This window comes from Paralichthys olivaceus, chromosome 3, assembly GCF_024713975.1.
Source record: "Paralichthys olivaceus isolate ysfri-2021 chromosome 3, ASM2471397v2, whole genome shotgun sequence".
In the NCBI taxonomy this organism is placed as follows: Eukaryota; Metazoa; Chordata; class Actinopteri; order Pleuronectiformes; family Paralichthyidae; genus Paralichthys; species Paralichthys olivaceus.
The window spans coordinates 4,911,285-4,972,957 of NC_091095.1; the positions used below are offsets into that span (position 1 = coordinate 4,911,285).

At 41.0% G+C, this 61,673-nt stretch overlaps 4 protein-coding genes and 1 long non-coding RNA gene across 8 annotated transcripts; 3 read left to right on the plus strand and 2 right to left on the minus strand.

Moving 5' to 3' along the window:
* The first annotated feature begins 4,979 nt into the window (after positions 1-4,979).
* LOC109636550 (fetuin-B) lies at positions 4,980-12,183 on the plus strand. The gene is made up of 7 exons (XM_020098320.2): positions 4,980-5,273; positions 6,875-6,985; positions 7,426-7,513; positions 7,967-8,133; positions 8,621-8,728; positions 9,493-9,579; positions 11,184-12,183. The coding sequence occupies exons 1-7, from the start codon at positions 5,049-5,051 to the stop codon at positions 11,673-11,675; spliced, it is 1,278 nt and encodes a 425-aa protein (XP_019953879.2). The 5' UTR covers positions 4,980-5,048; the 3' UTR covers positions 11,676-12,183.
* A 115-nt stretch (positions 12,184-12,298) lies between these two features.
* On the minus strand, positions 12,299-13,899 carry LOC138407162 (uncharacterized). Its single transcript, XR_011240575.1, has 3 exons — positions 13,758-13,899; positions 13,504-13,605; positions 12,299-13,003 (listed from the first exon to the last, which is right to left on the minus strand). It is a non-coding gene; the product is annotated as an uncharacterized lncRNA (long non-coding RNA).
* LOC109636635 (G-protein-signaling modulator 2-like) lies at positions 13,871-30,979 on the plus strand. 2 transcript variants are annotated; one of them, XM_020098461.2, is made up of 15 exons: positions 13,871-14,011; positions 22,078-22,299; positions 22,814-22,949; positions 23,286-23,425; positions 23,839-23,962; positions 24,106-24,221; positions 24,627-24,782; positions 25,908-26,016; positions 26,214-26,379; positions 26,569-26,666; positions 27,268-27,453; positions 28,344-28,506; positions 29,050-29,232; positions 29,314-29,429; positions 30,043-30,979. In XM_020098461.2, the coding sequence occupies exons 2-15, from the start codon at positions 22,079-22,081 to the stop codon at positions 30,220-30,222; spliced, it is 2,094 nt and encodes a 697-aa protein (XP_019954020.1). In that variant the 5' UTR covers positions 13,871-14,011; position 22,078; the 3' UTR covers positions 30,223-30,979. The 2 variants fall into 2 exon arrangements, with proteins under 2 accessions (XP_019954020.1, XP_069377690.1); XM_069521589.1 differs by lacking the exon at positions 13,871-14,011 and adding an exon at positions 19,494-19,957.
* mcoln3b (mucolipin TRP cation channel 3b) lies at positions 30,971-36,986 on the minus strand. Of its 3 annotated transcripts, none has more exons than XM_020098463.2 (14): positions 36,834-36,986; positions 35,350-35,573; positions 35,091-35,258; positions 34,701-34,854; positions 34,523-34,598; positions 34,312-34,408; positions 33,872-33,971; positions 33,655-33,767; positions 33,291-33,428; positions 33,051-33,152; positions 32,542-32,664; positions 32,194-32,400; positions 31,450-31,580; positions 30,971-31,319 (listed from the first exon to the last, which is right to left on the minus strand). In XM_020098463.2, exons 2-14 carry the CDS (start codon positions 35,569-35,571, stop codon positions 31,280-31,282), a joined length of 1,671 nt encoding a protein of 556 aa, XP_019954022.2. In that variant the 5' UTR covers positions 35,572-35,573; positions 36,834-36,986; the 3' UTR covers positions 30,971-31,279. The 3 variants fall into 3 exon arrangements, with proteins under 3 accessions (XP_019954022.2, XP_019954021.2, XP_069377691.1); XM_020098462.2 differs by having other exon boundaries at positions 36,663-36,958; XM_069521590.1 differs by lacking the exon at positions 36,834-36,986 and adding an exon at positions 35,783-35,807.
* A 29-nt stretch (positions 36,987-37,015) lies between these two features.
* On the plus strand, positions 37,016-58,434 carry dnai3 (dynein axonemal intermediate chain 3). Its single transcript, XM_020098459.2, has 24 exons — positions 37,016-37,155; positions 38,860-38,937; positions 39,039-39,077; positions 41,141-41,325; positions 41,763-41,867; positions 42,242-42,373; positions 42,464-42,663; positions 42,890-43,006; positions 43,638-43,834; positions 44,406-44,524; positions 45,222-45,311; positions 45,587-45,676; positions 47,011-47,130; positions 48,195-48,268; positions 48,962-49,115; positions 49,557-49,653; positions 52,042-52,157; positions 52,456-52,516; positions 52,714-52,844; positions 53,084-53,291; positions 54,037-54,128; positions 54,534-54,650; positions 55,601-55,712; positions 58,199-58,434. The coding sequence occupies exons 2-23, from the start codon at positions 38,880-38,882 to the stop codon at positions 55,682-55,684; spliced, it is 2,586 nt and encodes an 861-aa protein (XP_019954018.2). The 5' UTR covers positions 37,016-37,155; positions 38,860-38,879; the 3' UTR covers positions 55,685-55,712; positions 58,199-58,434.
* The last annotated feature ends 3,239 nt before the right edge of the window (positions 58,435-61,673 follow it).

Sequence of the window (61,673 nt, forward strand, 5' to 3'; positions counted from 1 at the left end):
GCGATGGACATAGTGATGATAACAGACAAAATGTAAATGCTGTGGACTGTGACACACAAATCCCAGGTAGGATGTGATCAGAAAGAGGAAGAGGAGAACTGTCCTATAACGGTGCATCTCGGTATCGAAGGAGATTCTTGTCGTCTCCTGCTGCCAGGAGATGTGACACAGGAGGAGATTTCCTGCCAGGATTTCCCAGAGAAAGGTGTTGTTGGCGAGGTGGAAGGTCTGTGGAAGAGAAAACGACGAGGATGAGATTCTGTACTGAAAACAACACTAATTAACATCACTGAAAGAGACGGAGTCAGAGGAAGACGAGTAACTGTGGTTGCAACAACAACGAGAATAGCAGCGCCCCCTGATCTGGAGCCGAACTAACATTTAAATGAAGTTGTAGTTTTTGGGTAATCCTGCAAACAAACAAACAAACGTAGATTATGCTCCTTGGCCGAGGTAATTATTGCAATATCGTTTATTATAGTAACAGTTCAATATTTCTGTGTGGAGTCGTCTCCCAGTGTTTGTGTGAATGGAGTTCATGTGAAAGATGATAGAGTTCGTACCTGGGATGTTTTTGCTTCATTTCTTAACAGTGGGAGGAAGTGGAGGAGCAATCATTCGTCTTTATTGACAGTCTATGGTTGAAAAGATGAATCATGAAGAGCGGCTCGGTGTTACACTGGTTAGCGTTTCACCTCTTCTCTTGTTCTGACCTCTTTTTTTTCTCCTCCTCTCATTTCCTCTACACTTTTCAGCACTCCCTCTCCTTGCGGGCCTCCTTTCCAATCTCTTAATAGTTCTTCAACTTATCCATCTCTCTCTCCTCTCCTCTCCTCTCCTCTCCTCTCCTCTCCTCTCCTCTCCTCTCCTCTCCCCTCCTCTCCCCTCCTCTCCTCTCCTCTCCTCTCCTCTCCTCTCCTCTCCTCTCCTCTCCTCTCCTCTCCTCTCCTCTCCTCTCCCCTCCTCTCTTACCTCAGGCCCATCATGGCTGTACACAGAGAACAGAAGGAGCCCCAGTGGCAGCAGCCTCGTCCTATCTGTGCCCGGGCATCATCACTACATTGTGGCGTCTCTCTCTCTCTCTGTGCAGCAGCACAAGAGGAGATTACTCTGCTCACATCAAACGAGGTTTGTCTAACTTGGGTCTGGCGATGTGCTGGTGGAGCGAGTCCTTGGAGCAGCCTTGCTGTTCTTATCTCACCCCAACAGACTCTTTTCTGTTTTCTGCTGCAACACAACTGGCTGCCGGTAACACTGACGCATGCACGGCTCTGCACGGTCAAATGTGCACACAACAAACACCAGTGCATATTCTCTTGTGTGAATACACACACATAACATTGAGGCAGCTCTTTTTTTACTTCTTCTGATATTAGTAGAATTTGTTCTGCTGAGTGAGTCTCCCTCTCTCTCTGTCTCTTCCTCCTCCAGCATCTGCTCGGAGCCGAACCTGCTTCACTGAATATTTGAAATGGATTAAACGACTTTCCCCGGACTCACACTTGCAAAAAAGAAACTGCTACTCTTCAATTTGATGTTAAATATTTTAACCACACCAAAGTAGGAGCAGAAAAGACCAAAGAGATGAGAACACAGACTGTAAATAAAGATGGACGGAATTTCAATCGAGGGAAATACGCTGCACAATGTGCGTTGAAACCATTGTGACTAAAACATTAGACGAGCAGAAGTTGACCACTAACTTCTTTTTTCACCGGAGGTGGAGTATGTGCACCTCGGCTCTGCAGCTGGCTTTCATACCCCGATCTCAGGTCAGGCATCTAAGAGGATAAGTGCATTCTGGGTGTTGACGTATTTCTACCTTTTGGGCCAAAGGGAAAACCACAGTCCTTGTTCTCTGATTTGTCCGATTCTGCAGCACTAGTCTTTATATGTTTTCACCTCTCTCCTGCATAAATACTCGAATTGTATTAAAAGCTCATCCTCCGAGCTGTGAATTATTCATTCCAGCGGCACAATATGCTCTTTGTTTTTATTTCGTTTGTTTACGGCAAGTGAATATGAGTTCAGTGTTCAGTTACACTATGCACTGCAAATATCTTTTTCCCTAAGAAATCGGAATGGAAACGATTCCACCAAGTTATCGATATCATGTGATGTACATATGAATCTATCAAGTTGGCACTCGTCAATTTTCAACACAAAATAACACAACAACAACAAATATTTTCTATCGTATTATATCGTATCACAGTATTGTGACATATCGTGATACGTATCGTGAGGTCCCATCCAACACACCGCCTGACCAGCCGCCCCTCAACCCCCGAATATTAGATAATTATATAATAATACAATATATTCATTATAATTATTATTTATCTTGTTTAATCCACACAAAATCCAAAGTATATATACGACAACTCCATGTTTTACAAGGGATTCTATGTTGCAGTTGCCAGTGGAGACGCTTTGCCCCCAGCCAACAAATAGTCTGACACATAATCCCCTGTGCAACAGAGAGCTGTTATTTCTGTGGATTTAACAAATAGAGTACAACATATTAGTAAGTGATCTAAAGAAGTGCTGGTGTTGGACAGAACCAGGCAAACGGCTGCTTTCCCCCCGTCCCCGGTCTTTAAGTCTCCCTCCGTCCAGATTTAACAGACAGATGGTGACGGTATTAGTCGTCTCATCAACTCGCCACCAGAAGGTTGAAAAGAAGATGTAAAAGAAAATCACGTTAGTTCCGTAGTGTCCACACAAATCTGATTATTTTAGATCATGGAATCATTCATGTTTCACATTTAAACAAATCTCTGCAAAATCTGAAATTTGCATCGAACTTTAGACACTGAGAGGTAAAACATTGAGTGTGTGTGTGTGTGTGTGTGTGTGCAGTCACAGACAGTAATCACTCTTGTCATGAACAGAACAACCAGTCTGACCCCCCCCCCCCCAAGTGTGAACCCCTCCTATAACACACAGTCAAACCCGGTTACACTGCTGCTGCTCTGAAGGAAGAAAACTAATCTCTCTGTGTTTGTTTTTGTTTTTTTATATCACGGAACAAGAGTTCACAATTTACAAAAGCTACAGCTCGTTTTATTTTTCCATCTTGTTAGTTTTTAAATCTCCAGTGGGACGTTATGATGTGATTCAGGTTTACATGGCGACTGAGGTTGGAACTCTTCACATATTTTGATTTAATTATGTTTATTCCAAGTATATGACCTCATTCTAGTTGAGGTAATCAGAAACTCCAGTTTACATGACGGTGTCTCATTCAGCTTGTTGGTTTATTTGGGTCAACACTGGAATGTTGGTGTCCATGTAAACGTTGACTCACACTCTGCCCCCCTGGTGATGGAAGTTGCTCCTGATTGATTTTTGATGCATTTCTCTTTAAACTGGCGAACAAAGCGTCTGAATCAATCCAGCTGCTGCCATCATGTGTGATATCATCACTGAAGATGAATGAGATCATTCCAGATGCAGCCGTGTCACCAGCCCCCCCCTCCCCTGCTTCACAGATCAGCTGGTGTGTTCTGGATCCTGCCTTTGGCCTCTTCCATCACTTCAGAGCTTCAGTCCAGAAAACGTTTGCGTCTCATCATCTCTGAACTTCTTCAAACTCCATCATGAGCTTCAGATTCTTCCTGCCGATGAGCAGTTTGATCCTTGGGGTGCATCGTCTGTATTTCTGCCCCCTGTGGACACTGGTGGTGATGTCACTGCACAGCTCTGTCCCCAGCTGTTGTTGTTGTTGTTGACCTTGGTCGACCTGCTCCATGGATGATGCTCAGTGCTTCAGGAGTTTCTTTCTCCGTCAGGGCGTTTCAGATTGTCGTCTCTGTCCGACTCGGATCGATGTTTTTCCTTCTTGGCTGACAGGAGAACAGCAGCATGGCTCGTTACTCATGTTGCTCTATCCTCTTTGAACAACTCATGCAGTCAGTTCACAGGTCGATGCCAAGGTTAAAACTAAGAGCACACATTCAGAGCTGTTGACTGTTTAAAAGCTAAAGCTGGTTAAGTCACGACTGAGAACTAAGGGTGATCGGACATTTTGCCTGAAGAGATACGGCTTTCAAGCACTTTACCTGTTTTTAAATCATTGCTTAAAACATATTTTGACAGAAAAGTATTTTAATGTCTAAATGTTTCCTGGGTTTAAAAGTGTTTAATTCCTGATTTTAAACTGATTTAAATGGAACCTGTTTATCTTTAAATGTTATCTTTCTTTCTTATTTATGTTTTGCTTGTTTCGTATCGTCAATTATTACAACAAGAAACACTCGTCACATGTTCTAGTGGTTCTGTTCATTCAAATTCAAGTTGGGATCATCAGCTGTTTGTCTCATCTTCATAGTCTCCACATGTTAAACCAATGACTTTAGTCCACAAACATGCTGCACAAATATCCTGTTCATCCCATTGCAACATGATGTGGCAAATGTTTAATTTCCAAGTAGATCCAGTGACATTAAGGCCTATTGTTTCTTTTCTTTCACTAAAATCAATGCAGAAAAATGGAAATGTCAGAGGTTTCATGTTTCTGAGAAAACAGCAGCTTTAATTCTGTGGGTAGTGAAATTGATCAGTGGATCATTAACCAGTTCTCTGCAGCACACCAGAGTCACAGTGACCCCTAGAGGTGAGGCCCTCACATCACCACTACAATATATGGCACCAGTACAGTATATATAGATGTAGGAGTATAAACATATAAACAGTCATTTGAACGTGTTATAAAATCATGAGGGAGTTATTTTAATGTATTTATCACAGAGGTGACTCCTGCACTGAGAATAAAAAAGTTTTAGATGTTATTAACAGAGTGTGAACACAGGAGTCTTATGAATTTTTTTTTTTTTACATTTGTTTTCTTTTTCTGTGAAAATGAACGACTGTCACATTCATTCACAAATATCAGGAAACCGCCATTTAAATAAACTTTGTCCTTGGCTTCGTTTCAACATCTCCGTCCTGTTTTGATTCCAAAAGTCACTGAAGGCAAACACAGGAGAACAAAGTTGACTTTAAACCAGCTCTGTCTTTTAGTTCCTGTCTGAACCTCTGCGATCATGGCCACCAAGTCCACCTCCGTGTTCTTCCTGCTGTCATCCCTCCTGTCGGCTGTGCACGGGGAGAGTTTCCCACTGGTGCCGGCTGAACTTGCTCCCGTCCCCTGCAATGACAAAGCGGTGGAGAAGCTGTCTCGTCTGGCTCTCACCTACATCAATGAAGACCGCAGTGACGGCTACAAGTTTGCCCTCAACCGCATTGCAAACGTGCACTTGCAGGCTCAGGTTAGTGCAAACAGAAACGCTCAGTGGGGGCAAAGGCAGCCTGCGGGTTGTTTTATTGTGGCGGTGGGTGATTTGTGCATGTTTCACAAAGGCTGTGGTGTGTAAAGGTTATTTTCCCTGAAATACCCAAACATCATTGAGAGCAGAGAGTCACACGCTGGTAGATGTAACCAGCCGTGGCCAATCTTCGTGTCAGTGGGACTCCATTTGATAAGATTTATGTTTTGTTAGATGTGACTGTGCACAGTCAAAATTTTCTAATCAGGAATCCTCCTCTGACATCGTCACAATGAGCGGACTCCGTCTCTCTGGAGGGAAATGATGATAAAATTAAACTCTGCTTGTCAAGGACTTATCAGTCGTCACCGACATGAAACAAAGCTGCAGGTACATTAGTGTCGAACCACGAAAGACTTTAAAACAGTGAATATTTGCTGTTTGCATTTTGCGGTGAGTGTCGCTTTCCAATAAATATGACGTAGAAATCGACGTACGTAATGTTCTGTCGTGAAATGAGAAGCCGTCCTCTTTCACGCCTCATGAAAAAGGCTTTTTACCGAGGCGGCAGTTCATAAAGTCCAGGTCATTCCAGTCCAGCACCGCCGGGACAAACCTTGCACAACAGGGCTTTATGAACTTCATGCTGTCAGCCGCTGAAGGCTGTTGTAGCCCGACTGTGGGATGGATCGAGTTTTAAGAGGCTCAGCTCAACTTCATGACCTGAAAAGTCCCCGTTACACCTGCTCAAAGTGTTGACATTTGTTTTCAGTGCTGCAGCCCGAATCAATATTGAACTTGAGTGGCACTCAGTCGAGCGCAAACTGTCTCCAAGGCTCAAGTCCCTTAAATTCTGCACCGAATCTGTCATGCTTATGTGGACACGGTTCTAAAACTATTGAAGATACATGTACACTGTTCATGCACGGGTGAAGTCACATCATCTCAGCCACACGTTGGTGTTAGTTACATGTCAATGGCCTCATTTGTCAACATACAGCTGCTGCAAAAATGCCCATACCCCTGATGAAACCACATTTAAATGATCTCGCTCTATTTACACACTCCCCTAGATATGCCTGATTGTTTTCATCAAGGTCTATGAATTATTCCCTGGAAATGTGAAACAAAAACAAACCCCAAAACGACTTATCTCCCGACATTAAAGAAAGTGATAAAACCTTTCCTGGATGTGCCTCTCTCTCCAGATACACGCAAAACTCTAATGGGCTTGTTCATGGGCCGTGTCTTCTCCTTATGCCAAGTTTCCTGGAAGTCTGTTCTGCAGTTTTTATGTCATCTTGCATTAATTTCATCAAGATCCACGAGTTATTCCCTGAGAGATCAGTTGAAAATGTCGAAAAACAAGTAGACAAACAAACAAACGGATGAAAACGTAACTTTCCACTTTACACAGAGAACCTCATCGACGGTTTCTCAAAGCTGCAACTGAACAAACGGAGGAACGTGACTGGGTTTACATGAGTTTTTGTGAAATGCTTTTATTTTGTGATGGGTGTTGTGTCTCGCTGCTAGAAATTCTAACTGCACAACATTGTTTGTTCCTCGTCGCTCTGTGTTTGTGTTTGCTCTGTGCTCGTCAGGGCCCAGCAGGCAACGTGTACTACCTGGACCTGGATGTCCTGGAGACCAAGTGTCACATCGGCAGCCCAAAACCATGGAAACGATGTGACGTCAGACCGTTCATGGAGACGGTAGGACACACACAGACAAACACACATTTGTACTTTGTACTACACTTGTAAGTACCCTAACTGCCTCATTGTAAGAATTCCCTCCGCTGCAGAGATACAGTTTAACATTTTCAAGTGCCTTGAATGTTGGAGGCATCATGGTTTACAATCTGAATATCCACATATCATACGAACAAATGACACAATAATCAGAATATATATTAGTTTAACTCTTGTTTTTGCAAAGTAGTTTCCTACCTTTTAACTTGAAACTTAACATCAGTGTCTTTCCTGTCGTCTTCACTTCCAAACCATAAATAGAAATACAAGAACAAAAACACATCACAGTAAAACTCATTTATTTAGTTCTTGGACTTTTATATCACATGTTGTATCAAAGATCTTTGTGTTAACGATAATTATAATCGTGATTGTGACAAACACTGTTTTCTTCTTTTCAGCAAATCTCTGGTAACTGTAACACGACCATCCTGCACACACCAGAGGGCTTCTCCTACCTGTACAGCTACGACTGCACTCTGGTGCCAGGTAACATCAGCACACCCAACACTTCTGCACAAACTGTGTGAGGAGTTTAAAAACACCAAGAAGTTATAAATGAAGTAACATGTGATATTTTCAAGGGATCAAACTATTCAGATTGTACTATATTGTATTTTCGATATAATCTTCGATGCATGAGTGAAACGCTTTTGTACGATGGAGTTTTGGAGCCATATGGAAGATATAGATTTCAAATATGATTTTGTAATATTACAAAAATAAAGTAATAGCTGAGAAGGCAGTGATGATATTATGACAATAAAGTTTAAATTTAACATGTTTGTGCACAATATTCCTGATACTTATGGTTCTGAAAACCCCGAAAGATGAACCATTTCCTTATTTGTGTATTCTACACTGGATATAATCTGCTCACAATGTGTTCTTGTATTTTCAGTGTAAATGTTCATTACTCATGTGACAGTGTGTTCCCTGCAGATCCCCCAGAGAAGCTGCAGCAGGTGTGTCCCACCTGTCCCCTGCTGCTGCCCACAGACAACCCACAGGCCGTGAGCACAGCTCAGGTCACCCTGGCGTCCTACAGGAGACGCTCCACGCTGGGTGCAGGACTCGGGGTGAAGAAGATCACCAGAGCCGCGGCGCAGGTTAAACCACAGGACACACAGCTGTGAACTTTGATGAGAGACGCAAAGCTCCAAGGGCTGATTCCGTTCTCTCACACAACAATGTGTTTATTGGAAAATAACACTGGAGATTAATCTCTGGGTGTAAATGAGCAGACGTTAGACTGCACCTCTGAGCCTCTGTGCTCCAGATGAGAAGCATTTACTGCTCCACAAAAACCATAATGATGCAAGAGTCTTGCAAAGGTTGCAGAGGATTACTGACGGCAACTCAGACGTGACTGTCTGGCCGGGCAGAGGAGAAACTCAATCGTTCACTTGGGGCCTGAAAAAAATCATTGTATCGCTCCTGTCGAGCTTAGGTAACATATCTAATGCTCTAAATCCAAACTGATAGCAATTAAGTTACAGCACGAAGCCTCACCACCTCTGTATCTGACTGCAAATGTGATTTCTGTGCTCGTTTGTGTAATTTACACTTTTCTTACCTTGTTATTTTTTATTTCAGGTTGTGCCGGAGAAAGCCAGTTTTGTGGAGTACACCGTCCAAGAGTGTCCAGAGGGAGTGACGGAAAGAGGCACCTGCCGGGGACGGTCACTCTTCTCTGACGCAGAGGTACAAGTCGACACGTATTTAAGACCAGACATTATCCTGACACATTAAACCTTGTTGCTGTTTTTATCTCTCAAATGAGATAAAAGCTTTTCATTCTTCATTAATTTTAAAATGTAAAATATGCAAAAAATAGTTAGGCCTAAAATTATAGATTGATATACAAATAATAAACATTTCAGTTTAACTTATATTTAATCATATCACTCTCAACTTATTTGATTTATTCACTCTAACACGCCATTAAATGTGACCCTTGAATTCATGTGATAAACTTACATAGAAATTTAATTGAAAAACATAAAGTCAACATTTCAGGCCTAATTATTTTCTGAGCGTATCGTTTCAGTTTTTAATTTCAATCCATAAAGACAAACAGGACAGAAGGACAAGAAGTCACAAAGGCTCCAATCAGTAATATCATGGACCATCACTGTAGGTGCACCATTCATTTAAAGTAATAGATTGCAGAGACAATAGTCTGACACTGTTATGACATTAATTCATGTTGTTCTAGAAACACGAATAAACATCGACCCTGCAGCATCTTGTTTACCGTCGCTGCAGCAGCTGCAGGAAGTGCTACTTGACGGCATGACAGATTAATTTCTACTTTTAAATCTGAGAGCCGCGGTAATTGATTCTTTTATCAACGAGGCATGACACGTCTGCTCCTCCTTTTAATTTTTATCTTTCTTTCACCCTCGCTGCTCCTTTTTTATTGCGTAAAAAAAGAAATTAAAGAACAAGATCTTGTCTTCTCTCAGACTGCAGGTTTCTGTGCAGGATCTGTACGAGGACACGTGAGCGTCCATCCCGAGGTTCAGGTGTCCTGTGAGATGTTCAAAGTGCAGGTACGAGACACACTTAAGGAATATTCACCTTCTTCTATCTGAGCCAGCTCAACCGAAATGGCAGCAGTCAGTGTTTCTGCTGTTTTCTGTAGTTTGTTTGCTTGTTGGTATAGAAAGACGGGTCAAGGGTCGAGAAAGAAGAAAGAAGAAAGAAGAATATTGGAGATTTTTAGTGACTTTTACGTCTTTTTAACTGCTCTTCACTTACTTCAGTTTTACTCTTCAACTTGCTGCAGCAGCTTGGTCCGTTCTGGACTTCTCACAGGAGATCGTACCCACTCACCAAAGTTCCACCAGGGTGAGGAGAGGGAATGAAAGAGGAAACATTCTCCCTCTTCCAAGTCAGAGAACCATCAAATCATTTTAAAGCTGCTGTTTTAAGGGTGATAAAGTCGCACGGTGTTGCTTTAATTGAACCAAAAGGTGACAACAATACACACAATCAATATGTGAATTAAAGATGGAAGGAGGAAAATATAAAGCATGACAGACACGAAGAATAAATAATATTTTTGCTGTCAAATAGCAGCAGAGATTTCACTCTCATAGCTAATTAAAATAAACTGTGAAGGAGAGAAGGAGAGAAATAATTGAACATTTATCTGAAATAAAAGACGTGAGTCACAGAGTGTAAAACCGTCAGTAAGATGTGGTGAGTGTGGACGCGCTGTGGGGCTGTAAGTTTATAATAAGCCACTGTGTGACCTACATTTGATGAATGTTGTGTGTCTGAATGGAAGCTTCCAGTCATATAATTATTCTGTCACATCTTCCATGTGCTTGTGTCTCCTGGTTTGTGTTGTGCTCGTGTGTGTTTCTAAAATTGTACGACTCTGTGCTATAATTATGTCGTCCTCTCACTTGTTTCTAGACTTGTGGCATCTGATATAATCCTGCATGAGTGAAACTCTTCTGTACGACGGAGTGTTAGGCCCATATAGAGGAACAATTCAAGAGATTTCACGAATAATTTTGGAATATTACAAAAATACTGTAATGATTGAGAAGGAAGACGTGATGTTATGAGAAAAAAGTTGAAATTTGATGAAAAAAAGTTGTATTTTATAACAACAAAGATCCAAAGGTCTAAAAAGTCCTAATTGATAAGAAAGTCAAGCTTAAAGTGAAATCTTCTTGAGGAAAAAATGTGTAATATTACATGAGAATTATTTTAATGTTTTAATAATTTTATTTAATAGATCTAGAATTTACAAGAGAAAAATCTTACTTGAGAAGAGCATTTCCACAGAAAAGACGATTCTCAGTTCTCTGGTTCTTTCTTTGGAATAGACATTTTTTGCACAATATTTTGAATTTCCTGTTACACATGGTTCTGATAACCCCAAAAGATAAACTAGCTCCTTATTTGTGAATTCTACACGCTCCACATTCCTCATTCAACTGCAGACAGCAGGCCGATCTTCTGATCATCTCCCTCTAACATAACCTTAAAAAATATGTTGTTCTCGTAAAATTACCACTTTATTCTAAAAATCTTGTTGTTGTTTGTTCTAAGTGGCTCTAATAGTCCGTCTTACTTTTTCTCAGCTTGGGAAGTGAGTGTTAAATATCAGTGTTGTGTGCTCTTGTGTGTTTGTGTGCAGAACGTAGACATCCGCAGACCGCTGCAGCCGCAGGGTCACGACCTCCCTCCATACCCTGTGAGCCCAACCTTCCCTCCTCCGATCGACGATCCAGGAAATGATCCACAGCCCCCTCCCTCTGACCCGACATCGCACCCTGCTGTTCAACCAGCGCCGTTTAACCCCACACCCGTTGAGCCCGTGCCCTTTGACCCCTCAGTGGTGGTTAACCCGCTCACCTCCTCCTCCAGCGAGTCGTCTGAAGGGTTGGTCAACCAGCAACGACAACCACCACCAGCTCCTGAGCTGTTCGATTCCTCCTCTGAAGAGGTCGGAGGCCCTCTGGCGCTGCGTCCGCCGTTTAGCTTCCACTACCAGAGGCGTGACCGCAAGAGACGCCAGGCCTTGATGGAAACTTCAACCACTCACAGCCCCGTCTTCCTGTCTGATTTCCCCAGTGGCCTCTCTCCCTTCCGCTCCTGTCCTGGTCCCGCTCGATACACCACAGTTTAACCAAAGCTGCTTAGGAAACCATTTGTTCATCTTTAATTTATCCACGGAGACGGTGCAGCGATAAACTGCTCCCCGTCACTGCAGGCCGGTAATAATTTTTGGTAATGAGACGAATGCTAGCTCTTTTTTATCCGTGGCCCTGAAATGACCTCTCTGCTACAAATGGTACAATGCAGAGAAAACAGCCACGACTTAAAACACACGTGTTAGAAAATGGCTTCAAATAGTTGAACGATTTGAGTAAATCATGGTTTTAAAGAACTTCCATGTTTAAACTGAAAGTCTGATACTTACAAGAGTCTTGAGTCCTTTATTTTTGAAAAAGGGGGATAAACTATATTACCATAAATCTTTCACAAATGAGATGGTTTCCTATACTTTTGTGTGTTTTATATATTTTTAAATGGAGTATATTTTGTAAACTTCTTCTGTACTGTGAGGGAGAACAGACATTTTAAAAGGAAAGAACAGAAGCATAAATAAAAACATAGTGTTGTACTAAACTCTCTTCATTTTTGTCTGTGAAATGTTTTTTCAAGGTAAGAAATGAAATCAATCAATCAAAGTCCAGAAATCTGAAAACAAATTTGACCAAAACTCCTCAGAAAGAGAAAATAAGGATGTTAATTTCTACAAACATTTTATTGATCTTGTTTCAGATTTAAAGGAAAATTCTGGTATATCACTGTACAAACTGCAGTTGTGGCCATTACACTGAGGTAAGTACATCTTCCCCTCTGCAATCATTACAGAGAAAGAGAACTTAAGCACTTGGCCGGAGAAGTTCAGTGAAAGTCTGGGTTTATTATCGGACTCTTCACCCGAGCTGAGACGATGCCAAACTGCATTGAAGTAAAAGACAAAGTGCAAACATTTGAAGCTTTAAAAGCTCACAGAGACTCAGAGTGAGCTTTGGTCAGCAAAGCAACTGGAGCAATTAGCAAGAGCGGAGCGAGAGGGAGGAGAATGAGAAAAGGAGCCATTTGTTATGTGGCTCTGGAGTGTCACACATCAGAGGATGAAACGTGGTGGAGATGAAGCAAACTGATCAAGATGCAGCAGTTTGTGTTGATTTAAAGGACGAGTCAAACAGCAGAGTTCACATTCCAGAACAGATGGTGACAGAGATGAGTGAAACAGGGCGGAAATATCCGTCCTCTGGCAAAATGGAAGATGCTTTACATTCATATTCTGCTCAGATCCACTGCTCCATCGTACGCTGGAAGGTTCCTGGGGTGCGTTGGTAAAAAAATTCAGGGGTCACTGGGGCCCAAGAAAATAGTAACAGTTAACTTTATTGATCCCACGCTGGAGAAATTCACTTGCTACTGTAGAAAAACAAAATAAGAATGAAAACAGGCAATAAAAAATAAAAGTCGGAGAGAATATGTAGATAATAATCTTTTACTACAGAATATTAAGGGTAGAGACATTTTTTCAAATGTATTTTTACATTAATTCCCTTTTGATAATAGTTATAATATTATAATAATAACACCGTAAATATGCCAGAGTTAACAAAGATACCTGAGTCTGTCGTCCCTGGCCCGGTGTGAAGAAGTCAAATAACAACTTACAAGTTTAAAACTGTTATCATGATGGATAACAACAATTAAATAAAGACTCAATTAATCTATTTATGTGTTGTTGTTGTTTTGTCTGTGTATAATGTTTATTCTGTGTACATAGTTTTGTGGTTCAAACTTCCATGGATTCTTTGTGCAGCATCTGATCATTCTCATTATTATTATTGTTGTTGATGTTGTTGTTGTTACCTCGAGTTTCCATCTAGATGTAGATGTTCTGTTGTAAAGAAAGTTTGGCTCACTTGTCAAAGCAGTAGCACAGAACCACTGCAGGCGGCAGGGGGCGTTAGAGGCCCTGAAAGGAAACTGACACGTCTTCTCCGTAGAAAATTCCCCACGTGTTCCTGAATGTGTCACAATCACGAATCATTATAAACCTTCCACTTCACCCCCCCCCCCCCCCCCCCCCTACCTCCCTCCCTCCCTCCCTCCCTCCCTCCCTCCCTCCCCACCCCGCCCATCAAAACGTCACATTTAACACCTCCCTTTTACTAACCATTGGTGTTGAAGTTCATTAGTGTCCAGATTTCCTACGGGCCGTGAAGGCAGCAGCAGCAGCAGTTTAATTGGAGTCAGAGCTCGAGGATTCTTCAGAGAGATTTTAAACCCGGAGACAATGGAGTCATCCTCCTCCTGCTCCTCCTGCTCCTCCTGAGCAGCAGCACGGGTCAGCCTCTGGAGTCTAGTTAGGAGCACTTCTCTTGTTTCCCGGAGCTGGAGTCATGTCTGTGCTGGATTCTTCTCTGTGAGGTAGGTGGGATCATAATCACCTGGAACGTTTTTCGAGTCTGTTCGCTTGTTTTTCGTCTCCTCTGCTTTTGTTTTACTCCCAAACTTTCTGAACACGTTTCGGTTTTATTGCCAAACACTTCTCTGTCAAATGCTCCAAACGTCTCCTCGTCTACTCCACCGTTGAATCCAGACAGTGAAACGTGTGATGACATGTTCACACCAAAGTTGAGTCACCTCCAGACTCCTGCAGAGAGATTTTCCAAACAGTCATCATGACCGAGGCTGTGTCACCGACAGGCTTCTCTGCAAATAAACCCAAACTCTGCAGCTTCTTGGTTTTCTGGATCGTTCTGCTCACAGGACTCGAACAAACACAGAAGAGTAAAAGGACACATTTAAATTAGGGTTTAAAACACTTACAGCAAGAGTAGTTCAAGAGAATAACACATATTTCTCTAGTCTTGGTAGAATGCAATGTTGGTTCTCCATGTCCTAACCACCAGGAGGTTGAAAGACACATTTTAATATGATTTTAGAACAAACCATGTGCAGCTCTGAGGTGATTAAAAGTGCTTTCAAAGGCAATTCAGAGAATAAACATTAAACTAATATAAAGACAGATTTAAATAGGGTTTAAAACTGTAGAGATACATAGAATAAAGCAGTTAAAACAAGAGTAGTGCAAGATACGAGTAAATATTTCCAAGTTAATTGTGATCAAATGCGGTGAGGAACTTAAAAAGCAATTACAAATAACTAAGACTTGCAGCAGGTCTCCTGTTTTCTGGGAGTTAGTTCCAGATGTGTGGTGCACGCTGCTTCTCCACGTCCTTATTTTCCATTAAAGAATCCAAACAACAGGATCTTTGTACTCACAGTACACAAACTTGTGAACCAGTAAAGTAACTCAGTGTGTGTGTCAAAGTGTTTTAAGAAAATAAACACTAAAAATGAAAACAAGAGTTGAGCAACACACAAATAAATATAAGTTTATTTCAATAAAGGCCTGATTTAAAATAACCGAGAGTTGGAGCAGGTCTCGTGTTTTCTGGAGTTCGTTCCAGATGTGTGGTGCTTCTCCGTCTTTAGCTCTGACTCTGTGGACAGTGAGCAGACCTGTCCCAGACGACCTCAGATTAGAAATGTGCTTTTTCCACTAAACCACTTGCTAAACCTGGTAGTTAGTTTAAATACGCTCTCAGTATAAATACGTTTGATTCTTATATAAGGTTCAGATTGGTCATAACGGTACTACTTCTTCTAGACAATAGTTAGAGCACAGTTTCAGTGCTGCAGCTCAGTTTTCCTGTTAAATCTGCTCCTCTGGCTCCTTTTTCCCCCCTGCAGGGTTCGAGTTGAGTCTCTAATGATGGTTTCTCTTAATCTCTCTTCAAAAGAAAATATAACTGTCACTTCAGACTGCGTCACTTAATTGAAGAGGGACTGTTTGGGCGTATTCATATTGAAATGCTTATGGTTGAAGAGGCCACATTAGGCCTTTTTATTATAACAGTATGTGAAGCAGAAACTCAAATAACCTCCACAGAGAAGTTTGTGGTACATTTATATATTTGCTGTAGTTTACATAGACGAGAGCTCAAAGTACTTCAAGAGGAGCAATGCTGCAAGGTGAAAACTATATGTTTGCTCAGAGCAGGACGACGCTGCGTCAGGTGTTTTGGGGAAAACAGAAATCCAATTAAAATATTAGTCTTACGTGAAAAGTGTGCACTCTCACACCTGTGGGTTCCTGATTTCTTTACACAATCTGCACACTCCCTCCCAACATCTCATTGGTCGACACCCGGAATGAATAGAATATTTAATTATAGGAAAATTTGTTAAAAAACATATTTTTCATTTTGCTTTTCCACCACCCACGTCTCAAACACCACTGGGGGGGGGGGGGGGGGGGGGATAATGAAAAACATGCTGACAGGTCAACAAGAGAAGTTATTTTATAAAGAGCGAGTCTCAGGATGTAGGTCATTATGAACATGGTGGGATTGTTCCCAGACGTTGTGGTTCCTGCATCAGAAGCAGCTGCACCCTTTCTCTGCTCTGCTCCGTCTGTGGAGTTAACGAAGGATGATGCAGTCAACACAGAAAAAGAAATCATGTAGTCAGCTGAAGGTTTGGAGCCAGAAAGCTGTTGGTCGGTGAGAGGGATCGCAGGAGGATGAAGACCTGTGGGTTGGAGACGATCCAGCCAGTGGAAAGAAATGAGAAGAAGAGATCAAATCAAACATCACAGTGGAAACGTGATCAACGAAGTGGATCGATGTTTCTCTCGCTTATTAAATCTCCAAGTGTGTAAGATTTAGGTGAAAGGAAACTATTGGCAGCAATTTAATGTAGAATAATCCTCATGATGTTTTCACTAGTTCATTTCATCTAAATTGTATGAACTGTAGTTTTCTTTACTCCAGAAAAGACCGTTTATATTTAAATACTTTATCTTTACATGGAGGGGACCCTCTCTACAGAGGCCGCCGTGTTTTTGTACATTAGTCCAGACTGAACAAACTAAACACCTTTTGAGTTTTTATGAAAACTGAAGCTACCACAGTTTCTTTTTCATGTTTGGAAGGAGAGGGTGAGGTGAGGGGTGTTCAGCTGCAACATGCAACTTCAACACTAGATATCACAAAATTCTACACACTGCACCTTTAAAACATCCCTGTGTTCTGGAGCTTTTCTGGAAGCTGGTGGGAGGAGAACTCAGGCAGCAGCTGAAGAGTTTAACGTAGACCTGATGCATGAAGGAGACCAGAGGGTGGAACAATATTCAAACGACAGTCTGAAGATGTCTCCCACTGCATCCCAGTATATCCTCCTCTACTTGTGTCACCCGTTCCAACGGCACATCCATGAATGGTTAGAATTACTGTCCCTCTCCATGTCACATGACGGTGTTCGCACCCTGTTGGGTAGTTAAGTTTAAATATGCATTCATAAGTCCTCGCGTCTTGGCAAAAATCCAACAGAGACAAGTTGGTGCCCCTGTGTCTGGGGCGTCTCAGTTAGATATGAAAGTCTCTCAGCGTAGACAATACAACTTACTGCTGGGTGGTACTTTATCTAAAAGCTGACCTTGGGTACTGAGAGAGAGAAGAGAGTATCTGTGGAACTAGACAGGCACTGTTCTCTTAACGGTGGACAGATATAATGTGGAATATACACCACGTACATGGAGGAGACTAAGGAAAATCAGCAAAGATTCACATTTTATAAAATGAAACAGGTGAATTTGATATATTCTTGTTGCTAAAATGTTTATTATTTGAATTGTTGCCAGTTCAATATTTCTCAATTTAATTAAATTGTTTTTAATAAGATATATTTCACCTTGTTGTATTACTGACAAGATGTACAGCAGCTTGATTTGCAGTTGAAAGTTCCAGACCTGTAGAATAGTGATGATTCACAACAGCTTTCTCTCAAAACCACTTAAAATTCACTGAACACATGACGGAGTAGTCGTTGAGTGTTTACTCCTGCTCCCAGCTCCAGTTTCAAGATAAGACGGGGGTCAGAGAAAGTGTGGCGGTTGAATCCTCTCATTGTTCAATGGAATTAATGCGTGGCAGCGTTCAGTCTCTCCAGAGGACGTCTCCTCTTCTTCATTCTTGTTTTCCCTGCAGCTCGGTAGCTGACAGGGATCCATCATGTTGTATCTCCCGGGCTGACTGTCATGTTTGTGTCTCTGCACCGTGCACGCGACAGGGAGCAGGTGCTTCATGTCCGCCAGAGGTAGGCTGTGTGTTCAGTGTGTGAGGTGTAGCATGAAGGATAACGTAGCGTCGCTCGAAACTTTGTCATCATGAAATTCCTATTCCGATACCGTCCGACCAAGTTTGTGTATCGGCCGATGCTCATTAAGTAAAATGTTGTCAAGATTTTAAAAAAGAATTCGTTAGAATGATTATTATTGTTTTCTCGCCCAGTGCGACCTTATAGTATTTGATATGTTTGAAATATTTCATCAGTGTAGTTATTATCACACAACCAAGGAAGGAGGAAGGAAAGTAAATTGGCAACTACATGTATTTTGATCAGTAATAGTGAACAGAGGACATTTTTAAGCCAGAATGTCCTAATTATTGTCTCGAGCCTCAGTTGTGAATGTTTGCTCGTCCTAAACGTTCTTTTTGGATCAATAAAGTTATTTGTTTGAGTTGTTAACTTAACTTCTGCTTCGCCTTTAACATCTGAATCTGCCAACTTGGGCTTTGGAACATTTAAAAAAAAACAAACATTTATTTTGTGAAAGGAAACTGTTCTGTTCTGTTTCACTATGTGTGTCAGTAACATGACACCTCATTGGCTCACACGTGAATGATGCTGAGGTGGCGGCAGGAGGTCCCCCTCTCACCGCAGTGTAAATATTTCATGACACGACTGAAACAACTGTGAGAATAAAAAGACCTGACACTCAGAATGATCCACTAAGTGATTGCTTCCTTTTTCCGATACAGCTCTTTGCACATTACCGTCACATTTTCAAACGTTCCTTCAAGTTTTTGTGTAAGTGTTGACATGACTCCACCAGGTATGTATATTTTTAGAAAGCCTGTGAGGTTGAGTGGGTAGAGTTGACAAATTGCAGCACCCTGTAGTAATTTGAGATATTGCAAACAAGCCTCGTCAAGTCGATGTTTACCACTGGCATACTTTCCTCTGAAGGAATTACTCGCTCTGCGTACACCTGCCTGCAGGTCACTGACACAATCTGATAACCAGATACCTGCTGGTCCAGTCTTGAGCACTAAAATCCTCTCTGAATAAAGGGAACTTGGCAGGAGCACGTGAGAAATACATTTTGGTGCCAAACCACAAACGAAACTTTTGACTGGCTCATGCAAATGTTTTCAGAAATCACATGTTTTGCATTTTAACTCGCCTTAAACTCCCCCGGTGTCATGGAGGGTGTACTTTAGAGTGTACGTTAGATTTGGGTCACTCCCAACATTTGGCCTATTTATACAACAGCTGACCTGGCTTTTGGTCAATCGAGGTGGCAGCTTTAATGTCACATGTACCCGTAGTGAGCCAACGCATTGTTTCTTCCCATAGAGGACACTTTGACCAGACTTAATTCACGCAAGTGGATTTCTCTGGATTGGCTGCAGCTGATTTACTATAAGCTGTGGAGAAGGAGAGGATGCTGGTTTGGTGTGAATTTATTTCTTATTTTAAAACCTCATCATATCACCGCTGTGTGATTTACCCTCAGGAACTATCCAGAATTTATTAAATCCACGAATTATTAACTCATCTTATCAAAACACATTAAATGATGCAGGTAGATTTTGATCTTTTTTTAAGGAGAGAAATATTTTCATTAAAACAAGTTTCCCTCCAGGCCGCCTGCCACCAACTGATTATTTGATGGAGTGTTAGGCAAATAGCCTTAGAGTCTATCGGAGCCACTTAAAGTGACAGTAATTACCATTGATGTCTGACTTAATTGGAAGTGACACCCACCATCAGGTGGCTCGGAAATCTGTTCCCAGCGGCTGAGAGGGGGAGAAATAACAACACTTGGCCGAACATGCTAACCTCGCTAACCTCGCCTACGTCTCTGACCACTCTCTCTGTTCATATCTGCTCGCTAACGACCTGGTGTTAATCTGCGCTCGTCCAAACAAAACGTCTCTCTCACCCCGGCACCCGACCGCGAAGGTCGACGTGAACGCTGAGCGGATTAGAGCCCTTTTATTTTGCTCTTGCCACAAGTCAGCAGGGGGCTCAGGAGAAGTCGGCAGATCAATGGGAGCCGCGTTGTCTTTATTCTCCTGAGATAGTGGACACAGCGGCCACGTGCGTTATGTGTGTCCACACGAAGGAGGAGAAGCTGAAGGACGTTGAGCTGAAAGAGCTGCGTTTGCTCCACATCGAGAGGCCTGAAATGTCCGTCGTGTCAAACTGTCTCGAGTGCATCAGAATGGGGAGAGGCAGCAGGTACGTGAGTGAGGCCTGGGTGTTAGTTAGTGAATCTTCTTCTTCGATGTCAGGAAGCATCTTAATCAAGACACTTTGTTTCAATCTTTTAAAAGGCTTAAGTCTTAAGTCCCGTGCTTTTTGACATGCTCTCATACTTCAATTAAAAAAGCTTTGGGCTGCGAGAGCACACACTTGAACATTTGTATCACCACGAAGGAGGCGATGTGTTCGACTCTGTTTGTTTGTTTGATTGTCAGCAGACATTTTTCACTTTCTTAAAGAATACATGATTGTTACTTGTTTGGTTGTTTTTACATTTCCGCACATTTCCCAGGGAATAATTCATGGTCTTCATAAAGAATCAGCTGCAGGAGTCTTAACTGTGTGTGTAATTTGGTGAAGACTTTAATTAAGGAGGCTTTTTTCTGCTGGATCGGCACGAAGGGGCGGATCCGAAACTCTCCATCACGTTCCTTAACTTTGCATGATGGGACTCGTGGCGGAGTTAGGCACGCTACTTCCAGTTGAATTACATAGAGTTAGTTTGAACCATGTTTCTGAACTCTCTCCAACAACTTGTACTTTTATAAGAGGAGCAGCTGAGATAAATACTTTGCTCTTTGCCACCAATCTGTGTAAATGAAAATGAGGAAGCTTGTTCATATTGAAAGCGGACGGAATAACAGATTCCTGCAAATACTACTTTGTTTTTGTCATTCTGTGGGAGGGGCAGACCTTAACGCAACCTTTAACCAGCAATTACTCAAAGCTTTGGTTTCGGTTTTTGGGGGAATTCAGGAGACAGACTGAGAGGAAGTGGTGACTGTCTGGGAAACACAGCCATTAATCTGTGATTATTGAAATGAAAATAAAATGTTGGCAAATATAGTTCAATATCTCTAAAACCAAAATTATTATTTTAAAAATAGAGTAGAGATTGAATTCTGTGAACTTACAGGTCTGAATCATAGACTGTTTATGGAAGATAGGTCTCTGCCTCCTCTCACTACCCAGAAATGAAGCAATAATATCTCGGTTACGAAAGCTGCCATCTTGAACATTTGGAGCTAGAGTCTGTGCAACAGCAATCGGGGGCTGAGCTGCAATAGGAAGGTTCCACTGATGCACTCGCTCGACAAATCACGAGTCAGTGGTCTGAGAACAGAGAAGGAGGGTGTTGTTATTCTAAATTTAAGATCCCACAGTTAAAGTTAAGTACCCTAAGTATTAAATAGATTTATCAGGAATCATTTCTCCGTCACAGATCCTGTAGACGATGAATCCATGTCTGGATTTGTTTAACTGTCTCGTGATGTAATGTTTCACGCAAATTTGTTTCAATACCGCTGGTTTGACGCTGACAAAGAGGGATGATCTTATTTCCCCCAGAAGGGTGTGGAGCTTCTTACCACAGACACATCTGAGTTTACTTAGTGTTCATGGTTAAAAGTAAAGCACACGCTTTCATTGCAGGGTATATGTGGAGTTTTTAGGTCCGAGCGCTCACAACGCGCAGGAAATGCTCCGTCTTATTTTGGATTTTTTATAGTTCTTGTCTGGACTTGACGTGTGTGTGTTACAGTTGTGTTTTCTGAGCATTATACACGAAAACCACTGTCGATTTTTTTTGTAATTTTAGGATGAAACGTCTCCAAAATGAGAATGAATGTCGTTAAAATAATTACACGATACATTGATTACTGACTTAAGAAGTAATTTAGCCAAACCTCTGGTGGAGTTTTTATTAGACAAATTAAAGACATTTAAAGACACGACAAGAAACGGGGAACGGCATTTAATGGACCAGATGATAAAATAATTGGTACGTTTAATTGTTAATGAAAACAGTCAGTTAGAGTAGAGGTCTGCTAAAGACTTGTTGCTTAGACAAATGGCCACATGAATAGAAGTTCTCCAACTGTTTCAGCTCACATGCTGTTTCCCTGTGCAGCTGCATTAACAGAGCGACAGGCCCTTCCTGTGTGTGAACTCATGGAGAAGTTTAATTTAGCTGCATTTGAAAGCCAAATCTGCACCGAGGCACATTTATAATTCTCCTGATTTAAAAAAAAAAAAAAGAGTTAGAGATTAGAGTTCACCATCACTTGACCTCTCACAGAGATCCCACTTTCCTGCAGGATGGAGTCGTCATGTCTGGACCTGGCTCTGGAGGGGGAGCGTCTCTGTAAGACTGGTGACTATCGTGCCGGCGTGTCTTTCTTCGAGTCGGCCATCCAGGTCGGAACCGAGGACCTTCAAATCCTCAGCGCCATCTACAGCCAGCTGGGAAATGCCTACTTTCACCTACAGGAGTATAACAAAGCCCTGGAGTACCATCAGCATGACCTCACGCTCACCAGGTAAATCATTTCACAGTTTCGATTGTAACTTGCTCAGAAACCAAATCCTCCTTTTCTACGCCTCCGTCCATTGTTTTAAACACAGTATGTCAAGAACGCCTTGAGGGAATCCGTTCAAATTTGGTTCAAACATTAACCGGGACTCACTGATTAACTGATTTGGGAGGTCAAAGGTCACAGTGGTCTCTGTGTGACATTAGATTGGCTACAGTACCTCTGTTTTTTTGTTTTGTGGGTTCATGCTCATAATCTAAATGTGCCTCCAACGCAATTAATTAAAGATTCATCTCAAACAATATTCCGAACAGATTTTAAAACTTTTTTTAATCACGACCCCCCCCCCCCCCCTCCGTGATTAAATTGCTCAACGCGACTCCACAATATTTCTGCCTGCAGATGCAAATTACTTTCTTGCCTCTTGTGTTTTCGCACTAACACACTCCAGTAATCCTCCAATATTCCTGTCTAATTATTTCCTAATGTTTTTCTTTTTTTTTTTTTCATGGAATCCCAGAACCATTGGAGATGAACTTGGCGAGGCCAAAGCCAGCGGTAACCTTGGGAACACATTAAAACTTTTAGGACGTTATGAGGAAGCTGTGGTTTGTTGCCAGCGACATTTGGAAATTACGAAGGCCATATATGATAAGGTGGGTTGTATTGCTATTATATTATATTGAATTACATTTAATCTTAGAAAACTGAGAATTAATGATTTTACACTTTTTACAAATTTCAGTCTGTGGCTCACTTGCTTTGAATCAATGTATATGAATCTGTTAAACCACATAACATTCCCCACGGCCACAAAACTCTACATATGTGTAAGATGACAGCCGAGCCTCGGCATACCAACATCTAGAATAGTTTTCCAGCCCCTCGATGCAAACGAGCAGGTCTGGTGTCTGTCGGTGTATTTTAAGTATGTAATTACAACTGTGGTCAGTGTGGTTTCCATCTATGAAAACCTGGTGTGCGTGCTGTAGGTTGGGCAGGCTCGGGCGCTGTATAATTTCGGGAACGTTTACCACGCCAAGGGGAAGAGCATCTGCTGGACTGGAGCTGAGCCAGGAGAGTTCCCAGAGGAGGCCAGGATCGCGCTGAGGAAAGCTGCACAGTACTACGAGTGAGTTCATACCAGTGTTTACTTCTAAACGTTGAGTATGTTGGTTTGTTTTTATTTGGGAAGCCCTTAGGTTTGCGAAGTGGTCCGTTATCATGCAGGATGTACCCGTCTCCCGCTTATCAGGGCTGACAGGAGTTGAACTGTGTGGAAACCCACCATGATGTGTCCCAGTGGTTTGTGAAATGCCGTGGTCAGCAATATCTTGGTTTTCTTTTTAAAACTGAAGAAACCATATTCGGAGGAGGATTCAGGCATTTCTGATGATGATATATTGATACCAATATGTCTGTGAAAGGCTCAGATCGGCAAAATTGTGAATCGTTCAGGCTCTAACAGTTTGGTGTCTTTGGAAAATCGTGCTGACAATGTTGACATGTTAACGTCAACACAACACCTCTTTTCTCCCCACAAAGAGCGAACCTGTGCCTGGTGAAGGGGTTGGGCGATCGAGCAGCCCAGGGTCGAACCTATGGGAACCTTGGAAATACTTATTATCTGCTGGGTGACTTTGAAAATGCAGTGGCTGCACATGAAAAGGTGGGCGGCTGACGTCTCATGATTAAAAAATAAGATTTAGTTTTATAATCTTGTTCCCTCTCGTGGCCGTGGCAGCTGAGTGTCCTGTCGTGTTTAACACCTGAACTAAATAACATGCAACTTCTGTTTTTCATGTTTGGCAGCGGCTGCTCGTCGCTAAAGAGTTTGGGGATAAGTCTGCTGAGAGGAGGGCCCATTGTAACCTCGGCAACGCCCACATATTCCTCAGTCAGTTTGAAGTGGCGGCTGCTCACTACAAGTGAGTCTCCCTTATCTCATGGTGGTTATTTGGAGATGAGTTTTCTTTGTACGGTAAAAAACTTTGTTGATGTGCAAGAACATTTACTTTGCATTTATCCATTAATCCTTTGAAGAGTTTTGTTCGAAACAATTTACTGCAAATCATTTTGTAACTATACTGCTTTAAAATACTTATTAGAAATAAACTTGAAATTACTGCTTTGGTTACACAAATGAGACAAATAAAGTTTTTGAATACAATGCAGTCATTTAAAAACCCCTAGTCGCTCACAACCACTAACTCATTAAGATTTTAATCCCTTCACTCAGGCCCCTGGAAAGAGACACAGAGCAGATAACTATCATTCCTCTGCACCCACCCTCGACATTCTTTGACCTTCCTCCTCCTCTGTTCTGCCCTCAGGAGAACGCTGCAGCTGGCCAGGCTTCTGAAGGACCGAGCCGTGGAGGCCCAGGCCTGTTACAGTCTGGGCAACACCTACACGCTGCTGCAGGACTTTGAGAGAGCCATTGATTACCACCTCAAACATCTGGTCATCGCTCAGGACCTCAACGACAGGTATCTGCTGTAAAGAGAGCTGCTTTCCTGCTAAATTTGCCTTTTCAGGAATAATGGGCGTGTGCAGTTTGAATGTGGCTGGACCCTGAACTAAGCATTTTCTGAAACGTGGGGTCGATACTGTTAAACACACAAGACACTGAAAAGCAGATAAAGTCACAAGGAAACCACTGACGGAATTTAATGTTGTTGGAAAAACAATTAAGAATTAGTCATTAAAACAAGACTTTCTTTTTACTAAATTTTGATTAACCCCAACATTGAAACGCTGCCCACAGCCAGCAGATATGGTCAGTTATGATCTAAGTACAAGATAAAGAGATGAAAGTCAACACAACAACAACAACACAGTTGAAGTCATTATACAAAGGCTCCTCCTTTACTACAGATCTGCTAACAAAGCATTCCTCAAATATCTAGTGTTGGTGCAGTTCTTTTTAGTATCAGGAAAAGGAAGCAGGATTATTTTTACTATAAACTTGCACAGCTTTTTTTATTGTCATGTAAAATGCATTTATTTATGGGCATTTACATTCAAGCCCATTCATTCTCTCACTAAATCAGTCTAATAGATTTGATCTAATCTATTGCCTAAACTTACTAAATGATTTACCCATTTATTATTATTATAACATATTTAGCATGTTCTTGAACCAAATAGTATTAAAATCTATTACTTTTAGAGAAATGAACTTTTGAAAACACAATTGTGTACATGTTATTAAATATTATATATATATATATATATATATATATATATATATATATATATATATATATTAAATATTTTCTTGCTTGGAGAACTTGTTTAAATATATGTGTATGTGTGTATATATATATATACATATACATATATTCTAAAAAATAAGGAAGAAAGCCAAATTCTTTGTGGTAGTAGGACTCTCCCTCTCTTCCTCCCTTTTCTCTTTATACATTGATATAATAGGTAGAACAGGGGGAGAGTTCTTTGAAAACATGAGTGTACTCTGACAAATATTGATGTGGCATTTTGATCATTGTGAAATTTGTGATTGTGCTACATAACAGTTTGAGGAACGTCCTCCCAGTTCTTGCGAAATCCCTGTTGACTCTGCTGAACCAGTTTTCCTGTGTGTGTCACTGCAGAGTTGGTGAAGGAAGAGCGTACTGGAGTCTAGGAAATGCCCACACCGCCCTGGGGAATCATGAGCAAGCCATGTACTTTGCTGAGAAACATCTGGAAATTGCCAAAGAGGTGAATGTTTACTGTTTCACCTCCTCCCTGTCAGACCACAGCCCCATCTACTGGTTGAATGCAGCAATAACGCTTGAGACTCTGAATTCAGCTGCTATGTGTATACATGCATTAATATTTATTACGGAGAGAGAAGTGACAAAACCAGTGCAGAAAGATTTACACTTATGATTTTTCTTTGTTGTGGACTCGTGTAGACCGGAGACAAAAGTGGCGAGGTCACAGCCAGGATGAACCTGTCGGACCTGCGGCTGGTTGTAGGCCTGAAGTCCACCTCTAACATCCATCCCAACATCTTCCGCAACACAAATATGAATAACTCACCTCTGCCAGTGAGCTACCAGGGTAACACAAACTTCACAGGTAGGTTACCAGTCCTCAGAATAAAGTAACAGACAAATCCTTTTAGGAACGTGTCAAAATAAAACATTACACTTGTGAATCTGTGCAATTTTATCAGCGAAATGCTCGTTTGTTTTTAAATCGCTGCAAAACTGTAGCTGTGAACGTGCTGTGTAAAATGTTCCTGATGAATTTTCCATCTTGTCTCAGGGATGATGTCTCCGTTAAGGGAGAGAGGAAGTGCAGAGAACCTGAAGCTGAGTCCGAGTCCTGACAAAAATCAACCTGCAGACTCACCAGCACAGCCAGTACGTTACTGTGTCGATTTACTGCACAAGGCAGAAACACACATGATGTCAAGTGTCTAATGTTTTCTTACTCAGTGGATGTTTCATCAAAATGATTTCAAAACCTCTTGACTTAATTAGATGCTTCACCAATTTACTTTGCACGTGCAAATCCAAAACTGCCCCACTGTAAACTGTCTGTGAGCTCTGCTCCACTTGGCTTTAAAGTTATTTCCTTATTTTTCTAATATTGTTCATTATAATGACAACAGTTGTTTAGTTTGATGCTTATTCATAGTTGTAAAAGTGATTGAAATGTTCAGCAGCTTCCATGATTTTGATGCATATGCAACTCTGCAATTTATTTTCATACATTTCACAAACATCCATGAATTATTCTCTTGGCAACTTGTGAGAATCTCAAAAAATGCCTGTGTACTGTTTAAGAAAGAACAAATTATCCTGCCCATGCATGTTCTGGATTTGTGTAAGCCTGCTGACAAACAAATGTCCAGGGGCAAATTCATTTCCCTGAGAACCTGTTAAATCTTCAAGGGTAACATGAGAGAACAAAAGACCTGTGACACTTAATTATCTCTCTGTGTGCACCTTGACTGTACAGGGCTTGGAGGAGGACACGTTACCCAGCTCTTCAAAAAACAACACAATCAAAGCTTCCACTAAACTCTTCCTCTTCCATCGGCTGAAAAGCAAGAAGCACAAGAGCAACAAATCACCTCCTAAAGAACAACGGGAAATTCGAAGCGAGCACACAACAGCAGAGCAGGAAACACCGGTGTCCATCAAGGTATTGCTAAATGCGTTGTCCTGCCCACTCAAAACTTCCCAGGAAAAAAAAACCCACAAGAGGATTAACGATGATTCACACTGGAGTAAAAGTAAATAAGTGAGACCAGTGTTACGACTGTGGGAAGAAATAATGCTGAGTGTGTGTGGTCATTGTTTCTGACTCATGTGTTGTTCAGAGCAAAGATGAGTCAGGTTCGAAATGAATAGTTATTTTTCAGAAGCTGAACTGAGCCGTGTTCTCTGTCTGTTTTTAAGAATATTTGCAGTCATGCGAAAAGTTATTTTATTATTATTGGTCCGGATCAAACTGAACCGCGTCTTCGGATCGTTGAGAAAACACAACAGTTCGATAGTTTGGACATTTGGACCAATTGTGGGAAATCAAACCATAGAAGCACAAGTTTTTTCCTCAGATGATAAAATGTTTGAATGTCCAGAACATTCATTCGGTGCATTTGAACCGCGCCCGAACCGTCTCCATTCTAACTGAAAGAAGACACACGCCCCTCTACAAACCAGTTCATGTCAAGTGCAGGTGGATCTAGTGATTCCTGAACGTCAAACCAAAACTAACAGAGATATGAACCGTGATTCAGACTTTCAGAAAACGAGAATTAATAATCTGAATTAATCAACATCAGTGAAAGGGCTGAGACAAACATTATTGACCTTCTTGATTAGTGGTTATTTTATCAGTTATTCTTTGGTTGAATCTATTTTTAATTTGGTTCATAAAAAGTCTGAAACTGGGAAAGTTGCCCATCACACTGTCTTCAGGCATCGGTGGATGTACTTGGATTATTCAGTAGTAAAATAACAGAATCCTTGTGTCTTTGAGGATTGTGTAACGTGTCCTTACTTTGTTTTTTATTTTAATTCACACTATAGGCAGGATCGCGGGACACCATCGGAGAGGACGGCTTTTTCGACCTCCTCTCTCGTTTCCAGGGCAGCCGAATGGACGACCAAAGGTGCTGTCTACTGGATGGCCAGAGCCATCTCCCCGCCCATTCCTCTCCCTCCTCCACCCCACCCGTAGCTGAAAGGAAATGTGAGTCAGCCCCTCCTGTCTTCATCTGCGTTCACACCATCGTTCACATTTTCTGAATTAAAAAGGATCCCGTGGAAAGACGTAAAGGAAACTCTGAGACACAAAGGTCTTTTTTCTCCGTTTACTTCATGGTGTGAATGCAGCTTGTGTGTCCTTTAACATTAAATGTTGAGTATCACTCACTCCCCAGAGCTCTGAGAGCTTAAAAGCTTTCAATTGATCTTTGGACACTTTCTGTCCGATATGAAAACAAGCTTTTCAGTGCTTGTGCTCGATGGACGACTCAACTACATTTTTACAGACAATTTTCAAGGTTGAGGGAAGTGTTTGATGCTCAAAATGTGGATTTTCTGCCCAGGGTTGCCTCAAGTTTCATAAAACAAATGCAAACTTGGAACAATTGATCCATGTTGTACTTAATTCACCTCCTGCAAATCAAAAACGAAATGCAGAGTAGAGAAGTAAAACTCGCCGTTCCCTTCACAAGCCACATTTCACTTTAGTTACAACTAACCCACAGATAATAACCATCTTTGTTTCCAGCTATTTCGGCACGCGAACCACCATTGCAGGATCCTGGTCATTTCCTGGAGCTGCTGGCCAGCTCCCAGGCCCGTCGTCTGGACGACCAGCGAGTCAACCTGAGCCATTTTCCTGGCTTACGTCTCAGCACCTTCAGCCCGCCGCGTACACCCTCCACCTCCAGCGCAGAAGTCCCCACACAAGGTGATGGAATGATGGAGTTACATCAAGATTCATGTCAAGTTACGTACGTAGAGATTAATGCTTCTTTTTCTCCCCTCCCAGCCCCCACCTCCAGCACAGATACCCCTCAGACACCCTCCCTGTTCAGTCGACTCGAGGCGAGTGCTGAGCAGCCCGAGGGCGACGACGTCTTCTTCGACATGCTCGTTAAGTGCCAGGTGAGAAAAAGAAATCCATTTGGAAAAAAGTGACTATTTTTGTCTGTTTTGAAAATGGAGGATGCTTGTTTTAACTTTATTCCAATAAAAAGAGGAGCAGATACAGTTTAAGTATAATATAATTTGTTAAAATATGACCTTTCCTTAGTTTTGGCATCATGCAGAGTTTGTAATTTCCCTGTGTTGTAGTTATTTGTCAATGATGCAGATATTACGACACCAACTGTCTCTGTAGTTTGTGAGATAACGTTGCATTTCTGCTTCTTCTGTTTCTTTTCTACTCAGTGAGTTTCCCTTTGCACTTGACATTATGGTCTCAAAGTGTCGTTAAATAACATGACCCTGCAGAAACCCTGATTAAATATTTAACTTGGTCATGATGTATTGTTAGAAACTATATTCTCCCTGAACTGTGCTTCACTGTAGAAATAGTTTTTACATGTTTCCATGCTGATATGATCTAATGTGCAGCTACTGAAATACTTCAATTTTACTGGAAGTGACTTCGACTTAAGTTTTCTCCACGTCCAATCTGATAACATGGAGGAGTTCATCTTTCTGCACTGTTTCAGACCCACAGTGACCCATACTCTTGTCTCTTGCGATGTTTCAGGGGTCCAGACTTAACGACCAGAGGTGCCCTGCTCCACCTTCTGCTCAATCCTCTACATCTAAGGGCCCGACGGTTCCAGACGAGGATTTTTTCAGTCTCATCCTGCGTTCCCAGTCCAACAGGATGGAGGAGCAGCGAGTCCAGCCGCCCCCTGGCGTTACCCAAACCAAACTAGACTGACCCCATGCAGCGATTTGTGATGTTACCTCAGGACCCTTATGAAGTAACCAAGCTTTTTTTTATTGTAACCACATGACCCTTGATTCCTGCCTTTTGGAGTTGTCCTGACAACATTCACATGAGAATGCCAAGAATACAAGTGACATTATGAGGAATTAAGGTGTCAAATAACACAGAACTGGTCATTGTGACTGTGAAATCATGGGAAATGTAGCTTTTCAGGCTTTTAGGAAATACCAGGGTCAACCGTCTCTGTGCCGACTGCTTTTATCAGACACTTTGGGACCAGTGATGTCCGTCTGCTCTGGAGGCTTGCATCAAGTCGCTCGTACAAACTGTGGGTTGTTCAGTTGCTTTAAGGATATAAGCCAATCTGAAGGAATTTCTGCTTTACGATGGTGGAGCAAAGTGGAACATCATTGACCTCTCCAGCAACTCGTCACAGATGATCAAATGAAAGAACTTCTTCAGGGAAATAAAGGTTCACGTCCATCCTTACTGCTCCAGCGATGACCAGTGGAGCCATTTATAGAAGCTACTTCTGGATATTGCTTTTGAAGACTGTAACACGGACAGTTTTAATGTTTAAGGTTGTGTAAGTGGAGCATCATTGCCATGAAGTGAAATGGGATTTTTTTCTTCTATGTAACAAGATTTTACAGATGATTAACTAGTGAGGAAAAGAAATGTTATTTTAACCTTTATACTGATACGTTCTCCTGACAATGGAGAAATAAAATCTCATGAATTTACGTTACAGCTTTTATTTAACTTTGATTCATTTGCTTCAACTTACATTTTTATTGTCAGTCTATTTTTCAATTTCATATCAATATAAATAAGTGTATATACAAAGTCTTCTTCACATCACTGCATCATACAGACCAGACTAAATTATCTCAGGTCTTTTATTTTAACCTTCATGTCCACTTGCTTCAGTCTTTTGAGCTGTGGAAAATAATCACCTGAACAAACCTGGAGCAGGAAGAAAATATTTAAGACTTCCTCATTGCACATTTATCATTATTATTTCAGTATCTTCACATTAAAGGTCCGTCTAAGCCTCTGAAGTCAGCCTCTCCTGACGCCTCCTGCACCTGAAAGAAGCAAGTGGCTTAATGTAAGATTCTTTTAAAGATTTTTTTGTTTGTGGTTCCGAAACAGAAACTGATAAGATCACTCATTCCAGAGAAACAGGATTATCGGTGAGTGGACGTCTGATCTTACCTGTTGATGCAGCAGTTCAAGAAGCAGTCGTTTGTCTTGTTGAGTCTGTACACGCCAGAGTTTGGCAAATCTTTACACACTGACAAGAACTTCTGCAGCTCAGATGTCGGGGTTCCACTCTGCTGCTGTTGCTAAATGAATCAGACAAATTGACAATGTAGGCATAAAAATACTTCTTAAAAAATTTGCATTACAAGTATTACCCTGTAGGAGGTTCTGTTTTTACTCCTGTTGTTTCTTTGTCAGCAGGATTATGCAGAAACTACAGAACAGATTTCCACAAAGCTTCATGGAAGGATGGAACGTGGGCCAAGAAAGACGAAATTCAATTTTGTGCTGGATTCAGGAATTTCTCTTTGTTCGTGGTACGTAAATCAGTGGACAGTGGATATCTGGGTTTTCCATTTATTGTACACCGTTAACAGTCCGACTAGTTTATTTTATCACACAAGTCAAATGCTCTAACACACAAAACAAACTTCCAGTAAATGTTTAAGGTCCAGACGACAGTTTGGCTCATGTCCATTAACAGCTACTGTATCTGCATATGCTCTCCACACAGACTGTTTACCTGAGCAGCACGTCTGCTCAAACACGATTCATCAAACTAGAAACAGAAACCAAAGGCTGTCAAGCCCCAAATCTTCTCCTTCACCTATTAGTTCTGCTTATTCCCATGAACTCATTACCAACCAAGTAGAGAAATTAAATAATGAGTCTTAATACAGAGTGATTAACATTTACCTTGATTGTGTCGTAGGTGTCGGTGATGATTGTAATGAACAGGCTGAGGACCATGTAGATGAAGAGCGAGACGAAGGTGTAGAGGTAGACTCTGCTGAAAATCCACACTAGGCTGCTCTTCTGCCTCATGTTCTTAAAGGTGGGAAACATGTCGTCTCCGTTGATCAGAGAGAACAGACACTCTGACACTGTGTTTAAGGTCCGGAACTAAAACAGAAAGAGGATGTCAGAGATGTGATGATTATGTTATTTGTCCTCATGATTGCAGAGATGGGACTAAAGTGTTCTCTGGTCTGGCTTCAGTTAAGTCGTGCAAAGTTTTCTTAGTGTTGTGTAAACACTCCTCACCTTCTCGTGATATGGGCCGAGCACGATCCAGCCGCACAAACAGTAACTGAGGTAGATGATTCCAGCACAGCAGATGAAACGGATAACGTTTGGGAAAGCTGCCCTGAGTGTCAGGATGAGGATCTGAAAATAACCAGTGAACACATGGTAACAGATCTGAAAAATGCACTGAGGACGAGTATCTAGAAACCACACTGAAGATTAAATTTTCTCTTTGAGCACAGTCAAGTTAAACATGTCGTTAAAGGCTATCATCAAGAACGAGCCTTTAATAATTTCTTATGTGATGCCAAGGTACAAGACTTCATGCAGAAAATGTTACATTCTAAATCATGTTACACTGCAAAAAAAGGGAACCTTCAAAATAAGACTTGTGTTGAAATAGAGGCAGATTTATTTTGAAATACAAAAATAAGAGCAAACAGTGTTATTGTTCCTATTTGCATCATATGGGATTTGTGTGATGAGCAGTGTTGAATTAGTGCAAGGATGAACTAATCTGGTTTTACATTATACTTCCTGAAGTAGCCCATGTAGCGGATGACCCCGATCCAGACGAACATGGTGCCGGTGCCGAGAAGGATGCTGCAAATATCATAGCTTGTGAGGACCTAGAAACAAAATTGATTATCAGTCTGACTAACTGAAAATATATGCGTGTACACTGTAGACAGCAGCTTACAGAGTTAGTAAAGCAATGAAAGGCTGTAATTGACATCATGAAACTGACCATGACTCAGTCTCCTTACCTTGGTCTGGATCTCTATCTTCAGAATGGAGCCAATGATGGTGAGTGTGTCGCTGACAATGATCAGGATGTACCAACCGTTCAAAAACTCCAACTTGTCTGACATTGGGACTTTTTGATTGCAGTACAGCGAGTACTCCTGTTTAACAAAAAATAAAAAATTACAGGTCATACAAAACAGCTTTTTTAAGGAAGTTATCACTTGTGTTTTTGTTTGCATGGATGAATGATCAATGGTTACGCTTAGAGGAAGTGAATACTAGATGACAGATGAACTGCATGTTTTTTCCAGATAGTTTGTATCTGACAATTACACCTATTCTTAGGTCTGTATGATTATTACATGAGCCAACAAAAATACTCACTAACTGCAGCTGAATCCCATTAATCACCGAGCGTGTGCAGAGTGAGAAGGAGGTGACGCACGTTATGATGATGAGGCAGTCAAACAGCACGGTCAGGTAAATGCTTCTAGCAGCTGAGGGAACAGACACGTTTTAGCCCCAGGTCTTTTAGCCAAAATGAATCCCGACAATACAGATGATTCCTTAGTTTGCTCTGAAATCAAGTCTATAAACTCACATGCTCCAGTTACTTTCCATTCTCTGCATTCGTTGATGTCGACATCATTTTCCAGGTCAATCTTTATCCTGCCACTGTGAGCTTCGTTGTTGAAAGTGATCTATTAAAACACACAGACACATTTCAGGGAGGAAGGAATTTTCTTTAAAGTCTTTATCCAAATTGCTATTACCCAAATAGTTAAACATTTACTTGCCAGGCCCTTCAGTTAATATTTAACTGTGTTTATAGCAGATGTCTTGTGCGAAAACCTTAACTTTTGTACTGCTCTGATTCACGTCTAAAAATAGCTTTATTAAACAAATGCAAGGTTCACATTCTCTTGTCATTTAAACTCTGAACAGGTGAAGTGCCTGAGTAAATAATTCATAATTAAAGCAGAAACAAATGATCATATCTGCCACAGCACAAGAAAAAAAGTCTTAAGTCAAGTAACGTACGATCACGGTGAAGTCGTAGCAGTCTGGCAGCTCTCGATGTCTCACAGTCTGTAAATTTATGGCCTTGAGAACAAACGTGATCTTGACAGAGAGCATCCTGAAAGACATGGTTTCCATGAACTGACAGAAGTTCTTATTAAAAACAAAACCAAGGTAGGAAAATGTTTTTGCATTAAGAAAAAAAAAGCATAGCTTAATGCTGTGTACTGACCTTTTGAAATAAATTTCAAAATGTGGAAGCGCTTCCTGTAATGATGGATGATACATTGGATATATTTTCAGGCAATCTGTTAGACACAGAAAGAAAATGATCATGTAAAAGAACAATATTTTCAATCAACAATAAACTTAAACATTTAGTTTTCCGCACATAACTCAAACATGCATACCAGTTTGAACATGCGCATCAATTTCAAACGTGTCATTTCCAGAGTAGATGGAACCATTTTGGTAGTACTCCTGACACAGCGACAGCGGAGTGTAGACGCCACCATCTTTGTCATATTCATGATTTCCTAATGTGATGTTGTGCAGATGTCCATACTGGAAGAGACAAATTAACAATCAAGTTATGGCTTAGGGTTGTTTCAGTGAAGTGTTTTATGACAACAACTACATGACTGCATCAAGTGACATGATCAAAGTCCAATCCCGTGACAAGATGTCGCTCATCACAAGTGCTTATACTCCAGCAAATGATTTACAGTAACACCAGAACAACAGGTCGAGAGCTGCAGCATAAATAAATTGCTATCAGGAAGATTTCAGCATTCATTTACCTGTTTAATGATGAAATCGATGTGATTATACGCATCCTCTTGTCTGTAGACGGCATACGAATCCATGCCTCCATCAACGTAATCTTTCAAGAAAAGGTGTTTGAAAGTCATCAGATTTTCCTCCTTGAACGTGACAACCATCTGGTTACTGAGTCCAAAAGACACCAACTGTGAGAAATGGGAAAAGACATTTGCTCATATCCGGGAGGTGAGACATTAAAAGGTAACATCTGTTCGGCTCACGTCTGAGACGACTTACCTGGATGGTAATAATAGCAATTTTAATGATCTGGAGTACGAGCTTCCATGGCTTTCTTCCACGAGCATGATACTTCTCACAGGGGTTCATGAAGTAGAATTTGATCTTCCTTCTGAGACACTCCACACTTTCCAGCTCCTCCAGACACTGATGCTGCTGCTCTTCCCATGCAGCGGCGGCATTAGTTTCATATGCATCATACAAGTCACTGGACTCCTCCATATCTGAAACAAATGTTATGTGTGTGAAGAGATTATTGAAACATGGGGAAGTGTTTTGACTTGGTGCCAACAAATAAATCAGTCGCTCAGCTTCACAAACATGTCCCTTGAACATGGATGGCTCTTTCTTTAAGGGGACATGTTTACAATGTAAGGCTACTAAATGTGATTTCCCTGCAACAAATCTGTCGGATGGAGTTTATGGAGTTTACAGTGTTTCCTTTTCAGGATTATGCCGATTAATAAGAACTTGTTGTATTTGTTGTGGTGTTGTTCTCTTCACACAAGAAGATTCAGTCACTCGCTCCTGTAGAAAAGCCTGGTAAGAGAAAATAACTACTTTTTGCTGACTACACGCTGTAGGAGAGTTTTTCTTTTCTTTTGTAATTGCATCATCTTGTGAAATAAAAACCTTTTGAGTATGTTTTTAATATATTGATGTTTAAACCTACTACATGTGTAATGGCATGCGTACACTGGATTTCATTATTTAGTGTCACTTAGCCCCACAGACATTTGAACCTGAATGGCCTCTTGTTTATGGAGACGTTAAAGTTTACAGTGTTTCCTGAATATTTCATGAAGTGATTGAAAGAACCTGATGCGTTTTTGTGGTATTAGACTTAAAGCTGTTTCTATTATTTTTACCACAATTCTACTCAGATAAAAGAACAAAATTAGTATGAATAGAAAAATGATATCATAAAGTCCGATACACTTACCCTCTAAACTATGACTATCTCATGTGGACATATTGTTTAACACAGTGTGGAGGTATAACACATCTATTGATCTATTGGTTGCTGTTTATCAAGAGTTTAGTTGAACACATTTTTACTCAGGAGCAAAAATAAGTTTTCAAACTAAACAGAAATAAAAACATTAACATTTATTGTGATATTGATTGACATATCGCCCAGCCCTGAGTTACATGTACATGTACTTGAAGAGGAACAGCAGGTTTACATCAAATTAAACTTATATTTACGTTTAAACACATATATTTACTCTTATTTACCAGTATGACACATGGCAAACTGAGCATGTGACCGAGGAGAGGACAGGGAATGAAGGACGTGGAGTGGCATGTACCTGAGCATTGTTGAATAACACAGGGCAGCTCGCGTCCTGAGGCCTGAACATCTTCCACCATGACAGTAAATCATGAAACAACCATTATCAGAGGAGCAGTGGAACCTCCGTGAGTTTGTATCCCGGTGGACGGAGAACAGGAAGTAAACGGAGGATAACGAGGCTGCTCACCTGCACAGGTTGATCAACCTCGGATTGGATTCACCTGTCGAGTCCGGAAGTTGGTCTCAGTTAAAACTTCATCTTTCTCTCAGATCCTCAGAACTGACGCTTCTGACCCGACGACCAGACGTGTCGGTGGGTAAACTTCTCAAACTGCGTCGTGAATGGCGCAGGTGGACGCTCCCTACGTAGCTGGGGGCGGTGTTCTAATCTTGGCGTCCGATTGGCTCCCGGAGCTGTCAGTTTACGCCTCCCCCACCGCCTGCTCCTGTAACCCCTGGCAACAAAACAAACGTACGGAGCGGAGTTCAAGCTAAAGTTTCAACGAGCGGTAAAAACGTATTAATTCATCCATTGACTGACCCTCACTGATAAAACAGCTTTTATCATTAACTAACAACAGCTCCAACTTCCATTCGTCCGAGTTGTCGTGCTAATAAAAGGCTAGCTATCTCAGAGCAATTTAGCTAAGTGTTATCAGTTAGCTAGCAAACCCAGAACAATTTAGCTAAGTGTCATTAGTTAGCTACCTGTTGTAGAGTAATAGATCAAGTTGTTGTCGTTACATATGATTATATGATGGAAAGTTAGGTGGTTCAATACGTTTTATTTAAATACTGTTCCTACTGGCTTGAGTGTTTACCTTTCATTACTTTACATTTCTATCAATATATTATATGAATATAGTTTCTATATATTGACTCAAACACTTCAGCCAAAACATGTGGTTAGTTAAAGAATTATTATATCATTGTAGGTTAAATTAAGAGTATATAAAGCAGTTAATATTAAATGCACAACATTTAATTGCAGTACACTTGAATGCCTTGTTATACATATCAGATTATATGATATACATATATATATAAGTGCTAGATATACTGTAACACAATACTGACTACTACTACTTTGACAAAAGTACGTCCACCATATTTTTAGGAATATGATTTCTCTAAAATACTACAGTAAAATCTTCCTAAACTCTATATAGAGACAGACAGGCTGGGTCACTCTGAACATGACTCCATTGAAATATCTGTGTCACCTCTCTAGAGTTTTTTAATAATAAAAAATTAGCAAGTTAAGAGTACTATAATAAAAAAATAGTCAAATTTGACAACTCTTCTGAAACTTGACATAACGACAGTGGGGGTCACCCTGAACATGCATGAGGTAAAATATCTGTGTCACCACTCAAGAGTTTTTTTACACTAATATATTAGTAAGTTATGAGGGCTATAAAGGTGGCATGGTCTTCCGAGGGTGCGTTGGTCCCCCAGGCACTCCTGCCTTCCTCCTGGTGCAACATGCGCAGCAGGTGGACCCATGGCTCCACAGGTGAGAGGTCCTCAGGTGAGAGTGCTGGTGGTTGCGTGACCCTCCATGTCAGCCATGAGCTCTTTAATGTAGGATGGGGCCTGATTGTTGAGGGCCTTGTAGGTCAGTAGGAGGATTTTTTTTTCTTTCTAAAAGTTTAGCAGTAAAGGGGAGGTTTGATATAGGTCTGGAATTTGCTGAGATACCTGCATCTAAACTAGGCTTCTTTAGCAGAGGCTTAATTACTGCTAGTTTAAAAGCCTGTGGTACATAGCCAGTTAATAAAGAGCTATTGATAAGATTCAATACAGCCTCTTTAAAGAGCTGAGTAGGGATGGGGTCCAGCAAGCAGGCTGAAGTTTTAGTGGATGAAACTATTGAAGATAACTGTGAAAGGGTTATTTGGGAGAACTGATCTAAACGTGAGTCTAGCTCTACACTTTTTTCATAGGTTACCGTTTTGACTGAGTGTTTGGGGAGTAAAGGTGCATTTTCTCTCTGATAGTTTCAATTTTATCAGTGAAGAAGTGAATAAAATCAATTTGGCAGGGCAATTCTCTTATCTTCCACAAGATGTCGCCAAGTGTATTTATAATGACAGGAAGCACTCAGTGTGGCCACTGTGTGTATGAAGCCTGTATGAGTCACCCAGTGAAACTCATGTGTGGATACAAATGTGAAGTTTGGTGTTTTGTGTAATGTTGTGTGTTGTTTTCAGTTGTTGTTAGCGAAGTAAAGATGCCACAGAAGAGACCAAAAAGTGCAACAAGCAGTGCAGGCAAGATGAAACATAAAGGTGAGTGTCTGAATACTACTACTAATGTTAATGTATTTCTTAGGAATGAACAGAGAAACACAGTATTTAGAAGGTTGAACTGACTGTTATTTTCCATTCAGACAGGAAGCCCGAGTCACCTGCTCCTATAGAAAAGCCTGGTAAGAGAAAATAAATGACTTTTTACTCTCATTCATTAGTATCACATAACCATTCAGAAATTAACAATTCCAGTAAAATTGGTGATTTTACAACTTGAAATTTTGCAGTCAAAGCTTTAAATTTTCAATTTTCAAATAAGCAATACTTGCAAAGCCCACTGAATTAAATTATTTAAGAAAGTTCAGGGCACTTCCTTCTTTAGAAGTGCCTTTACAAGTAGTGATGTAACAAGCATGGCAGAAACTGAAAATCAGAGAGCTATTTGAGGTGTCAGAAAGACTATGAGCATTATTCTGATGTGATCACGAGTGTACTGTTACTGCCTTTGGGCATGCTGCTCAGCTGTGGGTGCCCCATTGTCAAGGTTTGGTTTTACGTTCTACATACCAACCCAGAAAAACCCTTAGACCGAACACTTTTGGTCAAAGGCAGGTCACCAGTGTGTAGTGTATCCTTTTACTAAAGATTAGGTCATCGGCACTAGTTGATGTTTAAAAGTAATGGTTGTAACATTCCTTAGTTTTAGAGTGACTCTGTTTCATTTATTAATTTTATCCATTTTCACACTAGCACCAGTGTAAGTGCAAGTTTGTTTGACCTCCTAAAATGAACACATCCTGAATACATTTGTTTTTGTTTCCCAGGTATTTACTCTAACCCAACCCTGATCCTGTACTTAACATGGAACCAGGTTTTAACCCCAAAATGTAATGGTTTACCTTGTAGGAGTTTGGTCCCCATCATGTGACAACATGGTGGCCTAATAACACATACATAAATGCACCCCTCTTGTTTTTTCTTAATTTCCTCATCAGAAGAGACGAACCAGAGTTAAGATATGCTGTGATATAGGCTACTATAGAAATCTTATATGTAAATATGTAATCAAAAAGATTCTTGGCTCGCTTTGGGTAAATTATGTGAGGGTAAAGAGGCCTGACAAATTTAAACCTATCAACCGACCAATACAGTTAATTGCATTTCTTATGGGTTGTGGAACATAACACATCACAGTCTCTTTGATTTCCAAGCAAATACTTCCTATGAATACAAATGCCATGGTTGATACATGACTGTGTGAAATGAGGGGTGTGAGTTTTTTCCACTACAATGATTTGGTGCGAGGTCTAAGTGGTGTGAGTGGAAGAGGTTGACACACCCAGCTGGGGAAGTGGTTACTTAAGCTGTACTTGTGCATTCCCAGCGTCTCCTCAGCAACCTTGTGGAAGGACTTTGAAGAGTGAGACCACAAGCAGGAGGAAAACTATCATTATACAGAGCCCTGTTTACAGTAGTGTGCCCTGGACTGAGCCTGAACTTAGATATGGAGGAGGCTACATAGATTTCTTGTGCCGAGGCGATGGTGCAGTGCTGGAGTTTTATGTAGTTCTGGTTTATGTCTGTAATTGAGCAGTTTATGTCTTGGATTTATGCATCATCGATCTGTGTTTCACCTGCCTGAGTCGTAATAAAACAGCAGCACATCCCCCGCTCAAGCATTTGGAACTAGTGTGCAGGCTTTTCACAAGGATTTCATTTCATCCTGAGGTACATGTGGGGTTGTCCAGCCTGCAGAGACAGGCAGGTGTAGGATTAGAGATGTTTGATCAAAAAATAATCTGTGTTACAGTCCATAGAGTCCACAAGAGGAGTTGTATTTTACTTTGCCCTGTCTTGTCTGTTAGCAGGATTACACAAAAAGTACTGAATACATTTTCTTGAAACTTATCTCTGAGTGTACTACTACTTATCAAATCTTAAGATTGCCTTTGATGAGGGAGTCTTCTTCCATGTAGCCTTGTCGTTGCTTTATCTATACATCGTTAAGCTTCACTGGAATTTCCTTGCTTCTTTGCTTTGGCCTGATGCCTTCACACAATAGAAAAAACTTAAATTCATTTATTTTATATTGAGTTATTAAGCAGCGTACAATTTGTCCTTACTGATTAAACTGGTAGCGGCTGTGACACCTTAAAAAGTGTGCTCAGGAAATTTGAGGTTAGCTAATTTTAACATCTAATTTACTCTGTCCTCCATATTGATTGTTAACTATCTCATGCAGATCACCCTGAGGATATCTTCCCCATGGTCCTGACGTCGGTGACCCAGGAGCTCTTTGGTTGCCGTGCAGATGAGGACGTAACCAGCGAGAGTCCTTACAAGCTGCTGAAAAAGGACGACATCATACAGGACATTAAGACAAGAGCTGCAGTGTCTGATTTCAGCCCTGTGAAGCAGAGAGTGCTGGTGAGGCTGACTCTATTGTTATGGAGATCACTCAGTCAATACCCCCAAGACACTGTGATGATACGCAGACCCTCAGTTAAGGGCTGTGGGAACAGAGAGTTATCAGTTTAACCTAATTTTCCCTCATTGTCTGATCTAGATTAAATCCACCATTCTTACTTAAGCATTAATGCTCTTACTATTAAACTACATTCATTTATTAAGGCCATAGAGCATCTTGAGGGTGTGGGTAGTCTCTTGCAAGGTCTGCTTTCTTATTCGGGACACATCCTTCAGTTTTAGTGGCATCTCCATCATTTACTAATCTAATCATACGGTTAGTGTAGAAAGTTTCCTTGTGGTTGCCAGAATAAATCCAATAATGAAAACAGCTAAATGATGGGAAATAAAAGTTGTCTGATGTGAATCTGACCCTGCATTCTCTCTGCTGTGGACAGGACTACCCAGACGATGAGATCTTGCTGGTTTTTGACCGAGACTTCATTTATGGCCAGTGTTTCTACCTGGTGATGACACCGGAAGCTAAGGAACTCATTCTCAATGTAAGAAGTGGTAATTTTGGTTCTAGCAAGGTTCACGTTTGTTTTTCCCGTTTTTTAATGTCTTTCACATCCTCTTCAGGCCTTGGTTTAAAGTGATATCTATTATTCCCTTTACTTTTATATCAGAGCTATTTATACAGTTTCATCTTTTATTGCTTAAAGTAATGGCTGGTATCAGAGGTTGTAGATTTGGATTGACCATTTGATTTGCTAGCTGATATATTTTCCGTGTTTGATGAAGACCGGTAGCAAGTGTTACTGTGTGGATTTTAATTTTAATTATCAAAAACCTTTTTGTTTCATTTCCTGTACATGCGCTGAGTTGTCTCTATTTCATTTTAATTTTAATTTTTAATTCTCTCTGCTTTGTTAAGCCCCCAGAGCCTGAAGAGATACCAGCAGAGATTGAATGTGAAGTCAATAAAACCCCAGAGCCACAGAAATGGATATCACTTGGCAGTGAGCTGGAAATAGAGGAAGAGTCTGTCAAAGAGACCAGAGAAAAGGTACTGCAGTATATTAATAAAAAAAATTAAATATGTAGCATATGAAATCATATCGTTTCACTGTGTAATCTTTGTACTTTTTGTCATCAGCTGTACTTCGTGTTCTCTAAAGAGCGGAGAATGTTTGGGGGACCAGTCTGTTTTTCCGACAGCAACGCCGCAGATGATAAGTATGGCAACCTGGGGTGTCCTTCGTATCAAGACAGCAGATTCAGCATCAAGCAGATGCAGAGAGACTGCGGGACACAGGCTGCTCCCACACTGCAGAGCAGCAGTGCTCAGACACAGTGGTAGGCCAACAAATCACTTCACATTGTATGGAAAGAGAAAAAAAGCACTTACAACTTTCTGCTAGCATCTGGTGAAACTGAGAAAAAAAAATTTCACACTAAGTGAAAGTAAGGTCTGCAATTAATTTGTTCATGCCTTCTACTGAAATGGGGCACGTATCGATACATTCACGAATTCCTTCAAAACAAATGTATTTGTGTTGAGCACCTTATGTCCATTTTACAGGAAGAGAAAGAAGAATATGTGTACCCAGTACAAGCCCAGAGAGTTCAGTCAAGAAGAAAAAGACAATATCCTCCAAAGTGAGAGTTTGAAGAACTTTTGCAACTTAGTGACACCCAGGTAAGTCATCCCCTGAAAGTTACTGCAGACTCATACATTTCTATGTCAGCCATAGGGTTATCAAATCCATTCATTATGAGACTATCATTGAGATATTACAGGGATGTTGGAGTCTTTAAAATTATTTCTAAACGATACAGATATTAGTATGCTGTTATAAAACTATAAAAAGACCAGCATGGAACCAGGTATCAACCTGGTTTGACTGTGGGAAATACTATGGATACCTGCTGTGTCTGTCTGTAGTCAGAGATAACGTACAGCATCAAGGCTTATTCTGTACTAGCTACTTCTTATCTGCAATTATGGGTAAGAAAAATAATTCTGGCTCTGAAATATTCCTTCATATCTGTCATACTTGACATAGATCTTCATTTTCATTAATTATGGTCTTACATTTCTAAATTTCTTGTTGAAAACTGTATTTAAACAATAAAACTGTAGATTTGTAGTTCCTCCAGGTTCTTGATACTGTTCTCAGTCTCACTCAGACTCCATCATATTTATTTTGTGGTCTTTTGTGTCCAGGTCAGAGACAACAGTACATGATGATCATGAGTGAACGCCATTTGCACTGCAGTTACGTTTTTAAAAAGTTTTGAATCTAGAATATTTTTTGTTTCATTTGCAGGATGTTATATGCCCTTCAGCAGGAAGAGATTATGAATGTGTTCCTTGATGACTTGAAGGCTCTGGGGACATGCCCTGAAGAAGGTGAATGTTCTGGGAAGGATTCTGCAGAATTGATGCTTTATCAGGCCTTCACAGACCAGACGTACTCAAAGGACAGAACAATCAGCTGCATCAACTGGCACCCGACTATCTATGGTAAATCGACAAATCCCAAAGTGGCGAAGTGGACATTTTCTCACACAAAATATTTACTGTTGACTGTAAATGAAAATGAGCAACATGTCAGCGCCCCAAAAGTGAAGCCAAAGCATCTTGATTGCCCCCTGGTGCCTGGCTGCAGAACAATTGAGATTAATAGCAATACCATGCAGAGCCTTTATTTTTGCGCATGAGATGTTTTTCAGTGTCTGAAATAACATTAGGTTTGGAAATATCTACAAGGCAAAATTACAAACATCCATCAAAGACATTCATTCTCCTTGTAATCTCACTGCCCTTAACAAGTGGTACAATTTTAAATCCTCTTCCATGGGAAGATATTATTGGTCATAACTACTCCTTTGTAATGTTGGCCAGCTGTCATTACTGATCCAACATTCTTCAGAAAGATCCAGAATTATAATATCAGTGTTAAAACATGTGATCAGTGCAAATATATATTTTATTTAGAAAGGGATGATTTTTTTAAATCAGTAAAGTTACAAAGCCTTACATCTTTTCTTCTGTCTCTCTGATTCATTGTATGTTGTGTTGTTTGATGTGGTAGGTTTGATAGCTGTGGCGTTTACAGCGAAAAAGGAGCAGCAGTCTGATGAGCCGACTTCGTCTGATGTCAGACCGTCTCACATTGTCTTCTTTTGCTTCTCTAATCCCTATGATCCCCAGGTATAGTACATGCATGGGGACACCCATCTACATGAAAGTTATGAGTCGTAAAAGATTTCTCCCACAATCAAATTCTCTCCCTTCACGCCTCATACACTTTTCTCATAAGAAACGTCTGGAAGGATTTGCTTCATGCCGTCATTCAAAACCATTATTTTCTTTAGGAAAATTTGAGAGGCTCCATTGATTTGACCCAGTCACTAAATCAATAAAACTGATCTGCTAAATCACTCAAAAGTAACATGAGTTCTGCATGACGTATGCCTTCACTGGTGCATGTGTCATACTCTGGTTTCACCGTCTGCTGGAGCAGTGATCAGAGTTGCAGATGATCCTGTGTAGAGGAAACTAGATATGTTATATAAATGAAATAAATATATTTATCTTCTTACTGAGTAAAGTGCTGCTGTCTGGTTATGCAGCTAATTTTAACTCAAGCTGATTTAAACATCAGGCTAAAAAATTACTTCTTTGTAATACCATCCTCTCCTTCATGGGCCTCTTTCCCCTTATGTCTGATGAAATGGAATCTCCTGTATGCACTTGGTTTGGAGGATTAAAAGCTTAACTTTGAATGGAGAGTCTAGAATAAATAAATACTCAGGATGGCCAGCACCCAATATGGAAATGTGTGCTTTGAAATATTATATTACTGCCCTTTGTATGTGGTTTTTTTATGTGGTTTTTTTTTTTGCAGTTGCTGCTGGAGTGCCCAGATGACATTTACGCCTTTGAGTTCTGCCCCTCAGATCCAAATATTATTGTTGGCGGCTGCAGGAATGGCCAGGTGCAGACTTTCACTCTGCTCTGTATCTCTGCTACTTTTCAGCCCTGAAGTTGTTTTTTATAGATAATTGCTTTATCACTTTTCCTTTAAGATTTATCAAAAAGGTCAGTTACCAATTAATTATCTTGACCGTGGTAGCCCACCCTATTTTAATTTGTCCCACCACAGTTTCATAATAAACTGAAAACATGGAAATTTTTTTGTCAGACATATTATCAGACCAGACTCAGATTTTGATTCTCAGTAAATAATAATTTTTGATGTTTTTGTCTCAGGTTGTATTATGGGACATTTCTGGTCACATCACGCACTTACAGAGAGCACAGTCAAGTGGTAAAAAGGTCTCTGTCAACACTGACACCTTCGTAAGTACCCATATCCTTCCTCTAATGTGCTCAATGTTGATACCATAATACATGGTGTTCTTTATCTGTGTTGGTGTATTACATGTGGCATCAGTTACCATAATTCTTTAGCAAGCGATGATGTCAGATTGGTTTATCCAAGTGTGGGTCCTCAGTGAATCAAAGCTTGCATCTTATTCGCCGTAAAGACAGGCCGCGTTCCTCGGTGGAGCTGCATGACAGAGTGAGATGATGATACGTTGACTTCTAAGTTCTGTCCTCATCCTCACCCTTTCATTAGCTGGGAATGCTTTGGCCTGATGGTCCTTTTCAAGCCAGCCTCAGCTGTCAAAACCAGTTCCACAAACATACTAATGCCAAGAGTAAATCTCAAAGCAAAGTTTTTATCATTATATGACCACACTGCCAAATAAAAGCCGCCTATCAGGCTGCATACAAACACCCCAGTCAGAGTTAAGGGAGAGAACTGAATAAAAAGAGTAATTGTGATACAGATGAATAAAAGTTAGAGAAGAGAGAGGCAATGATATATGACAATAGATTTAGACCCACAACACTGCAATGACATTAAATCCACTGTAGCCTGTGGAGACACTGAAACACCAGATATTAAAATACTTTTGTCTCTTAAAGCCTGACCTCCACTGACATCTTCCACCTGACTGCCATATTTAAATAGACACATATGCCCCCATCATCCAGCCCCTATTTGCTTTGTGTGTTTTTATTGCCTCTACAGTGGAACAGCTGTCTCCATCCCTTCTCCCGTCTCCTCACTACCTACTTCTCTTTTTGCTTTCCGCTCCTCCACCCTCCATTCCTCGCCCCATTCTCTTTGTCCTTGTTTGCTCTTCATTCCCCAGAGTCAACAGCATCAGCGCAGGCTCACATACTCCAGCTGTTACACAAGCCCTCCATCCACTATAGTTTGTCCCCATAGAAGATAATACACAAGCAAATCAGATCACTGCCCTCCCTGGTGTTTGCAGTGTAAACAGTGGCAGTTGTATCAGCTAAAAGGCTTTGAGTGCTGTGAAAGCTGCAGTGCACCAGCACCTGTTGCTAGCTTATCAGATAAAAGAAGAATTAAAATCCTCCTGTACATATTTGTGTTCGGTTCACACCATAGTACATAATAAATCCAACCACAGGTGTAGTGTACCACTCGGCCACACTTGTACATTCAGGTTTATGCAGGAGTAGATGTTTTGAACCAGTTTTTTCAGTCTGCACACACAGATATCAGTTCCCTAAATGCCCCTGATGTCTTTGTGTTAAATTGAACTGTCACTGTATAATACATGCCATGCCTTTTGTGTCTGACCTCCCACCAGGACCTTGATGACAACAAAGAGAAAAAGACTCCTGTCGTGCGCTGCTGTGCAGTGTCTGCCATGGACAGCAGCCACAAAGCACGAATCACTGATGTGAAGTGGCTGCCACCAACGTTTGAGGTACGCAGAGCAAAAGCGGAGAACACGAGATTAATTAGCTTTTCATTTGACGTATCTCAATAGATACACACAGCTGCGATTTCTATCAAATCATTCTTTCATGTTTTCTTGATCTTGAACCTCTTTTATCACATTCAATGTAAACACAGCGACATAGTTTCCAACTTAAGAGAGGCAGATGGGGAGACTTGAATCAATACAAAAACTTTTAACACTTAGGCTCAGGTATCTTGTCATATTTACTTCTATATCTAGTAATGGAGTTTTTATCTGAATCAATTTAAAAGCCACTTGAATTTAAAAGAGTATAACAGCAGCTAAGGCGTTATAGTGCACAGTGAAGTCACTGTAGACTCGATGGAGAAAAGACTTTGATGGAGAATTCAAAATACTGAGGCTTCGGAAATAGGAATTATAATATTCAACAGGAGGTGACATTGGTAAGTTGGGTTACACTTCATAATGAAAATTATACAGAACAGAAAATCTATTCCACCACTCTGTTGCCGATATTTTATTATTTTACTGTTTCTAAAATCTGCAATTATAATCATAGCAAGCCAGGTTTTGTCTCAAAATAGTGGCCCAGAGCAAAAATAAAATCCTTGAATGTTCTGTATAGAATACCCATTAAAATGTACTGACCTGAAGTGACATTCGTCCACAGGGAGAATATGCAGCAGTGTACAATTGTGTACAGTAAAACTAGCAGCCATACAAATAATCCTAATAATCAACCATGGCCACATTCAGTCAGTAAATTATCTTAGTCCACAGAAGTCGCACATAGTGCTGAGTGTTTCTAAAATCTTCCTCGTGAAACTATGACTGCGTTTTGGTTTCCTATCGGGGCCTGTCCCTCGTCTCTTGGGACCGCTGCATAATAAATCAAGACAACCACTGGAACTCATCTGGATAAGTAAAATAAGGCAATCATCAGAGTGCCCCCAGGGGAACATTAACCTCCCATATATCTTCACAGCCTCGCTTTCCACTCTGAGCTCTTGACATTACTGAGCTTGACACAAGACATTTGTTGATTTTGTAACTCTCTGTGTGATCAGGTGACCAGGCTGGGGGTACCAGTGGAGAACCAGTATAACACTTCGGTTCAGGTGGTCACCTGCTCTCCTGACTGGTAGGTCTTATACAGAGAAACGCTCAATGTCAGATTGTCGCCAATATAGTTCAAGTCTGTCTGCGTCTTTGTTTGCTGTTTGTGTGTATGTATTGTAGCAGCTAATGGTTTGTTAAATTATGAGTGACTGATTTTTATTCCACGCAATCAATAAGTTAAATTTAGCACATTTCATATAGGTCAGTGCAGTTCAAAGTGCTTCACAAGAGAAAAATGATTTTAAAACACTATAATAACAAAACATTTCTTTTTATTAACTTTATAATAATTATACATTCATCAACTGTCACTGAGGTAGAGCTGCAGTTGTTTTTCCTTGGTGTTTTTGTTACTGTACTGTACATTTCTTCCACTTGGGGGTGGTGATGGTGGACTCGGGTACACAGGTCTAAGTGCACACATTAAAGCAGCAGTACCTCAGTGTAGAAATACTCAGTTTGAAGTAAAAGCCAGGTTTTCCTTGAGTAAAGTACGAAAATAAGTCTGGGCAATGTTTAAAGATGGTGTTAAAGAAAGTTTTAAAAGTACTACTAGTGTATTTGGCCATCACTGTATGAGAGAGATGACAAGGCCCACAAGTTTCCTTCAGTTTCAGAGTGACGTGAACAAATTGTTGAAGGTGATGCTGAATTTTAGGTTTCATGTTAATATTAATTCCAGTGTTAAACCCTGTGTCTCTCTGTTTCTGTGAAGCTCTATAATGTTCTGGGACGTGCGACTGCCAAAACCATTGAATCAGTCAGCATTGGACAGGAAGAAGACTGAGGATCAGAAGGTCCAGATGACTCCCTACAGTGTCCCTGACACTTTCAAACACCTGGACCGCACATGGAAACCACTACTCAGGGTACTGCAGGATTCAGGGGTCCAATATTAAGCTCAGTGTTTACTATAGGTGATATGTATGGTGCATTATAATGAAAGAGGGATATTACACATGAGTTTGAGCAGTGATATTGGACATTTTAAGTGAAGCATAGCAGTCTGCCTAATATTCAACCCTTGGGATTATTTTATATTATTTGATTTTATTTAGGGACATTCAGTGTATATTTTGAAAAGCTGATGAAATTTAGAGATGTTGTTTGTCATTCAAATTTGAACAAAAATCATGAATGTTGCGCTGCTGCACTGCTTTCAATGTGATGCTATATTTGTAGGTATATACTGTTTATACTTTACCCCCAGCCACGACTGACCTCCAGTGTCTCTATTACCATAACATAACACTTAGTGTCTTTCAGTTCTTCAGTTGTTAAAAGTTGTCTTCTCCTCTTTTATGTTTAAGGTTTCACTGCCAAACATCAATACCAGCGAAGAATACGTTCCTTTGAAATTCAGCTTCCAACACTACACCTGTAAAGGAAACACAGACAGAAACACAGGTGAGGGATTAAATTTACCCTTGAGGCTGTCTGGGTTTATTTGATTTTGTCTCTTGCACCATCTCTGCACAAGCATTTCTCATTTATAATCATTTGTACAGTAAGTTGTAGCCTATAATACATTCACACAGACTTTTAGTCCTCTTTTAGAAAGCAAGAGACAGTTTGATCATTCCCAGACAACTTTCACACGTTGCAACCTGGATAAAATGTAAAACTCAGAACTTCAAACACACAGACAGATAGAACATAAACGTAAAAACAGAGATTTCCTCTTAAATTGTGTGATATCTCAGAATCTTTGTGTTACAAGCTGATGCAACAAGATAATTAACATTAGAAACAGAACTATCTCCTGTCTGATAGAAGTGTGCATGATTACAAGTCTATTTGTTGGGGACTTGGATTCTTTAACTCTGCCTCGGATGGGTGAGCTCAGTGATCAGTGGAGCAGGCTCGACTTGGCCCCTGGGTATTCTCTTTCTCTGTCTATTTCCCTCCTCTTTACTCCAGTTTCAGAGCACTTTATTAAGTGATACTTTCAAAACAAGGCACTCACAGTTGCAGAGCATTAGCCCTGTCGACTGTCAGCTCTTTGCAATATGCTGCTCAGGCTCCTCAGGGGCCAGAAGATGATCGTGTGTGTCCTGGCTGGTCAAGAAGAGACCTGTCTTTGTCTGGCTGAAGGTCTGTCTCCATAAACACAGCTTTGGTGGCCGGTGGTTGCAGAATTAATATGCTCACTAACTGAGGCAATAAATCTGCTGGGGTTTTTTCAGCAGCCCTCAGGCAGTCTGTTATTAAGGTTTTAATGAATCCCTGTGTGATTAATACTACGGTGCTACTTAAGATATTTGACTTATGTTGATTGATAATGTGCTGTCTGCTTCTGAGCTCTATATTCAGCTTTTGGTTCTGGGCTTTTTGTCATTTCTTGATGCTGGAGTCACTTCAACTTACAGTAGTAGCAACTGTAAGAAAAGCTCCACCCTTCCCTGCAACATGGTTTCACAGAACCAAGCAGCTCCTCATGGGGATTTAACAACATTTGAGCTGCAGTGTGCTAAAAGTGAAATATAACAACAATAACTAACACTCATCATTGAGAGCTATATACCGAGCTTGGATGGCCCTCTCTCTCTCTCTGTTAGGCGAGAAACACACTGAATTTTATTAATCTATAAGGCTGGTCTTTGTAGCCCCTTACATCACCTTGTGTTTTAATGGTGTCTCAGCAAACACTGTGGGCGACAACAGTTTTTAGTGAGCTCGGTAAATCCACATGTTCTTATCATGCAGGTGCAACATGGAATCACATGAATAACAATCTGTAGCTTATCTCATTTCAGGGGCTCTTGGGGCAATTCAAGTTTTTGATCTCACCCTATTGTACCTCCAGCTGATCTTGTTTTAGTTCTTTCATTAGTTTTAATTGATTCCTTGGGTTTAAAGCAAATGTTATGTATTGTATGTGTTTCTAAGGCTTTTACTATTCTCTTGCTTTTTGGAAATGTATTTGTTATTTTCTGTACTCAGCTGTATTTAATTTAATCCTAAATCAAAATAATATGTGTGAAGCTGACTGTATTATTGCTGCCTCACAATGCTGCTGCTGGTTTTGCCTCCAATTTCAGTGTCAAGCCTAACTGTGCTTCCATTTGTAGCTGCAAATGGTTCAATCATGATGAGTGTTTCTGACTGAACTGAATCTGTGCTGTGTCGTCTGACTCATATCTTTAAAAACATCTTAACTGGAGGAAAGTGAATTTGGAGGATGTGTGACTGGGTAATGTGATCTGACCTTCCAGAGCTAATCTAGCAGAGTGAGGCTGAGACTCGACTGGGAGTGTCCCCTTGATAAGGGAGTGTGTGAACGGACAGTTCTGCACTGTCCCTGACAGACAGTTGGGCTTTTGTGATGGAAAGGCCTCCTCCATCACCACCAGCGCTGCCTATCTCACCCCTCCCCTTACTTTCTTCTAGACACAACTCCCACCTCCACCTTTTCCCTCTTTCTTTCCGATTACTCTTGCGTCCCCTCTTACCAACTCATTCACCTCACTTGTACGCCTCCCTACTCCCCTCCTTCTGTTGCCTTGTTCATGGTCAGATTACAGAACATGCTGCACCGATGCTTCTGTTCAGTTACTTCCTTACTTTAAATAGAAGCTTTTAATTGTTTGTACTTCTGTGATAAGTCACTTGTGTTTTTTTGTTGTTCTTCTCTCATTGTTGTATTTTCTTTTAAGCATATTTTGGATGTTTTTCCTTTGCTTGCAAGACCCATTGTTTTTCCTTAATGCTTTATAACCTCATACAATTACTTTATAACCTCACCTTATTTTTCATTGCATGTCCTGCACTCTCTCTTGTTGTTTCCCCTCACAGAAGAAGCTGATAAGAGCTCAGAGATCATCCGAGACTTCAGCCAGCTCAGGCTGCCCTCGGCCAAAACACTCACAACTCTGGAAGACGTCAACACCAAGTTCTATATTGGAACCGAGGTAAACATTCCTACCACTGACATCAACTATCACAACAAATACTGTACTCTGAAATATTGGATGATACAGAATGGATCTACACACTTTGTACAAAAAGCAATTTCATCTTTTAGTTAGGATTCATTTCAATATTTTATGGTATTCCACATATAGCTAAAATTGAATATCTCTCATTAAGGATCTATAACAGTTTTATGAACCACATTTCAACAGTGTCTCTGTATGAGAAATATACAGTGTGCAGTTTTATTCCATATCTTCTTGTAAGATGCTCCATAATTAACTTTCTAATCACCAGGATGGGGAGATTGTTTACACTGACTGGAAACTGGAGAAGGACGATTCTGGACGGCTGCAAAGTGATTGTTCTCTCTCTTTTTTTAATCAAACTGCGTTTATTGGAACCAAACTAGTGTTTTCTTGTCTGTGGATCATTTTATAAAGCAGAAAATATCAGAAGAACATGCACATCCATGATTATTAAATTATTTCCTTCCCCTTTATCATCAAATAAAACACAAATCTTCTCTTCCTGCATCTGTCTCCTCTCTCCAAGGTGCCAAGCCCCTCCACTGTTTCAGCATCCATAGCTGGATGGTAAACACGATACAGCGGTCGCCCTTCTTCAAAGACATCATTTTGACTACAGGAGGTTGGAAGTTTGCCATCTGGAAGGAGGGAGTCATGGTAACAAAAGACCTCACATTGATTCAGCTACAGCAGCAGAAAAACATAGCAACCAATTCAAATCTTACCCATGTAGAATGAACAGAAAATACACAAAAGATGAAGCTTTTCCTGGACTTTTAACATCAGCCCCTCAGTCCATCATGATGTCCACTGCAGGACAAAACATATTTTGGTTATAACAGATTATTTGCATGTTAGATACACTGACTCCATTTGCCTGTTTCCACAATGTCCAGGACGGCCCCATCATCGTGTCACCAATCTCCGAACATGTGATCACTGTGGGATGCTGGTCCCTGTCCCGGCCAGCAGTGTTTTTCATTGGGAAAGACGACGGCAGCATTGAGGTGTGGAACCTGCTGGAAAAGACCAGTGAGCCTACCCAGGTCCACGCACACATCACCAACGCCAAGATTACCTGCATCACACCCTGGACCGCCACGCGTGAGTTCTTAGTTCCTCTGCTGCACAACATGATAGAAAACTAATGTGTGGTTCGAATAAAAAGAAATTCCACGTCTTGGAAAAGCATTGCATTCAGTTACTACAAAAACTGCCATTAAGAGTATAAGGGTATTAATTCTGTTTCATTTATTAAGACATTATTACATCTTAATGTTTATTTACAAAGATCTTGAATATTTGTATCTTGCCTTCCACAGACAAGAACATTAATGATAAGTTTTGGCTGCTGGAAACTTTAAAACAACAAATATTAACAGTAACTTCATAAAGGCCCCCAGGTCTGTGCCCTGAAGGCAGTTATCTGTTTCCAGGTCACGTATTAACACTAGAAATTACTATTAAAAAAAACTGGGATTCACTGATAAAAATGTGATGTATAAAAAACAGCAGGAGTTTGTCTGGTACAATAACAAAAGAAAGTAAAGTACTGAATTATCTGAGATATGAAAAGGTTTTTTCTTGAATTTAATTTAGGGAACACTTCAGAAACCCAGAACCTATAAGTGAAAGTAAATAGAGGTGAGCGTCTGAGGCAGAAAATGCTGCTGCAACCACAAGATATAAAATAAAACCTTGACTGCTTCTTTCTCTTTCTGCTGCATGTGAAGATTTAGAGACGTTCTCTCTGTGTGTTTTATTTATATTTCCACAGTCTCAGTGATAAGGTCTTTGTTTGGACATTTCTTTTTGCTACTTTGCTGGATTTTTTTTTTTTTTTTTCCAGCCAAGCAGCACATCCTGGCTGTGACTGACGACCTTGGAGTGGTTCGTGTTTTTGAAATTCCAAAGACACTCTACATTCCCTCCAAGAGCGAGGTAAGACCATTATCTCGGTGCTGCTCTACTGCAGTGATATTAAGCTGCTCCACATTGAAGGAAGTTCTGATTTATGTGTTGCTCCCTGAAGAACTGTCGCCATAATGCCTTGTTCACGGTTTACTGCGTCGGGTGTGGCTTATTACAGAGGAGTTACTTACTAATACTCACTTTATAAGTCTCTCAACTAAACATCGTCACAGCCCCACAAAGAAAACCCCACTGTTTAAACTGTCACTGTTAAAACTTTTTGATCATGTTTCTTAACTTAAACGTGATGATATGGTCACGAAACCGCTGCGTAGTTGTGATTGATTTCATTATTATGTATAGTTTTTTAAATGGCTGCCTGAACAACACACATCATACATTTAAATTGTCCCTGTCTCCTGTGTCTGTGTGCAGAGTTTGAATGTGAAGAAGCTCTTTGAACTGGAGGAAAACAGGTTGAAGGATTATTTGCAGAGGGAGAAATTGTCTCAAAAAGAGCAGAAGGAGGCTGAAGAACTCGAGAAGAAAATGGTGAGATATGGATTTTACTTCTAGATAAAAGGTTGTTCCTGTGTGTTGTTCAGCAGGTTTATGGAGAAACTACTCAACAGATTTCCACATAAACCTTTTAACTATGACAATCTATAAATGTGGTCACTCACACCAACTCGTTTGAGGTTGTTAATGGAGGGTTGTTAGTTTGGATCCTCATTTTGACTGATGTAAACCAGACAAACTAAAAGCATGAAGATCAATATTTGCCTTTAAAATGACCTTGACATGATACTGAACAACATCAGTCACAGCCTCTGGATTTGTCGTCCTCCGAATGGGCTGAACATTAGGATTCACAAACGTTTCATATCGACTCAGTATGAACGCTGATTCAAAGTTGACTCTGGAAAAGCTGAATTAGGCAGCCTGTCTCTCTGTCTCTAATTCTCTCGCCCCTCATATTTAATTCATTTAGATCATCATTTGATCCTCTGCATTGGGGACAGTGACATCAGTCTGTCTGCTAACTGGAGACGATGAATCTTTTGGTGGCTGAATGTTCCAGATTCAGACGTTTAGTTAATTTGTAGACGTCGTCTCTTTTCTCCTCCAAACAAGCACGTGTTTCCCACATGTACTGTTTTGTTCACGGGGTTTGTTATTCCACATAAGTTCAAATACATGACAAGGACAACTCAGAAAGTTACAAACAATACTGTCTTGGTACTGTTATTACCATCGTGTATCTGTGAGCAAACGTCCCATCCTGCCACCAAGTTTCGAAGGAAATCAGTTGAGTAGTTTTTGTGTAATCCTGCTGAAAAATAAACCGTCCAACAATTAAAGGGGTGAAAACTTAACCTGTTTGATTAAGGTAACAAATGATGAATATGATCAATATAGTTATAGACCCAGAGTATTTAGCATTTCACATCTTTACTGCAGCCACAAAATAATTCAGTAATCTTTCTCTGCTTTGTCCCAAGGAGCCAAACGAGCCACTGAAATCTGAGCAGGAGGAAGAAGACACACACTTAAAGGAGTACAGGGAATACATGGTACTGGAGTAAAGTTGTTCCTGAAGGACAGGGGCCTGTGGTCAGTTACTGCAGACACACAGGATCACATCCAGTCTGAAACACACATGCAGTACATACATACTGTTGTCGTTATATTGTTAGGATACTTCACTGAAGACCTTGGGAGGTTCAGATAAAATGACGAACTGTTGGGAGCTTTGAAATTAAAAAAAGGAAAGGCAGGGGGACATTCCACAGCAGTGCCCTGGTCACCTGATCTGTTATGAGGTCAAGGGTCAACTAATGAAACCAAGCAGCCTCTGATGTTTTTTTTTACTGTGATGAAATGTAGCCTGACATTTTTGACAAATTCCTGTTTAGATTATATTTGACACCAGTTGTTAATGTGTAATTCTGACAATAAAACTTCCCAAGACACAAGTCTGACGATCACTGGCTCAGAGGAAACCACTGTTTTCTTCTAATGCTTGTTGTTGTTGTCTCTTTCCTGCACGACCTGTGACGTCACATGTTTGCGTCGGGTTGAATCCCCCTCGTCTGCAGCTGGGTCCAGGTCAGTTGACATGTGTGAAATATGCAGGACGCCCCCATGTTGGGAGATTTAGGCCTCAGACCCTCACTCTGCCCCACCCCACCTAACACCCTCCCCAGCAGGATCAGCTAAGGGGCCAGCCAGAACAATGCCAAGGCAATGGCTTAATTCTCCAGGCTAGATTTACAGCCCCTCCTGCTCAGCACCTGCTCACATTGTTTCCCAGGATTTGGCTTAAAAACTTTGAAGAATTGGTGATAAAAAAAAATTGGCTGCAGGCGATCCATCCTGGATACACACCCAACTCTTAAGTTATAAAGGGGTTTTTTTCTGCTTGTGAAGTCTCTTGGACGTGGATGAAGAAATCCAATGTGGAAAAATGGATGTCGTGAAAACCCTTCATGCCTGTGTGGCCCTTTGGTTTGTGGCCGTCACCCAAAAACATTAAAGAAGTGTGAGTGTTGAGCAGCGGAGCTTAACCTGCAAACGTCTGCATATGTCTGCACGACTGCCACAAGTTTTTAATTGCACATGAGCTTATGTGATTGTGCAACATTCTTTGCATTCGTCATTACGACAATAACTAACCAACGAGGGTGAAGACAGTGTGTGTGTGTGTGTGTGTGTGTGTGTGTGTGTGTGTTGGTTTGCACAAGGCACATTCCTGAGCTGGCCTGGGAGAAAGTGAGAGGCTCCGCAGAGGAAAAGACGAGCAGCAAAACAGAATCCCCAGAGCGTCTTGAGAAGGGCTGGAAAGCAAAGGCCCCCTTTGTCACCGGGGCCTTCTCGGTGCCTCGGGGGCCACATGGACGCCTGCCTGCGTGCACCCTCACATCGGCCCTTTCTTCACCCTCCACCACCCCCTCCGCTCCGTGACAGGTCGTCCACGTGAATGAGTCATGGCCGGAGTGAAGTCGACCCCATTTTACTCCTACTCTGTTTTCCACCTCTGGCCATCTTCCTTTTCCTCCCCTCATTCTTGCTCTCCCCCCCTCTCAGCCATCGTTCTACCATTTGTATTGCTGTTGTTCATCTCTTCTCTCTGTCCTCTCTCTCCCCTCGTTTCTTTTGAGGCATCTCAGACTCAGTGTGAAAACCTGGCAATAGACAGCTGCCCCTATATTATGCAGCCCCCCCCCCCCCCCCTCCCTCTGTCCCTCCAGCCTTTTTTCTGGCAGGATACCGGCTGTCACTTGTGACTATAGGTTTGCTGGACTGCTCTTGACCTGAGGTGGGCCCAGCACTCAGAGGCGTCCTTGTTTTATCCCCATGAAGGAGCGAAACTAATGGAGTCCAGAGAGCTGGAGAGCTGCACGTTGCAACACACGGTCGAGGGAAACGAAATTCTCAAAACTGTTGGAAACTGTGTGGTGGAATGAAAAGTTTGATTTTAGAGAACGGAACAGAAATGAAGGTTTTCAGGTTTGTAGCCTCAGAGCTTCTCGTGGGTATGAACGGTCATTGTTTACATCACTGCTCTCGTGCTCCAGCTGGAAATGACTGTTTCAAATCCTCTTTGACAAAGTTTCCAGGTCATCCAATCGATTAGACAGCGACATTGTATAATGTGTGATCATTTCATCATTCAGCCTCAGTAGCAGGAGTTATATTAGTATAATATTAGTAGTCTAGTATCGTCTGTTGACAAAGAAAGCAGTTCGGAGTTTGTCCACGTAGCTCTGTGTGTATTTACGTGTCAGAGAAGTGAATTCATTCCTTGTCTGGTCTGGAATTTGCCACATATGTTGGGAAATTTAAAAGAAATCAAATGTAAAGTGTGTAAGATTTAGGTGAAAGGGATTTTCTTTACCATAGAATGGGCCCATCATATTTAAAAACTTTATATTTACATGGGGGGGGGGTTATTCAGCTGCAACATGAAAGTTCCTCTAGATGTCACTAAATTCTACACACGTAACCTTTAAACAAATTTGCTATGAGGCTATTTCATACAATTCAGTTGTTTGTTTGCGAGTTCATCTTTACATTAATTTACTTCTACGTCCCCACAGATTTATCGATGATGATGTAATTCAGGCTGACTGTGGAGGAAGCAGGGAGAGCACCTTCACCTGGACCAGAGGCTCAATCAGCGCAGGTGAGAGCCGTCAGCTGATTGATCCTCAGGTACAAAAGGCAGCAGCAGAGACAGATACACACTCAGGACGCTGGTCACAGAGCTGAGGAGCCAGTCGCCTTTAAGTTAGAGTTTGTTTGTGTTATTAAAATATTAAGGTGAAATGTTAAAGACTGAGTGGTTTGTCTCTGGCTGCTGTGGTTCTTTTGCTCCAGATGCCTTTTCCTCAAAACACTGGACAGAACATTTGAGTACAACCGGCTGAGTCCAGCAGACTGACAGATCACCACCTTAAGTATTTGTAATGCTGAATATTTGTAGGAAAGAATTTCACTTGCGTAAGAATTTACAGAAGAAAGGAACACCGTTATCATGTGCTCGGGCCCCTCAGGGTATTTGTCTGGATCACAGGGTTTTTTTTGGTGTTTGAGTTCAGTCGTAAAATAAGTTTTGTGCTGCGTATGTGAAGGATCCTTCAACAACAGCAACTGATAAATATCATGAAATTAAAAAGCAGCGAACAGACTTCCTGCCAAGGTCAGATTCTGCAGGTATTCCAAACTGTGTCCTCGGGGAGCAGTGGTGAAGAGGCTGCAAATGGATGACATTACCCAGTAATTAGATCTCAGATGACTGGTGGAAAACAAATTCAGTGACCCTGAAGCTTCAACACAAGAGCTGTCGAAATATTGATGGTGGAACGTAATCACTAAAATGTTCATATAAGCAGAACATTGATCAAAATAATAGTAATCATAAATATCAATGTAAACAGCAACAGAAACGTTAGTTTTTATTTTGCCATACGATATATAGATTTATATATATATATATATATATATATATATATATATATATATATATATCTTTGTTTAAATGTTTTTTTTATTGCACAATAAGGTGATACAAACAAGTCAGGGCAAATACAAGAGGTTAGGATAACACAAAGGCAAACAGCTAAATCAGATCAAGTAACTATAACATGTGATTGTTATCTGTCAAATCTCATTTACTGTAAAAACTATGATGGTCTTGAACAACAAAAACAAAACGCAACAGCGAATAAGAAATCCGAACTGTGCTGTTGATTGAGAGCTTCTGTGTTGTGCTCAGAAAGAAAAGTCCGTCTCCAGATGAAGACTGTCTTTAAGTTGTTGTTCATGTTTGAAAGTACGACTTCAGCTCTTAAATATAACTATATATATATAATTCTGACTAATTTTCTCTGACTCAAACTTGTTTTGGCTGCCGGCATGAGCAGCTATTGCTTCACTTCAAAAAGAAGCTTATCAGTTAGGAAATATTCACAATGTTTTTACCAAAGGAATTCATGTTCAGCTGGTGAGATGTCACTCCGTCATCACCGAGCTTTCAGAAGTGTTTCGTACATTATATCTTTATATCCAGAGCAGGATGTGGGCCCATCATGGGATCTGTCATCCAAGCTATCAGTCCATCAGGGGGAACATGTGGAAAAACTCCTCAGGCTTTTTCCCTTTGACCACGGAAACCAAAAGCAGTAATCGCTGGTTAGCTTAGCATATGCCCCATATTAAATATCAATTAAAAAAGTCCCTTTAGAGGCGATGAAAAATCTTCACTTCACTCTTGTTCAGGACGACCCCCCCCCCCCCCCCATCTGTACGTCAAGTTTCAAGTGTTTTCACTGTAAAAAGTTTAAGAAACTTTTCATTATGTATCTGTAACTTGCTCCAGTGAAATATATATTTAGTTCACTTCACTCCCAATATCTGTACTTCAAGTTTAGAGTATTCTCACTGTAGAAAACGAACAATAAATTCAGCTACTTTTTCACGATGGCATCAATAACATGATGACCTTTGACCCGCTGCTGCTGCCGACAGCTCTAGATTCGTGTTTATCCAACAGTTGTATCATCCTCATTCATTTAAGGGACGTTACAGGGAGTCAGCCTCAAGAAGACCCCCCCCCCCCCCCCCAGCAGCAGACGAACTAAGTTTTCCCGCTGACAGCTGGAGAGTGGTCCGCTGACAGGAGGCAGGCGATAGCTCGCGCTAAAATACCAACTGTATCACTCCACTTCCTGTCCACAGAACAAAGTTATCACTGCGCTGTGTGTCGGCGTGACGTTAAAGGCCGGAGGATGAATCGGGGCTGAAGGTTTGCCACCTGCACGTTTATCAAACCTGTGAGGCCCAAATCTTCCCACTGAGCCACAGCTGCTGTCGAGGCCTCTTTTCAGTCTCACCTTTCACATTTTTCTCTCCTGTGAAGCGGAGCGAGCCCTCGCCCTCATCCTGTCCTCACGCTGAAAGGAGATTGCTCTCCTCTGGAGGAGCGGGAGGGAGGTGATGAGCAGCTTACCTCCAGGAGGGATTAGCCTTATTAAAATGAAATAGTCTAGTCCTGAGTGACAGAGCAATGGAGGCGGAGGAAGGGAAGAGGCAGGGAGGACAGAGGAGAGGGCTGACGTTGTGTGAGGCCCGGCCCCCGAGGATCTGAAGCACCGCTCCTCTGTCTTCTCCCCCTCCCTCCATTCTTCACTTTCACCTCTCACTCTCTCCTCCCCCCCCCCCCCCCCCCCCCACTCTTTTTCCTCTGGTCTGCTCTCTCATCATCACTGCTGATCTGTCAGCGGAGCGTCAAGAGATCTGCCCCGAGGCTCTCAGATGAGCTGCCAAGTACAGAGGCTCGACCGCAGGGGAACAAAAGACCCCCCGAAAAAACACGGCAGAAAGGCTGGGACCTTGGTAAAATGTGTTTAATAGCCCTCACATCGAAGGGCGCTGCATGTATGGAATGTGAGGCCAGGGTCACCGCGTAAGGGTTCCCAGCAATTACCCAAGCTTAGCTCTCCCATGTTCATAAGGAGTGAACGAGAAGTATGTAGTGGAGACCATTAACCAACCAGAGCCTCTCAGAACACGAGCAGTGGAGACGTGAGAGGACTGAGAAACCCCGAGTGTGACTTTTACATAAAGCTGTGATTGAACGATGAATCAACTCAACACTGTTGAATCTGTTTGAGTGACACAATCATCTTGAGACAAACCTCTGTCTCTGGAGACTGAGAAGAAAATGATTATTGACTTTATGTATTTAAAAGACTTATGAGATTTCCACGTAACTTTATGACATAAGTTCAGTGTTAAGGGTCAAATGAGTGTGTTTTCTATCAGGTGAACAAATTAAAACACTTGAGATGGATTTCATTAAAGAAATTGTCTCTTTAAATAATTTATTTTAACATCATTTAATTTTATATTGAAAGTGACAATTTGCATTAAATTCATGTAAAATAGTTACATGGAAATTTGATACTTAATTCAAATACACAGAGTCACTAAAGTCAATTTGTTTTTGTATTCATAATGTGTTATTATAAAAAAACAATATTGTAAGGGGAAGAAAACCCATTCTGGACGTTA

Excerpts from the sequence above, each read along its gene's own strand:
- LOC109636550 (XM_020098320.2), top strand. The coding sequence starts at position 5,049 with ATGGCCACCAAGTCCACCTCCGTGTTCTTCCTGCTGTCATCCCTCCTG. Across the intron at positions 6,986-7,425 it reads TCAGACCGTTCATGGAGACG|CAAATCTCTGGTAACTGTAA; the intron begins GTAGGACACACA and ends TCTTCTTTTCAG. Across the intron at positions 7,514-7,966 it reads CGACTGCACTCTGGTGCCAG|ATCCCCCAGAGAAGCTGCAG; the intron begins GTAACATCAGCA and ends TGTTCCCTGCAG.
- mcoln3b (XM_020098462.2), bottom strand. The coding sequence starts at position 36,723 with ATGGTGGAAGATGTTCAGGCCTCAGGACGCGAGCTGCCCTGTGTTATT. Across the intron at positions 34,855-35,090 it reads TCGATTTCATCATTAAACAG|TATGGACATCTGCACAACAT; the intron begins GTAAATGAATGC and ends TGTCTCTTCCAG. Across the intron at positions 31,320-31,449 it reads TTGAACTGCTGCATCAACAG|GTGCAGGAGGCGTCAGGAGA; the intron begins GTAAGATCAGAC and ends TGCTTCTTTCAG.
- dnai3 (XM_020098459.2), top strand. The coding sequence starts at position 38,880 with ATGCCACAGAAGAGACCAAAAAGTGCAACAAGCAGTGCAGGCAAGATG. Across the intron at positions 39,078-41,140 it reads TGCTCCTATAGAAAAGCCTG|ATCACCCTGAGGATATCTTC; the intron begins GTAAGAGAAAAT and ends TATCTCATGCAG. Across the intron at positions 41,868-42,241 it reads CTAAGGAACTCATTCTCAAT|CCCCCAGAGCCTGAAGAGAT; the intron begins GTAAGAAGTGGT and ends TGCTTTGTTAAG.
- LOC109636635 (XM_069521589.1), top strand. The coding sequence starts at position 19,824 with ATGTGTGTCCACACGAAGGAGGAGAAGCTGAAGGACGTTGAGCTGAAA. Across the intron at positions 26,380-26,568 it reads GGGTAACACAAACTTCACAG|GGATGATGTCTCCGTTAAGG; the intron begins GTAGGTTACCAG and ends ATCTTGTCTCAG. Across the intron at positions 26,667-27,267 it reads CAGACTCACCAGCACAGCCA|GGCTTGGAGGAGGACACGTT; the intron begins GTACGTTACTGT and ends TTGACTGTACAG.